General features: G+C 36.6%; 3 protein-coding genes and 1 long non-coding RNA gene across 7 annotated transcripts in view; 1 reads left to right on the top strand and 3 right to left on the bottom strand.

Moving 5' to 3' along the window:
- Positions 1-10,885: 10,885 nt before the first annotated feature.
- On the bottom strand, positions 10,886-11,426 carry LOC115629303. Its single transcript, XR_003995877.1, has 2 exons — positions 11,287-11,426; positions 10,886-11,218 (listed from the first exon to the last, which is right to left on the bottom strand). It is a non-coding gene; the product is annotated as an uncharacterized LOC115629303 (long non-coding RNA).
- A 4,314-nt stretch (positions 11,427-15,740) lies between these two features.
- On the bottom strand, positions 15,741-17,121 carry LOC115629311 (cell wall protein DAN4-like). Its single transcript, XM_030525757.1, has 2 exons — positions 15,955-17,121; positions 15,741-15,884 (listed from the first exon to the last, which is right to left on the bottom strand). Exons 1-2 carry the CDS (start codon positions 17,119-17,121, stop codon positions 15,741-15,743), a joined length of 1,311 nt encoding a protein of 436 aa, XP_030381617.1.
- A 19,164-nt stretch (positions 17,122-36,285) lies between these two features.
- On the top strand, positions 36,286-39,534 carry LOC115629310 (calcitonin gene-related peptide type 1 receptor). Its single transcript, XM_030525756.1, has 10 exons — positions 36,286-36,430; positions 36,514-36,901; positions 36,981-37,071; positions 37,141-37,232; positions 37,329-37,455; positions 38,319-38,420; positions 38,756-38,874; positions 38,942-39,015; positions 39,078-39,184; positions 39,248-39,534. Exons 1-10 carry the CDS (start codon positions 36,286-36,288, stop codon positions 39,518-39,520), a joined length of 1,518 nt encoding a protein of 505 aa, XP_030381616.1. The 3' UTR covers positions 39,521-39,534.
- Positions 39,535-48,874: 9,340 nt separating this feature from the next.
- The window catches only part of LOC115629218 (ELAV-like protein 2), a 15,573-nt gene continuing 3,499 nt past the window's right edge, over positions 48,875-60,948 (bottom strand). Inside the window, exons 2-7 of one of the 4 annotated variants that reach the window (XM_030525625.1) lie at positions 55,378-56,148; positions 52,445-52,489; positions 52,110-52,367; positions 51,800-52,043; positions 51,101-51,145; positions 48,875-49,676 (exon numbers count right to left, since the gene is read on the bottom strand). In XM_030525625.1, the coding sequence (XP_030381485.1) occupies positions 49,352-49,676; positions 51,101-51,145; positions 51,800-52,043; positions 52,110-52,367; positions 52,445-52,489; positions 55,378-55,576 (1,116 nt within the window). In that variant the 5' untranslated portion in view covers positions 55,577-56,148 and the 3' untranslated portion in view covers positions 48,875-49,351. The remainder of the gene's footprint in view (positions 49,677-51,100; positions 51,146-51,799; positions 52,044-52,109; positions 52,368-52,444; positions 52,490-55,377; positions 56,149-60,948) is intronic. The other 3 variants (XM_030525626.1, XM_030525627.1, XM_030525628.1) reach the window with 3 other exon arrangements.

Below are 60,948 nucleotides of genomic sequence, written 5' to 3'. Positions count from 1 at the left end.
ATAGGCCCTTCAAAAGTAATTGAAGCCAAAGGAGGGTGTACATTTTATTAATCTACAATCAATTTGATATGTTTTGTTTAGTATTAAGCTTTGTTTTTTTGGCTAATATAACAATGGATATTAAATACGTATGCCAACCCATGAAAATTAGCCTGATTTATGAAAGCTCATATAAAAATATCTCCTTTAAAATCTTTTTAAGTTTTTAACACCAATATGTAATTGAGAAAAAAGTTTCCTTTGATATCTTAAAGAAATAACCAGTTATTGACAAAAATGTATGATTTTCTTCTCGTAAAAAAATATTGTGCCGACCAGTGTAGGTTATGAGGTCGGGAAAGGTTCTCTCTAAAAGTTGATTGCTTCAAATTTGAAGCCAGCCTCCTTCCTCTCGCCAAAGAGAGTTTAGAACTTCAGTACTATACAAGCTCATTGCCAGCAATGAAATCAGCATCAGCCATAGTTGCTTAAAGAAATCGTTAGAGCTTCCAGTACTATACACAGAAGTATATTATTGTTCAGCATGAAGAGTCCTTGCCATCTCTGAAGGAACAGTATGAACGCAAGGATCTCAGAAGGTATAAGAGCTACAGGGTATAGAAAAGTTTACCATTCCATTTTTGTTATTAATGCAGTCCTGATATTGTTACAACGATTAAGACAGATATGACTGCTGTATACTTATTTGTCATTGGAATGGTTGCAAGGATTTAATTAAACGGTGATTCGAAATAATGTACGTAATTATGTGCACGAATTTTTTTTAATATACAACAAATTATTACAGTTTATTAAAATAGTATTCTGCTACCAATATGGCAGCTTAAGCTAGCTAAAAATGAAAGGGAATACAAAAATTGTCTATATTGTAAGTATATCTATAGGACACACTTAAATCTATGTATTTTTTGCAAAACATGCAGGTTATGCGAGTAAAAGCTAAGAGTTCGTTCGATTACACATCGAAGCGGGAGTTCTCTTATTTAAATACACCTAATTCTGTTTTTACACGGTTTTTATTTAACACGGTTTGAAAATTCAATTATGTGGTTAGACGACATTATTCCATTTAGCACGATTTAAAATAACATATGATCGATGTCTTTGTTTACACAACTTTTTCGGGAACCAACCTACCGTGTAAAAACAAAACACTGCGTATATTTGACATTTTTAGCAGAGAACGCTTGAAACGATATAGCTAGACCTATTTTCAAGCTCTACTAATTCTATATTTCAACACCCACATACATATGTAGTACTTACATACAAGTATATCGTGACATTTCATGGCAGTCGTAGACTGCGTCCACGCGTAGGGTATACAAACTAGTATTATGCGGCACTTCTGCAACAGTTTCAAGGATGATTCGCCCCATCTCCTCCGGTTTTCACATTTAAAGCTGTGCAGCACTAATAAAGCGACACAGCGTTGTTTTCCCGCTACCTTCGACAGGAAAAAGGCCGGACAGTGGTCGCTGCTGTTGTTTTTGGTGTCGCAGTTGCCAGTTTCGATATTTTTATAGCATAATTTTGGGCGTACAGCGCTCTGGCGTTTGCATTGCTTGCCAGTCTGTTTAGCTGCCGGTTGTGTTTGCGTCTGTATGTGTGTGTTTGTGTGTGTGTGTGGGTGTGTGTGGGTGTGTGCGTGCGCGTACGCGTGCTCGTGTGTATACCGGCATTTTAAATGAAGACACTTGAACTTGGGCGCTACATGCAACTAAACGTGACTTACTTTGTCGCCGCTCCGCCTTGCTGTCGAAGACTTTTAGGCGCATATTAAATTTTTATGTTTGCACTTGGAACAACAACATGGAAATTGAATTGAATTTCGTTCCTGTCGTCGCAGCCCTCGTTCTCGGTCTTGCTACGTTTGTTTTGCTTACCCAAATGAAATATACATAAATAATACAAATTTGTTTGTACAATATGTGGACATACATGTGTACATACAGACATACATATAAACATATATACGCTTTAATAATTGTATTTAAATCATTTTAAATTGAATATTGTAAAAGAAAACATTAAATTTTTTAGTGGGTCATCGTTTTAATTTGTTCCCCACTTCTTCGGATAGTTGGGACGCTTTCAAGGAGCAGACATGAACACACAGATAGACAAATAGCCAGAATTTATATTTTACATGCTTATACATATAAGTATTTTTACAAAGTACATACATATGAAAAGATAAAAAGATAATTTGATTCCAAATTTTAGCAGCAGGAAAGCCGAAAAAGACTTAAAGTCCATATAAGTAGCATCCAAATGCAAGGAAATAGGTATTTGAAGCCAACACTCATTAAAAAATGTAATTTATGAAATATAACACACAAATCCACAAACTATGTATTTATTTAGATATTTGATACAATCTCGATAATTGCAACACTTTCCTATCTATAGAACGTGGTAGTCCGAGCATGTTGTTGCTTTTCATTGCGGTTTTTGTTAGCCCTGCACGAAGCCTACAATTCCATTGAGGTTAGAAGGCTGTAACAACAAATTTCATTTTCTTTTGGAGCTTGTTGGAAAAATTCCCGCCCCCAAATCAAACCAATTTAGAGTACATGTGGCTTGAAGCTGAGAATTCAGTCAGCCATAACGAACAGATAATGAGATACTTCTAGGAAAACACATATTCTGAAATGAAGTTAAATGAAGATTAAGTTATTTTTAAATCCCCCTACAACAACGTTTAAGCTGCCTTATCACTAGCAGCAGTCTTCAACTTAGAGCGGGACCGCAATCTTTTAACTAATTGATGCATAAGTACTGCTATCGGCAGCTCTAAGCAACTAACTGTTGCTACTCTACGGAACACGTCTGTATAAGCCGAAGGTCTTTTATACTTAATTATTCCTTTGCAGTAGTTCGACGAAAGTTCTTGCAACATGATTCTAAGAATGCTTAGCTGCGAAAATGTGGCAGAGCTCGTTTTTAATGGAATTTTTTGCCAGATCTCAACATAATATGCACCGATAATTGCAATCCGAAGCTGTCGCGACACTCTGTTGATACATCTTCCCAAAATCTGCTGTTAAAAGAAACTTGGCAAGTTGACAACCAAGTCTCCGGAAATAAGTGCATATTTTTCAACTACTTCCCAGCATACATTGCAACATTGGAAGATTAAATTCTAGTCCTATTTATCCCGCCAGCACTAGTAAGTATGTCGATGGATTCCGGAGAATCAACCCTAGGATATACCAGTAGTATTTACACCGAAAATTTCTTTCTTTTTACAAGATTGTCATGCGTAGTTTCTGACACTACACAGCAATGACTGATTTATTTGAATATAGTTCCTTTAGAACGAAACCTACAAAATCCGGTTTTCTGGATGTACCTGACATTCTCCAAATTACTATAACTATCAAATTACTATAACTTAGATGTACAAGCGCGAAAAAGATACCTTGATAGAAATGAGCTCCTTGCTGAAATAGTTTCCATTACCTCTCATGCTGTATACTTATATACAGTACTTTGGGCTTTTCACACTCCGACTACAAACAACTAAGCTAGAGTTACTTAAAAGATATTGATTGTAAGTGTTATGCCGTTTCCTACAACAATTTAAGCACCCCTCTGCCATAAGGACATTACATTTAAGCTGGGACACATCATTGGCCTAAACATCTGTAACAATAGTTCCGCATTCAGACGCGTTTGCCGCAGCTAGAACACCAACTATTTGGAATTAATCTACTGCAATATCAAATTTACTATCTTTTGTGGTGTAATATCGATGTCATCTTAATAATTTTTGTACTACACTACCAATGGCCTGACTGGCTGGTTGAGTTGGAAAATGTTGGAAAGCAAAATAATACGAAAATGTTGTGCCTTATCATCGTCCACCTTGGCAGAAACAAGGTGGGAAAATATATGCTAAAGCACCTTATGCTCATATGCGATATTACAGAATCTACGAGCACTTTAAATAGTTCTGACTAGAAAGGCTCAATAGGAGATTAGCTAAAATTATTCGCACGACTCTCACACCGCTTCTTTAAAAGTAAAATTGCCTTTCTATAATTGTTTAAAGACTACAAAGGCTACAAACACCCAATGTTGGCCGAAACAACACAGGAATTGATCAAATTTGAATTTTTCATCCATAGGATGGCTCGACTAGAGTTTGGAGAGTGTTGAGTGCAGTTCGCCTGATATTTCAAAAGCAACTCCCAATTTAAGCTTTTATTTCGCAACATCTTCCATCACTTGGCGGGCTTAAAACTTCCACTCCCACTCCCTACTCACTTAATTGCCCAATCTGTGTCTGAGCAGCACATAACTGTGTAAGCTCTTAACTCCGCAGCAGTTACAAGAGGCAGAGGTTAGCGTCAAATATAATGAATTTAATGAAAAATAAGGCGCTGGCGTGAAGTATAAGCTTTGGGATAACACACTTCACTTCCGAGCTTCACCACTTTATTTTGATAATTTAAGCTGAGTTCAATCAAATATGCCTTTTTCACACACGAACTGCAACACCATGTGGCTAATCCTCATCCAAATTCAATTCCACACTTACAAAACCAGCTTTAAACATTCGTTTGACTTAGCCATTCATTATTTACCAACAACAAACAGCACCTTAATACAAGCAATTTATGTACATTGGCTATGTCTCAAGAGCAATGAGGAATAAATTTAAACCAATATTTATAAATGGTATCTCACATCGAAAGTCTTATGTCTTAAGAAATTAGCATCTTCACTAACGAATTCAGGAAATCACTCGAAGCTCTTAAGCATGAATTTTTTATACCCTGTACCCAAAGGGTACAAGGGTATATAAGTTTTGTGCGAGTGCACATGGAACACACAGAAGGAGGCTTGGTAGACCCCACAAAGTATATATATTCTTGATCAGCATGACAAGCCGAGTCGATATAGCCATGTCCGTCTATCCGTCTGTCCGTCTGTCTGTCCGTCTGTCTGTCCGTCTGTCTGTCCGTCTGTCTGTCTGTATGAACGCAAGGATCTCCGAAAGTATAAGAGCTAGAATAACCAAACTTGGTATACAGATTCTCCTGAGACCGAGAAAGGACGAGTTTGTTCATTTTTTCTGATCCACCCCCCCACTCCCCCCCTATTAACGATTTTCTATAACTCCCGTAATTCTTGGAATTTTGAACTAAAATTTGGTAGTCACATTAGGTTAGTAATTATATAACCGTATACCAAGTCTCATTATGATAGAATGATCGGAAAGAAAGTTATAGCCATATAACCAGGCTCAATGCACACATACATACATATGTACAAGTACACAAACACGCATAGACACGATTCTGATGTAATTGTAAATGTATGTATGCATGCATGGAATATTTTATATTTAATTAGTTAATATTTAGTTAATTAATTAAATTAATTTAGTTAATTAACTTAATTAAATTAATTAATTTATTTAATTACTTTTTTGTGGGGTGGTACAGGGTATTTAAGAGTTGAGCCTGCTCGACTTTAGCATTCCTTTCTTGTCTTCTACTTATACTAATGTTCAATCTATTTGTGAAGTAAATAAATATATAAATATACATTGGTAATAAAGAGAGCACTATGATACAAATATTTTCCTCGTATACAAACCTATGTATGCATATAGTGCCGCATCGCTTCTCACAACCGTTAAATAATAAATTCTAAAAGCGTATGAAGTTGAGCTTTTTGGTGAATAAGACGCAAGAAGCAAACAAAGTTATGCGAACATTTTCAAAATGTTTAGATTCGTACATAGACCGCGAATAAGTTTTGGTGCATTAATTATTTGTACGAGCACGGGCCACTCAGCTGCTCTTCTAACTCTTTCTTCTTTGTTTTCTAACGGCTTTATACATGTACATAGTTATATTTGTACATAGTTAGTTGTCAGCCGCGTACAGTTATGCCCACATATTTGACGTCAGCAATTTTTGGGCTGCAGGATAGATCAGCGGGCTCATCTGCTCTTCAGCTTGCCGGCAGTTCGCCGTATTTTGCGAAATTTCTTTGCTATTTTTTTTTTGGTTTAAGCATCTGCACCAGGGGCGATAAACAACTCTCTCCGTTAGGCTATTGTCCGACTTGTATATACCCTGAACGTGGTTTTGTAAATATTTGAATTTAATATTATAAATATTTTGTATTTATTTCATAATTTCTCAGATCCTTGTGTTCATAGAGATAGTGCTAATGCTAATCAAAAATGCATAAGATTACATATGTATAGATTTTATTCCATGGCTCCTTCTGTGTTTTAAAATAACAAATTTTATAAATAGTTATAGTACAACGAGCCTGTAGAACTAAATAATTCAAAAGAAATAATAATGTGTTCCTCAAAGCCACGGGTAACATGCTCACCGATTTCATCACCTTATATTTAATAAACTAAGGAAAACAACAATAAACAGCTTTATATTAGTAATGCCTTTTCTTCAAATACAAGTCTGCTTAATGTTCTCAATAAACAAAACTGTTTGGCTAAATCATTTTATTTCCGACATAAACAAATACTCGTCGGAAAACGTTTAGATCTGTTACTAATTGGCGCAATTGTTTAGTTTCAAGAACAAACATAAAAACAGGTTGTGCTTGTTCTTCCGCCAAGTTCGGACAATCATGAAGAATCATTAAAGCTCATAAAAATAGCAAATACAATTACCTTGGCCATGTTTGTTTGCCAGTTTGTCTGTTTGTCTGTCTGTCTGTCTGTCAGTCGTCCGTCTGTCCAATTGGTGCGATTGATTTAGCGCGTTAGCTGTAAACAAACAAGGAGGCGGCCAACGCGGCGTATGCGCAACGTGGGAATTAGAAAAATAAGGCATAAGCCAATTTAAAAGTCATAAATAATGGAAGGGAAAATGAGAATGAAAAGTCAGCAAAAGAACGACGGGAACAAGAACAAAATGAATGTTTATCGTGCTATGTCTCGCCTCTCATATGCACGGCCACTGATTTATGCCCAGCCGGCGGTAGGTTTGGCAGGCATTTTACAAGTATAATAAAATATTTGCATAGCGGTGGGCAGCGGCTTTCAACACAGCTCAGCATTGGCAAATCCGCCTGTCAAGCTCAAATTGTTGTTGGCCAAGCGTTGTTAGTGCCTTTCTGAGGCTAAGTCAGCAGAAATATTGTCAATCTTTGGTATTTGGTCGTTGATTTCCTTCATGCAAAATTAATAACAATCATAAAAAGTGGTTAGCTGGCTCTCGCTTCGGGTAACAACTTTGATTTATCTTTCAGCTTCCCGCTAATGTAAATTGGCTTTAGTGGCTATAGAACAACTTCAATAAAAGTTGACTTTTCAAGTTTCGACATTATGAAAATTCTTGTCGAAAAATGGAAAAATGGAAAAATACTTCAACACACAATTATTGTGGCTGCCCATCCCAGTGTGTACTCGTATGCTACACAAATGTGTATTTACTTATGAATCTGTAGGCAGATGCGTTCTTTTGTAGATTCAATTCTAAACACGGCTTGCATTAAAAGTTCGGGGAAAGGCAATTAATAAACGTCTCTGCTGCTCACGAGTGAGGGAATACAAATGAATTCGAATCAAATAATGTCAGAGCCAAGCCATCTGTTGAATTATCGAAAACGTTGGAATAGGAAAGTCGAATCGCAATAATGTATGTACAAGTACTTGTATGTTTCTGTATCTGTATATGTGTGTCTGTGTTATTTGTTGACATAAGAGTATTTTCGTTCTGCTGCAGATTTGCAATTTTTCCCGGCGGCAGCAATATTTATGTTGCTCCTTGCCACCTCTAGCCGACGTTCCATCGTTCCACCTGACCCGCATTATAATTAGTTGGAGTACTGTTCTGTACGGCACGGTTAGCACACATACTCGTGCTCGTATTTCACACACCTCCATAGGTAAGCATCGCTTTGCATAAATGCGAGACATGTGGATGCATACGAGTATATAGTAGTATAAAGAAATTTGTATCTTCATGTATGCCAGCGAGCTGGATGAAATAGACAAACAACAAATACTTGTAGAAGAAAATTGCTTTGCCCCCAGACAAAGATCCGCACAAAGTGAAACAATTTAAATGTAAATGAAAATTTGTCTTTTGGCAAATTGTGCGAAGTGCTGTCCCTCATTGTCCATAAAGCGAAGAGTGCCGTTGGCGGAGCAGATTTTGCACACGGCCCTTTGGTAATTTCCTGTCAAAAAGTCCAGGCCCAGCTCAACCCAGCAGTCCAGGCCCGTCCCCAGTTCAATTAACAATGGCCGCCATTGTATTTTTTAAGCTTTTAATGCCATTTTATTGTCAGTGAAGCTAAGCGGCAGATAAGCACGCACAATGCCTTTAACGGCAAATTTATGAATTTGTTTAGCTAAGCCAACGGAAGTGTTGGAAAAAGAACAAAAACCAAAAAAAAGTATGTCAAACAAAGCCACATACAACCACATACCTGCCTGCACTCCCCCCTCCTCTGTGTGTGTGTGTGTGTGTGTGTATTAGAGATCCGCATGGGGAACACACTTCGATTATAGCACGAAATCAACGGACAGCATGTCAGTGTTTATAGGTACAAGTATAAGAGAAGCCCAAACTGGTAAATGGTTAGGGCCGCCTTCAAGGACACCCCATTGCACAAACTTCTTGATTTATAGGCCGTTTATCTCGTCACATAAATTGTGCAGTTGACAAAAGAATAGAAAATGATGATATTAAATGCTTTGTCAATCCAATGATATTAAGCCCAAGATACGAGATATTTGTAGGAAATCAAACGGTTAATATCGACAAGCGAATGTTGAACAGGAAGCCGATTAATGGAGCTCATTAGCGCAGAAATACTTCACGAAATTCATGGGCCCTCGGCAAACGAAGAATTACAAACCTAGAATTCTGGGAATACGAATATTTTAGATGGCTGCTTTCAAGCGAAGAAGCGGTGGCATAATTTCGTATGTTGAAGAAATACACTGTAACCTAATCCTCAAAAAAATAAATAATAAAAATCTTTTGAATTGAATTATCTAAATTAAATTAATTCAGCTTATTAAAACAAAAATCTGCTCTTTGGCACTAACCCATTGATTAAAACAAATGATAACTGATTTGACGCCTTATTAATATATTTTCATTATTAAGATTATAGATTTAAAAGATTTTCAGTTAATGTCCTTAGACGAAATTCGTTATTTATGAATAGTGCAGAATTGCTCAAGGTTTTTACAAATTTAATGCAATTATTAAAGCTACAATTATATTCCTATAAAATTACCCTTTCAGTTTATTCAAATTCAGAAAGCAAGTATACCAGCGGCTAATTGTTTATCTAAAAAGTCCAAAGTCGGTAAAACAAATCTTCGCTAAGACAGTATCTACCCTGGGAAACCGCCTAGCGTGATTTTTATATCTACTTGTACATATGTTTTATATTCAAACTTTACTGTACTTTACTATAAGTAGTAGGTAATGTCATTAAAGTACTTAGTAGAGCCTTCCTTCCTCAAAAATAATATCAAAAGCGATTTTTGATTTGATTTTTAAAACTCACTCATGCAGGGGTCTGATGCTCGTTTGTGTTTGTTATACTCTGCCTTCAAAGGGTATACTGGTTTACGGCAAATGTATGTTATACACAGACAAGTATACCGAGTCGATAAAGCCAGGTCCGTCTGTCTGCATGACCGTAATGATCTCAGAAAGTATAAGAGCTACAATAACCAAACCTGGCTTCCTCATTCTCCTAAGTGTAATAAAGGACGAGTTTGTGTTTATTTCTTAAAGCATAAAATGAATGCATGTGTCATCATTTAATTAAATACAAGGAGTGTTCCAAAGTAAACAGGACTTAAAAAAAAACCAGAACAAATGGTTCTTCGGCAAAATCAATTTATTTTATTCAAAATAGTCTCCTTCTGCTTCAATACAGCTTTTTGCACGATCCAAAAGCATGTCGAACGAGTGTTTTAGCTCGTTGGCCGGTATGGCCTTTTGAATGGCCTCTACGTCTGCATAACGCTTTCCTTTCATGGGCAAATGCATTTTCCGAAAAAGTAGAAGTCGCACGGTGCCATATCAGATGAATACGGCGAGTGGTTAATGGTTAAAATGTGATTTTTGGTCAAATAATCGGTCACAAGCGTCGATCGATTCTGAGCAATTTTTGGTCGACAGTCAATTTGTAAGCCCAAATGTTCGATCAAAATGCGATAAATCGATGTTTTCGAGATGTTCAATTCCATTTCCATCAATTTCAATGATGATTTCGGCTGATTTTTGATGAATTCACGCACAGTTTCGATGGAATTTTCGGTGATCACGACATGTTGATCGTCATTTATGTCCTCACGACCACTTTGAAAACGTTGAAACCACTCGTGCACTCTGCTACGGGATAGGCAATCATCACCATAAACTTGTTTCATCCATTTCGGTAAAAGTTTTACCAATTTTAAAACAAAATTTAATGTTGGCTCTTTGTTCGAAGCTCATTCTCGCACCGATAACACAAACATACTGACACTTAAAACGCAATAACTTCACTTCCAATCGATGAAATATCATGAAATTCTCACTGGACAATCGATAAAGATAGCAGATTCTAACTCACCAGTCGACATATAGATAGCGCCACCAGGGGGCGCTAGATTCAAAAAGTCATGTTTACTTTCGAATCCACCTTGTAAATTCCTTCCTTAAATTTGAATACACATTTTTGTGTGAGTATTTAAGGGTATTTAAGAGTTGGGCCTGGAAACTTTAGCATTCATTCCACTCTTGTTTTCAATTAGACGCCTGTAGCAGCAACAACAATGGCGGAAATATGAATTTTTATGGGCGGATTAACGACAGCAGATCTTATTGCATTGGATTCTTGGGAATGATAATATCAGAGGAAAAGTCGTTAGGTATTCATATTTTAGGATATAGTCTATTGCTTTATTATTTTTAATTGAACAAAAGGAAACACTTTGACGTTAGTAGGTTAAATTGAGAATTCAAGATGAGATGAGATGATGTCTTAGTCGTTTTTTCAAACGCCGTGAGTTGGTCCCGCGGTGTCAACAGAGCCCACATTTTTATCAAAGCGATATACAGGCGCTAAGGGGTAATATCGACAAACCATTCAGTTGAACATTCACATTGGCTGATACCAGTGGAGCAGTGCAAGTGCTTGTGCCACCTAGCGACCATTGAAGGGATATAGTAATACCGCCGGGCAGGGTGATATCCAGGCTACCAGGCTAAAAACGTAAAAGCCGAGAAACGGTGTTGGAAGTAGTTATGAGACTTATTGGAAAATAACACTTACCCCTGTGGGCGGTGCCACTGTGGTTGTCGTGGTGGTGGTTGTTGTAGTTGTAGGAGTAGTCGTAGGAGTAGTTGTAGGAGTAGTTGTAGGAGTAGTCGTAGGAGTAGTCGTAGGAGTAGTAGTGGGAGTAGTCGTAGGAGTAGTCGTAGGAGTAGTTGTAGGAGTAGTCGTAGGAGTAGTCGTAGGAGTAGTCGTAGGAGTAGTAGTGGGAGTAGTCGTAGGAGTAGTCGTAGGAGTAGTCGTAGGAGTAGTAGTGGGAGTAGTCGTAGGAGTAGTCGTAGGAGTAGTAGTTGGAGTAGTCGTAGGAGTAGTCGTAGGAGTAGTAGTGGGAGTAGTCGTAGGAGTAGTGGTTGGGGTGGTAGTTGGCTCCGTCGTTGGGTAAGGCATCATGGTCGGATAGATGGGATACGGAACTGGCGCAGGAGCGGGTGCTGGTGCAGGTGCAGGTGCGGGTGCAGGGGCTGGGTAAGCACTTGGAACGCCGTACGAGGTATAAGCAGGCGCACTCGGCACAGGGTATGGCGAGTAGATTGGTGCTGGAGCCGCAGGTGGTGCAGGATACTTGGAATATGAGGGCTGGGACAAACCAACTACTGCCTTAGCGCTCTGAGTGCCTCGTGCCTCTGCATAAGCGTAAGCTCCTGGCGATGAACTGGCACGAGCGACTTGCTGCGAATTGCAGTAAGTCAAGTCCGTCGCTGTGAGCTCTGGTTAGGACAAATATTTGGTAACAAATTAGTTGACCTTAGTGTGTGTGAACTTACGGGGTCGACCAGCAAACAATTGATTTACGTTGTAGGAGTTCAGGCTACACTTATTTGGAAAGTACTGGTACTTATAGCCGTCTGTTGCACACACCGGCGAACCACCGTAGGAACAAGTGGGGTCGCCGTAACCGCTCATAAAGTCATAGTCGACTTCCACCTGTACATCCTGAGGATCATACTGGCCGTAGCCGATGTAGTCGTAGCCACAGACAGAGCTCAGCAGGAGGCTTACGATAATGCAGGCGCTTAGTACAGACATGGCGAGACAGAGCTATGGAACTGATGTCTTCTCCTACCATGGCCCCGCTTTATATGAGAAATCTTAGTAGCATAAGAAGAATATGCGGACGCTGACGCCGACGCTGACGCCGACTCCGACACCGACACCGACACCGATACCTATGACGTAGCAGTTGCATATTGGACACCAACTGGGAGCTGTGCGTTAATATAATATTTGCTGCATTTCCCTTATCGGCAGGCATTTTTTCAGCACTACGTGTTTGTGGTGTGAAACGCAGCGCCCGCTCGGCGGCAGCCGCCTTGTCTAGCACACTTTTTTCAATTTTGTTTACTTGTCATTCGCCACTTTACACCGTTTGTTTTCTTCTTTCTGTTGTGCGTTGCTCATTGTGTGTTGCTTCTTGTGTGTTGTCTGTTGTGTGTTGTGTCTGTTTGGCTCATTGTTGTTGAGCATGCGGCTTTATCAGCCAACTACGTGCATTCTGACGCTTTAGCTGCTTTTTGCGCGAATTGTGCAAAAAACGAACAAAAACAACAAGAACAAGAGAACCCAAAGTTTGAATGAATTGAGCTCACACTTGTGCACTGATTCGGGTGCGATGTGACGCCGACGTTTCGAAGGTGCGGGCCAACCCGACCCACGGTCTTGCTATTGAATGAACTACAAGTAATTCGCAGAATACTGAATTGAAGAATTTCAACCTACTATCATTACTTAAACTATAATGCTCATATATATTTATCTGTGAACAACTACATACATACATATATACCCATACATACATATGTATGTAAAATAAATTGGCTTAAGGTGTTAGCCTCCGACTCATTTATATCCTGTATAACATTATGAAACTTGTAGTGGGGCGTCGCGTCGTTGGTTTTCCCTTTGCTCTTCTCACAAAAATAGCCGCCAAGAAAAAACACTTGCATTTTAGGGTTAGGTTCTTGTAGTTCGCCTGCTTCATTTCACGTACTTGTATATTTTTCAATTAAGTTACAGTTTCAGTTACCTTAGTCTAATTCTGCTCATTTCATCTTTTCTTATTCTTAGCTTAGTACTATTATCCGCTGTTATTAACAGCTTTTGGCTCTGTTAGCAGAGCGTTGCCAAATTAACAAACATAAACCATTTTGCATCAACATATCTAATAATGGTCAAAATATTTTGTGTATTAGGAAAGTTGTCTTATTTAAATTGAGTTTTTTAATTTTTTTGATAAGAAAGCTGTGTATGTTTTGATATTAAATTAAAGTTAATCATTACTTACAAATAAACATAGGTTATTGAAAGTTGCACTATCGAAAAAACCATGCCGTACCAATTAATAGTGGTTAGGGCTCGTATATCCTGTAACGAAGCTACCAAATTTCTTACAATCTGCTCTTACACATCTCTATGCAGCCATAAACGCCAACATGTGATAAACAATGGAAGAATAATAATAAATATGGCAATAACTATGCCTATAATTTATTTTACCGACTTTTCCGACCGGAAAAATATTAAAATATATTTTATATATATAAAATTACTTTTTTCGCCGTTTTTGACTACATTTTCTTTGTTGTGTAAGAGATACAACATTTTTGCAATAAAGTAGATTTCATAATCATAGAAACTGTTCGTTCAGTCCTTAACTGTTAAAACACACTCTATAGCTAATTAAGTAGATAAGGTCTTATAACCTGAACTCTTCATGGTTAACTAATAATAAAAATACACAAATTTATGAGCCAACTGTTTTTGAATAAATAAAATGAAATACCCTCTTTATAATACATACATCTTAATTGGATATGGTCAACACAGATTCTGCAAATTTTTTTAATTTGCAGCATATTAGAGGTATTACAAAAATATAAAATGAAATAATTTCAAATTAATAGCAACAATACATCAATTCTACAATGAGTAGAAGGCGCGCGCCTAACTTCTATATACCCTGCACCTAAATGAAACATTTTTCTATATTACATTTTATATACATAGTATACATATAGAAAGTAATAGATATTACAATTATATATATACACTTCATTTACACATATTCAAAGCGTGTATGTGTGTGTGCTTTATTCGGTACGGACCTGAACCATAAAAATATAAATTTCTGGCAAAGATTACATTATACGGCTAAAGTTTCCATTTGATATGTCCTATCGCGATGAAACATGAAATGAGGACATCTGATCACTAATGTGATGTAATTGCTAGGTTTGGTGATTCTTTTCACTCTGATGGAGATTTCAAATTCGTCTACTTTGTGGTTTTGACACAATTGCTTCTACACACATTTACACTAATATGCTCTTTTACCTTTGGGTACAGGATATAATAATATTATTTGTACTTGTAGAACCAAAGAAGTCATTGCATAAGTTTATTTATTTTTTACTTGACTATACATAGTTTTAGTGCCAGGTACCAGGTCATCTCCTACTTTTTTAACTCCAAAGTTTCATAGCAAGGCTCAATACGTTCATCCATCTATTTAAAATTACGCATTTAACACTTCGAATGTTACGAGCAAAATAAATGATAAGAAAAGGGTTCTACGGTGCAGTCAAAATATCCAGAAAATAATTATTATTATGTTTGTACTTTTTTCATTATTTATATAAATGCAAAATGCTACTCATAAGCTTAGAGTATTGGAAATGATTTACATATATATTTTGTAATTCGTTCAAGATTAAAACAATATTTCAATATGATGGTATCGTAATAGGAAAATATTTGAATAGGTACTGGTTTATTTCGTTTCATGGGAAAAGTTACAAATATGTATAGTTATGTTTCACATTTCGGGCAAATATTTGAAGACAATATTCTATGAATAAGAATATTGAAATTGCCTACCAGGAATGGTAAAAAATTAGTTCGCAAAATAGTAGACTAGACGAATCGGAAAACGGACTTCCGCGGCCATAGTACCAGGAAATCCAATACTACGAAATTGTAAATAGAGTGCAAGAAAATGGGGAAAAAACGCTGCGTGAGCCTTGAGAGTCCAGATTTTATGATCAAGTCTCAACTCGCAAAAAAACAGTAGCATAAGAACAGGTTAGAGGACAGGTTAGACTGATTATACTAACGAACGAAAATATAAAATTCATTTTTTCTAATGGAATCATTGATAGAACAATATATAACATACTGCAAAGTGCGAATCAAAAGATAAGTCGGGAATTGTGCACCTTATGTTAATCTAACAATGTCCGTATTTTTACAATTTGTGTACATACTCGTACACTACGAGTATATGTATTTCATAGCTTCGTCATTGCGAAAGATAAATCTACAACTTTCAGAAACATCAATTATTATAAGCTCGTTAATCTCAATATAACATAAATAGTATGTGATTACAATAACACTAAACTATAATATAAAATGCTTACTAGAATATTTGTTAAATTACGATAAAAGAATCGAGGCAGTTAGGATGTTAAACATGTCTGCCCTAAGTTTTTATATGAGCCAATGGCTATGCCAATCTTTAAATTTTTACAGGGCGCCTTTTGAGAGACAAAGCCCGTGCCAGGAGAGCTATCGAAATTGATGAGAAGCTTCCATTCAGCGACCTGAAAAGAAGGACAAGTATAAGTGTTGAGCTAGGAAAGATCTGGCTGTTAGCTTAAAATTGTTTATTACCGGATCGGAAGCTTCTGTCGTGCTTGAAGTTGTGGGAGACTCAGTTGACTGTGTGGAAGACGAGGTGGTGGGGTCTGTGGTTGCGGTTTCGACGACGTCAAGCTGATTCAGAAGGACACTGGGTGTATTTGACAGTACGCTAAGTCGATTAAGCTGAAGTGCTGCAGGCGTTGTGGTTGATGGAGTTGTGGTTGACGTAGTGGTTGAAGTCGTGGTTGAAGTCGTGGTTGGAGCTGTGGTTGATGCCGTGGAATACCCATTTGAATATGTGGGATATGAGGTGGTAGTCTCTGTGAGTGCGGTACCGGTGTCAACACTCTGATTTAGTAGTGCAAGGGGTGCACTTGTCAATGCGCTAAGTCGATTAAGCTGACTTGCTGCAGGAGTTGTGGTTGTTGGAGTTGTGGTTGAAGTCGTGCTTGGAGTTGTGCTTGATGTTGTGCTTGAAGTCGTGCTAGGAGTTGTGCTTGAAGTCGTGCTTGGAGTCGTGCTTGGTGTTGTGGAATACTCAGTTGGATATGTGGAATACGAGGTGGTGGTTCCGGTTCCATAATTTCGATTTAGGACACTGGGTGTAGTAGGATCCAGGCATTGACTATGGTAATTCTGATTTTGGGCAGCCGTTGTGTATGTTGGCTCTGTTGTCGTTGATGCTGTAGACGGAGGTGTGGCTGGCTCCAGTTCAACGCCAGAAAAGTAGGGTGATCCCGGATGGTAAGCTAGGTGTGGCGATTGAAACGGCCCTTCTGCATATGCAGAGGGTTTCATGCCCCTTATAGCAGAATAGGCGAATGCTGCAGGTACGAAGTTACCATACGAAGGCTGGGCAGCTGGATAAAATTGAGCTGGATAGTTGGGAGATCCTTTTAGAGCAAATGCACAGTACGGCATGTCTGCGAGTATAAGTCCTGGCCGGTTGAGCAGGATCGATTTCATATTTTGACTATCCATTTCACATTTATTTGCAAAGATGTGATATTGAAGACCGTCCGTGGCACACACTGGCAAACTTCCCTCTGGGCAGCTGCCGCCGCTCTTGCCGTTCATGAACTGATATAGGAGGTTTAACTGTGCATCCTTTCCGTACTGATTGCTCCCAGTGTAGCCAAATACCGTAGTCGCGTATAGCGCCACACCGAAGAGAAAGCAATGCCGAAGTGGAATCATGATTGAGTTAAGCGTTCTTCTGCACTGATGTGTCTGACCACTGTGCTGCGGCTTTTTATGATAGACGTATAGCAAAAGGTAATACCAACGCCAATTACTTGGCGCAATGCATTCATATAGCCAACACCGATTCCACCTTATCGACACGCAATACTTTTACCTAAAAGCTACGTGTTTTTTACTTGAAACGCCGAACCCGCACCCGCTGGTGGCAACCAGATTGTCTATAAGTCAACTATAACATCTTAATGATCTAGATATAAGCATCAACACATGGCTGGAGAGCGCAGGTGAGGTATGAACTATCGGCCAAGGACTATGGGCCATATATAGCGATCTCTGTTGTATCACTTCCAATATACTTTAAATTAGTAGATGACTTCCCAAATATAACGAACCAATTCTGCGTTACAGAATATAATTTTTTTAACTGCAATCAAAATAATCAAGATCTTTCAAAGTATAAGCTCTCCGGCAAATAATACGCTAACTTTGCTTACCTTTCATAATAGTATGTATTATGATTACTGCAGCTTTCATTGGAGAATGCTCGACTTTATCTGCATTATACATAAGTACGTGCACATCGGAAGCATATTTTTTCCGAGCTATGCATGAATGATTATAGTGGGGCATTATTAAAGAGTCACAAATATGTTTCTAAGCTAACCTCTGCATTGTTCGATAGCAGCTATATGATGCAGTTTAATGATATATGATATAGTTTCGATATAACTTCGGAATATATCATGAGGCATTTCGAAACTCATAAATCCCAGATCTGTTTCATTTACAAAAACTTGATCATATTAATAATGATTTTCCACTGTTCGCATCCGATGCCAGCTAGCTATAAAAAGTAATGTGGCTATATATGGTTTCTAATTAAAATGCTCTACGTATGGACAAGACAAGTATATATATAGTATATATAGTACTCACATGATAAAAATGTCGTACTTTTCTAATTGAAATGTACAAGAGTATATAAGGTTTGCGCGAGCTGAAAAATGTAAAGGAAGGAGAAAGAGGCGTGGCAGACCCCACAAATTATATATATACTTCATCAACATCACAAGACGAGTCGATCTAGTCCTGTCTGTCTGTCCGTATGAACACCTGGATCTCAGATTAGATTTAAATATTTTTACCATCGATTTTGCACCATCGTGTGTTTTAGTAAATATGAAGTGTGCACACTTAAATTTAATATTAAAATATTAAATTTAAAAATTGACAACATAAAATCACAAGTGATGATGTGGAGACGTGAGTTTGATTCATTCCAAAGGTTTTTTTTTTTATAATTTTAAAATATTTTTTGTCTATGCTACTGGTTTTTTTTAACTCTTTTCAATATTGACATTTCCATGATGCATATTTTAATTCTATATATGTATATATATTTTTATACCCTGTACCCAAAGGGTAAAAGGGTATATTAGTTTTGTGCAAGTGTACATGGAACACACAGAAGGAGGCGTGGCAGACCCCACAAAGTATATATATTCTTGATCAGGATGACAAGCCGAGTCGATATAGCCATGTCCGTCTGTCCGTCCGTCCGTCGGTATGAACGCAAGGATCTCAGAAAGTTAGAATAACCAAAATTGGTAGACAGATTCTCCTGAGCCCGAGAAAGGACGAGTTTTTTAAATTAATTAATTAATTAAATTAAATTAATTTTTTTTTGTGGGTGGTACAGGGTATTTAAGAGTTGAGCCTGCTCGACTTTGGCATTCCCTTCTTGTTTTAATTTCTATAAATGTTCTAAACATATGTACAGAGTATTTCAAAGTCGGGAAAACCGACTTTAGCTTTTTTACGTGTTTGAGGATTATCTTAGGTGGCTCTGTCTGGAAGAACGCCTGGATTTCGGAAACGGCTGAGCATACATTAACCAAACTTGGTATTCCGCTCCTAGTCCCTAGTCTATTCGAGTTTATTTAATTTTTTGATTTCCCCACTTTCCACGCAACAGAATTTCGTCAATATTGTCCACATTTCAAAAGCTACATAAACCAAACTGCACACCTAGTCTACATACATATATGTAATTATCTACTTTTGTTTCAAACTCCATCTAAATCGGTCAGTTCTAAGAAAAGTTTTTAGCGAAACAATTTCGATCCAGTACTAATAGAAGGTGGTTTTTAATTAGATTATGTTCTTGTTGCTAAGAGCAAAGGTTAATGGCTGGTGATCAATGAAAAAGTTTATCTTTTTCGTTACGTGAGCTCAAAAAGATGTTCAAAATCGAGAAGCTTATCCACATCTCATAATAAACAATTTATAACAAGAGAGAATGATAAAGAAGAGTTAACCCGACCAGTATAAGAGCTAGAATAACTAAATTTGGTATCTAGAATCTCGTATTTTCTGGTAAGAATTTGTATTTTTTCTTTCTAATACACCCCCCTCTCCCTCGCAATTCGTGTTTTTTCCATAACTCCCGTAATTTCGGAATTTTGTACTCACATTCGGCAAACTGTACCTAAACATGTCTTAGATTTTGTACACATGAATATTTTATATTTAAGTTCATTATTTTTAAAATTTATAAAATAAAGTATACATATTCTGAATCAGCATGACGAGAGAAATCGATCTAGACATGTCCGTCCGTCTGTCCATCTGGATGAACGCAAACTATAAAAGCTAGAATAACCAAAGTTGGCATCCAGATTCTCCTAGGTCCGAGAAAGGAGTTTATTTTTTTTTTTAATTTTCCCCCCCTTCCCCCGCTACAGAATTTCAATAGCGTCCACATTTTAAATGCTACCTAAACCAAACTTTGCACCAAAACCAATTTTATTCAATTCTGTCAATTCTAAGAAAAGTTATTAGCGAAACAAATTCTGTACAGTACAGCCCCCAACAAAGTGAAAATAATTGAAAACAAAGTAAGGAAATTGTAATTTACAAGAAATTTTGTTGATCGATTATACCTCCTTGGTTATTCGAACTCACGTAAGGGATGTATATTTGCACAGTAACATCGGCATTGTATCTATGTGAATCTATGCATGTCTGGAGAATCGAGAAATCCCAGATAGGGGGGAAGATGGGGGAAAATTACAAAATCGAACAAACTCGTATAGCGTAAACACATAAGGCATGTATGTGCAAATGTAGGTGTCTCTAGCTCTTATAGTCTCTGAGATACAGGTGTTCATACGGACAGACAGACAGGCCTAGATCGACTCGTCTTGTCATGCTGATCAAGAATATATACTTTGTGGGGTCTGCCACGCGTCCTTCTGCCTGTTACATTTCTCACCTCCCGCAAACCTAATATACTTTTGCACATTTCATGAGCAGAGCCTAGAAATGTCCCTTTAAAGGGTGAAACTTTTTGAATTACTGAACAAGGCTTATTGTCAATAACGTAACTCTAAACCACAGCAAACTGTTATCGTTACTGTTTCGCGTATGTAAATTTTATTTTTGTTCAATACATATTTGTATATACATATATGTATGTGTAGGAGAAGTGAAAAGTTCTTGCATGCCACGCAGAACATTTCTCGTGGCGTCGCGTCGCGTCGCGTCGGTAAAGCAGTGCAGGAAGCTTTGAAATATACTTGCCTACACGAACAGATGTGCTCATAAATTGTAGATAAGCGTGTGCGCTCCACACAGCATTCAAGAGCTGCGCCGGCCCCTGCTTCATTTGCAAACTCGACGTGCTGGTGAGCGGTTCGGAACGTAGTCGCCGAACTTTCTTTCGCTTTTGAATTGTGTTTTCATTTCGCGCGCGTTCATTTCATTTTCTGGTGCCATTGTGTGCGGATGTACTTGTATTCTTAAATCGTACTTTCAACAGGCGCTGCGGGACAGTGCAACAATTAGCAGTCAATATAATATTGCTCCCAACAGAGCAGGTAGTCGTCTATGTGCTGAAATAAGAAAAAGAAAAAAATAAAGAAAAGAAACCACAACTGGTTAATTTTCCAAAACTTTTATAAGAATACAAGGTAGAGAATTTATATATTTAGATACAAATATACATGTAGCAGCATTCAAGTAATATAGTATACCATTAATTAAAAAGTATTTCATTGTTCAACACATACTCGTATACAAAGCAAAGAACAAATTAAATGGCTTTCTGAAGCGTTTAAGCCGTTAGTAGGTAAGCGACCACAGGATCGTAGCACACAGAACAAAGTAGTTGAGCTATCGTCATCGCCATAATTGGTAATTGCTCAGGGCTGGTACGCATGAAGACCACGAAGCCATAAAATTCGGGCGTTAATGACTTCGAAAATACAGGTTCGAATCTTTAACAAGAATTTTTAATTGCAGCTTTCATATACATACTACCAGTAGATTCATAATCAAGCTGACAAATGCAACTATTAATAATTCCAATTAAAATCCAAATTATTCAGAAGCTCTAAGAGACTCAAAATCATGTATTTTGAATTGCAAATATATCCTCAACAAGTTTGAAAAATTGAAGTTGGGCTTTTCATACTTTAACATTCTAAATGTTTTTTAATTAAATATAAATATATATAATAATAATATAAATTTCTAGGCTCCCAAATTATATATATATAATATATATTTATTTAGTTTTCGTATTATTAACTTTTTAAACAAAAAGTGTTGTACCATAGTGAACTTCCTATAGTAATTAAAAACTTAACCAGAAGATAGAACGACCACATTTAACTTAATTTTGCAGCTGATTTTTGTTAAAAAAGACCATATTTACATTCGATTTCTAATAATTTTATGTTTGTACCCCACTCTAAATATGTTAACATTATCATTATAATTTTGCCTTTTTCGTTTGTTTTTGACAGATACTGTATACGCGTTAAACTTGTTTTCATGTACTTGCTTTCTACACGAAACAATGGATCAAAGAATATAATTAAATTTGGTGGGAAAAATAAAATTAAGAATGTGACATTTGCCAAAAAAAAAAGTGTTTTTATGCGATACAAGCTCTTTACAGATGGCCGAGAAGATGTTAAAAATATTGCCGGCCCTGGGCTCCTCAGCACGCTATTACTGAAAAAATCGTTGAAGAACATTTTTATGGAGAATCGTCGAAGCAAAATTACTAAAGTTGTAGTATGTTGATCAGTTTGACGAAACAAATCGATATGGCCATGTCCGTCTGGATCTGAAAAGGTTGAACTCCCCTAAGCCCAGGCCGATCAAGTCTTTTTGGGCTTTTCTCCACTCTATTTTTATTGATATTTCGACTCTCTTCAAGCAGCACGGGAAGGCATAAGTACATACCAGATGCAAATTGATGTGATTGAAGAAATATAAATATATGTTTTTACATGTTCGATTCGATTCAACTTAACAAATACATATTCTAAATAGATGGTTAGCTTAACTATTTCACCATTAATGTGTTATTTCATCCCCAGTAAAAACATGGAACTGCTTTAAAAACGTGTATATATCTAAAAGTAAAGTCATATACATACATACTTGTATGTTCTCTGTTAGGCGATAGCCACGCCGCCTGAAGCTTTTCATTAACATTTCATAATAATATTTATTGCATCAGTTACAGCTTCTTAACTGAAATAAAACTAAAATTAAAGCTAAGCGCCTGCAATAACTTGCGGTGAGCATCAACATTACGAAACAAATGCAGAAAATTCAAAGGCATATCAGGCCTTGGCCAACTGGCAGCCTGTGGCTCAGACAGGCATGGTCAAGCTACCAAGCGGCAGAGGCCAGCAATTTTTCATGGATGTTGGTCTCCGAAAAGCTTTAATATTTTCATTTTATTATGGCCATACGAGTACATAAGCCCATATCATCAGTGCGGGCTGGAGCAGAAGCTTGGCTCCCATTCTGGCCAACAATTTCAATGGCTGCTAAACTCATTTATTATTATAATTGCTTCAGGATCCAAAAAACTCGTTGAAAAAGCCATTCACACAACGAAATAATGTTACTAATTGCGCTCCAAGTGTGTATTCGTAGTATGGGAGTGTTTCTGGCTTTCAAGCTTACTTAGCCGACCTCAGCATTATTAACCAAATTGGCATTGCCAGCAAAGTAGCCACAAGTAGACGCATCTTCGCATTCGAACGTAGGTCGATGTGTACATTTGTTAAATGCAAACAATTCATCATCAGTATTCCATGCGTCAACGATATAGAAAAACGTGGTCAGCACCGTGTGTATTCTTGTCAAACTTCGTATATGAAATCCATTTCAGTTTCATTTATGCTAGCCAAAACGAGCATAACGTTGAAGGTGCGCCAGTCCGACTCTTGTATCACCTGCACCCTGGCCTCTCGCCGCTGAGTGGGATGAGAATATATCAATGGACAAAACTCAGAAATATACCAAGATACGCGATATCTTTACAGTTTAGATTTTGTGTCTCAAGCTTTAAAAGCTCTCTGTGCTTGGGTTGTTTATTTTATTTTTATTTTAATTCTAAGGAATACTTCAAGAAACGGACAGATAAAACGATGGCATCATAAAATGCAGGCCACACATAAGTACTGGACGTACTTTTGTCCGCTTTTTGGTTTCGACTTACATATAGTGTTTGGGAGTACTTAAAAGGATGTAGCCCTGAGAATTAGCTTTGTAATCAATATAAAAATCAACTATCATTGTTAGTAAGATCTGTTTTCAGATAACCATGAACTTTTTCATAGGATTCTTAATTTAATCGATAAAATTAAGAAAACATTTTTTCTCTTACAAGGAAGTACGCAGTTTTGAAATTGCAGGCACTATCGACGAAATTCTGTCTATCAAAAGATTAAAAAAAAACTCATGTTGTCTAGGGACTAGGAGGTCTACATTCCAGATTTGTTTTAGAAGTCCAGTCATTAATGCAGGCAGGCGGGCATGTCTAGATCGATGTGTTTCGTAATGCTGATTATAAATATAAGTATGTATATTCTTCATGGGGTAAGAGTTCCTTCCTTCAAACCTATTACTCCGATAGCTAGCACACCACTTTTTAAAGTGACTTGGAAAGCAACACAGGCCAAAACACTCAATATACAGTTAATACGCACGATGTAGGACGTTGTTAATGATATGTTTCTCATGCTTTAAATATACATCAACATGTCCCTGCGGGCTTCTGTCGCATTTGCCACAACCGCAATTATTGAAGCATATTGATGGTTTGTGGCGCGTTACAGACTCTTCAATAAATTTCAATTCTATGCTAATTTACGCATGGAAACGTTTCGATGTGGCTGTACCTCAAAACCACAGCCCTGTTGCTGCCGCGCGTTCTAATCATAATTATAATTATTATAAATTGCAAATATGTATTTACTTGACTTGCAGCGTGCATTGCCCAAACTGGGTTAGAAGCCAATTTATTTATTCTAGTCAAGCACAGTTGATTGGAAACATTGACAATATACTATAGTATGGTGTTTCTACATAGCTATTGAATGCATAGACATAGAATGTGTATAGGACCACAATTTGAATCAATATATTAATGTTTAAGGCCTGTACAAGTCCGCCCAACAATTATATACAATCTGTATAATTTGCATCTTGCGGATTGTTTTCTTCATAGACTGTACTCTTCTTTACTTTCAGAGTCAACTATATATTCTTGATCGAAACTATAGCTAATTTAAACTTCAGTTCGGGAACGAAAATCAAAAGTAGTATGAATATATATATATATACAAGTATCTATACATACGTGTATATATAACAAGAAAGGAATGCTAAAGTCGAGCAGGCTCAACTCTTAAATACCCTGTACCACCCCATAAAAAAGTATTTAAATTAATTAATTAATTTAATTTAAATAATTAACTAAATTAATTTAATTAATTAACTAAATTAAATATAAAATATTCCATGCATGCATACATACATTTACATCAGAATCGTGCCTTATGCGTGTTTGTGTACTTGTACATATGTATGTATGTGTGCATTGGGCCTGGTTATATGGCTATAACTTTCTTTCCGATCATTCTATCATAATGAGAATTGGTATACGGTTATATAATAACTAACCTAATATGACTACCAAATTTTAGTTCAAAATTCCAAGAATTACGGGAGTTATAGAAAATCGGTAATAGGGGGGGAGTGGGGGGGTGGATCAGAAAAAATGAACAAACTCGTCCTTTCTCGGTCTCAGGAGAATCTGTTTACCAAGTTTGGTTATTCTAGCTCTTATACTTTCGGAGATCCTTGCGTTCATACAGACAGACAGACGGTCAGACGGACAGACGGACATGGCTATATCGACTCGGCTTGTCATGCTGATCAAGAATATATATATACTTTGTGGGGTCTACCAAGCCTCCTTCTGTGTGTTCCATGTGCACTCGCACAAAACTAATATACCCTTGTACCCTTTGGGTACAGGGTATAAAAATCTCGTGCTATGTTTATGTCCGAAGATACTGAACTGATTTTAATCAAATTCCACATATATGTATATGTAATTTGGTCTAACTTAAAAGATAGAAAAGTCTTTATCCCAATTATTTATCGTTTCGATACTTTAATTGTGAATTCAGTACATTTCAGAAATTTCTTCGTATTCAAAAGTCAGACTAAAAAATATTCAGACTGAAATAGAGCGTCGAGTAAGTGTTAGTTAGTCTTAAATGAGAATGTGTGTGTTTGTCGGTAATTAGAAGTATTCAACAAAGGATGATTCGTCCACAAGAAGAAAATCATATTTTGAATGTGAAGTCCACAAAGTACTAAATGTAGCGAAGCAGACCGGATCATCTAGTATAAATAAATGCCCAAAATATATTTCGCGCTTAGATTTTTAGTACACCCTTTAGTGTGCCCTTCCATATGTTACACATCAAGAGGTAGTCCTTAAAAAGATTGAGACTTTCAACAGCGGCTTAGAAAATCAAGTTGTAAAAGATCAAATATATTTGTTGATTTTATTATTATCGTTATCATGTCTACATCTTTTAATTAACGGCCCGCCCTAACTCAGGTTGCACATCATCAGATCGTACAGATGGAAACCAAAGTAGAAAAAAGCTAAAATGGTTAATGGCTGAAAGTCTCTCTCGTTGGAAATATTGGAAAACAAACTGCCACTAAGACCGAAGTTTTGATTCAATCCGTGAAACAGATCAACAAATTTTTTTTTTTTTTTTTTGATATTCGCTTTCCAAAATATTTAAAAAAATATCTTCAACAAACACAACCTGTCTTGTATTTGTATATCGTCGGCTACTTTATTACAAACTAGCAGGTCTTGCCCGTCTTTGCTGGGCTAAGTAAAATGTGCTTATAATTATAAGTTTATTTACTATATGATATTCTTCTTTCGACGCTCTCTAAAGTTTTTTAAAGAGTTCATTTTCCAAAAAGCAAATATAGTACAATAAGTACTATGTATGGTTATACGTACATACATACATACATACATACATATGTATCTTCGTTACGCACCAGGCGGACTGCCAGTCCTGACTTAACTGTGTGCTTCCTCAGCACGTTGTACGCACGGTCGAGTTATCCCCGAAAAGTCCGACGCGGGACATTTAATTTTGATTTATAAATCGGGACGTCCCGCCAAAATTGGAGCGTTCGGCAACGCTGATATGTACTTATGTACCTACATTTAATTTTTTCATGCATGCGTTATCCGCCTATATATATAAATATATAAATATAAATATTTTAATTCAATACTAATTTGTGTCTTCAATTCCAAATATGATTGTTGTGAATGTAAAAGGTGTGTTTCTGCTTTTGTAAATCGCATGAATACACTCACAAAATAGGCTTAACGGTAAATGACTCTTAGATTTGTTCAGAATACATTTGTAGCGTTGTTAGCTAACACTAAGTCCGCTTAAGTCGCTGTAAATATGCGATCAGCTGAGATGCTAGAGATGGGCATGTGTCGGATGCTCTATGTGCTAGAACATCAAAACTATCGATAGTTGAATCCGTCGATACAATCAATAATTCCATCGAAGTTTGAATGCAATTAACAGAAAATTTAAATAATAACATCTTATAATTTATTGAGATCAATTAGAACAAATCATATACAAACATAGATATGTACATCTGCCCGTAACGCGAAGCAGAATATGCGTAGGTCCACTTTCGGTTTCTGCCTTACTATCGCTCACGCAGTCGCTGCCTAGCGACGTTAACTGTAAACTTTTGGCATTTTGCCTTTGAAATCAACAGGCGTAAATGATCAAAACGATATAAGAAGCGCGAGCCAATGACTTGCAGTTGCTGTTGTTTTTCGTTTTAAAAATTTGACTTAAAACCATAGAACATTATTTATTACAATCAAACAGTGCTCAATTGTCCAATGTATACATACATATATACATACGAATGTACATACATGCTACATATGTACGTACACAGTCATACATACATATGTACATATGCATGCATGTTTCTCTTTACTTTTTCAACCGTACGTAGAGAGCCGCATACGTAGACACGAACTAATGCTTGTTCTGTGTGTGAGTGTGTGTATATGATGTCCCCAACTATTTGATATTTGCGTTCTTTGTAATTTGTTATTGCTGCATAAAGTTACTAATGACAAGATAGAACGCTACAGTCGAGCAAGCCCGACAGTAAAATAGCCTGTACTCTCCACAAAAAGGAAAAATTAAAAAAAAATATATATATTTAAAAAAAATTAAATTATTAAAAAAAATGAATGAAGTAATTAATTAAAATAATTAATTAAATTAAATTAGAATACATGTTTATGTTCAGTTTAAACAGCATACATTTACATGACGTACCTATGCGTGTTTATATGCGTGTATGTATGCAGCAAAAAGTTGAACAAAAGCAGCAACAACAACAACAGCTGCGGGCAGCGCTGCCGACAGAGATGTGTACATGTACATAGATGTGTACATGTACATAGATGTGTACATATGTATGTGTGTACATTCACACATTAGTGTCTCACATTTTATTTTGGCTATTTCAATCGTTTGCACACAACTACACGAACAGCTGCTTGTATGTGTGTGTGTATACTTAGTTGTCCCCAACTGTTTGATATTTTGTATTGTTTGTTCTGCATGCATTTGTAAAATGCATATTTTGAAAATCCTTGAACGCAAAGTTGTAGATTTAGTTACATAGATTACATTACCCAAATTTTAAATCGATCGGACTAAATTTATAGCACAAACTTTTCATTTGAAATTGTGAATAAATATTAAAACCCCAATAATTCAAGCTCCAACACAAATCGAAAATCTAAGTATGCAGTTTTGTTTGTTTTCTTTAATTGATTTTAGAAACTAAGTTCTAAGTCGATCGGTTGAAAAAAAAAATTTTCGTTTCCCCCCTTTGGAGCTCGAGTTTTCCAAAATAGTGGGCACCAATTTTCCAAAATGCCTTCTTAGTGCGCATCTACACCATGATAGGATACTTGAGCCCAAATTTCAGCATCCTAGCTTTTACCGTGTGGGCTGTTGACGCGGCTTGCTTTTGTGCTCCAACATTTTTTTACAGGAAAACTCCCATATTTTAGGCCCCAAAAAAATATCAAAAAACCAAGTACACAGTTTTTCTTGGAATTGTTCTGAGAGTATACAAACTAAGTTTGAAGTTAATCAGATGAAAACTGTAGATTTTTCATACAAACGTTGGAGCCTGTTTTCCCCCCTTTGGAGCTCGAGTTTTCGAAAATAGTGGGCATCTACACTATGAAAGGATACTTGAGTCCAAATTTCAGCTTCCTAGCCTTTACCGTTTGGACTGTGCGTTGATCACCAATCAGTCAGTCAGTCAGGACAAACTGTTTTATATATATAGAGATATAGAGATATGACCCGCAATTTTTATACTCTGTACATGAAATGTACAGAAGTATATTAGGTTTGCGGGAGCTGAAAAATGTAACAGGCAGAAGGAGGCGTGGCAGACCCCACAAAGTATATATATTCTTGATCAGCATGACGAGACGAGTCGATCTAGCCCTGTCTGTCTGTCTGTCCGTCTGTTCGTCTGTCAGTCTGTCCGTCCGTATGAACACCTGGATCTCAGAGACTATAAGAGATAGAGACACCAAATTTTGCACAAAGATGCGTTATGTGTGTATTCTATACGAGTTTGTTTTATTTTTTTGATTTTCCCCCCCACTTCCCCCCTATGGGGGTTTTCCCGATTTTCCATTCGTATAATCGCCTATATCTCGGAGACTATAAGACCTAGGAACACCAAATTTTAGTCCCAGATGCCTTATGTAAATACGCAGAAAATGTATATTTTGGAATTTCCCTCCCTCCCCCCTCTACCCCACAAATCGTAACTCCCGTAATTCTTGGAATTTCGAACTAAAATTTTGGAAATACCCCCAGTTGGTTATTATACGTCCGTATACAAAGTTTCACTATGGTAGACCGATTTAACAAGAAGTTATAGCCATAAATATATTTGCTGCTGCAGCGCTGCTCAAGCGCTGCCCGCGGCTGTTGTTGATGTTGCTGTTTGATTGACTGCGAAAATGCTTACACAGACACGAATAGATGCGCATAGGCAGACATACACTCACACAGACGCAATTGCTATGTAAATGTGCAATTATAAACCCTTTACGTGAGTTTGAATACCGAGAGAGGTAAAATCGATCAAATTTTGTTTTTTTAATTTTCTTAATTTTTTTATTTTCTATAATTATTGTAAACATATGTACAGAGTATTTCAAAGTCGGGACACCCGACTTTAGCTTTTTTACTTGTTATTATAGCTTTTAATATCTTTTTTTATTCATTTTTATTCATTAAAATCTTCAAAGTAATCCTCTCAGTATCAAAGCAACTAAAAACAAGAAAGGAATGCTAGAGTCGAGTGGGCTCAACTCTTAAATACCCTGTACGGATTTATGGCAAGGATAAGCCTCTTATTTATATCGACCGCTGTGACCGCTCCTCGGGCATATCGCCTTTGTCCTACTATATGTAACATACTTACGATATATATCTTGTTGGAAAATCTTGCGCTTGAATCTATTGCATCTATACGGCTTCGCTTTAAGGCATAAAATTGAGGTGTGGGACCTGTTATTATAAGTATGTTGAGTGAGTTTAATGTGCTTTTTGTATAAATCACAAATTTAAATTACTTATAAAACTATCGGAATAATATACCAAAGCAACGACTGTACACTGTACAGTGGCAGTATCGGGACTAATTTGCTCAGTTTTGTTGAATTGATGTATTTAGAATTACGGCTTCACTGCAGCGTTTGTTGTTTCTGCTCTCATTAACGTATTTTGGAGCATCACTTCCCTAACAAAAGTTTTGTGGATGTGTTTGATTGTCCATTATATCATTGTGTCCATTCACTCTGACAGATTCAAGTACTAACTTATTGCTGCTCAGACTGCTGGATATTTCCTTGGCAGAGCAGTTTTGCCTGTGATGCTCACGATTGTAAACAATCGGCTGATTTCAAATCAAGTGTACAGGGATCACTGGTCGCGACCATGACAAGGTTGTTGCAAAGAATCTCTCAAGTGATTTCGATTTAGAAATTGATTTGAAATGAGAGCCATCACCAATATCATATTTATCTTCAATGCAAATGCAAATGCAATTTCCTTACAGCCCTAGTATTTATTCCGCCTGTTGAACTAGGAACATTTAACACTAAATTTCAGCAGTAATGACTGAAACTGCTGCAGAAATTTATGTCTCAACTCCCTCCCAGCTTTCTATTCTTATTGTCGTGGCCCCTTGAGGGCAAGTTTTTATACCCTGTACCCGTAGGGTAAAAAGGGTATATTAGGTTTGTGCAAAGTATGTAACATGCAGAAGGAAGCATCTCCGACCCCATAAAGTATATATATTCTGAATCAGCATGACGAGAGAAATCGATCTAGACATGTCCGTCCGTCCGTCCGTCCGTCCGTCTGGATGAACGCGAGGATCTCAGAATCTATAAAAGCTAGAATAACCAAAGTTGGCATCCAGATTCTCCTAGGTCCGAGAAAGGACGAGTTTATTTTTTTTTTGGAATTTTCCCCCCCTTCCCCCGCTACAGAATTTCGTCAATAGCGTCCACATTTCAAATGCTACCTAAACCAAATGCACACATAATTTATATATAATTGTCTACTGTTGTTCAAAATTTTATTCAATTCGGTCAATTCTAAGAAAAGTTATTAGCCAAACAAATTCTCGCCAGTACAACCTCCCCAAACTGCAGCAACAAGTTCGCTCTTCTTCTTCCTCTTTTTGCTGCTGCTATGGGCGCATATAACTCAGTGACGGAAGTTTACCTGGGTACAGGGTATTACACTGTCGGGCTTGCTCGACTGTAGCGTTCTCTCTTGTTATTTCTAGGCTGTTCGCAGATTCGACTTGCGAATCAATAGCAACATATGTCTGTAGCTAACAAATAATTCTCCTTAGTTCAAAGGGAACACAAACAAGAGAGAATGCTACAGCCCAGCCAGCCCGCCAGTGAAATACACTGTACCCAAAGAAAATTCCGCCGCTGAGTTACAAGCGCCTATAGCCAGAAGCAAGAAGATGACGAATAAAAGCCAACTTGATTCTGCAGTTTGTGGGCGTACTACTGGAAGAAATTATTTCGAAATAACTATTCTTAGTATTGCCCAATCTGGATAAAGAAATTGAAAGGACAGTATTTTATTTACGTGGGCAAGTTTGTTTATTTATTTATTTAAAGTAAAATCAACTCGCACGGTCAATAACAATTATACACCGTGTCGTGTTGCACGTAAAACAAGTGGAAAAGCATAGGTTGGGTGCCCCGACTTTCAAATACTCTGTACTTATGTCTATGCGTGTCTGCGCTTAAGCATACGTGTATTAGACATCTGCATAGCTTCACTCATAAGCTCCGTTGAAAAGAATGGAATCGAATTGAGTTGAGTTGAGTAAGTAGAACGCGGAAAATGAAATGAAATTGCATCAATATGAGTGCGTCCTGGATCTCAAAGCATACGACATTCAGTCAAATGAGTGAGAATAGATAACACGCAGTGAAAAATTTGACAAAGCGGAAAACATTCGAGTTATTCGAGTTGTTGTATACGAAATCTAGGCATTCATTTAGTGCTTGGTGTTCGACGAAAGCGTATGCGCGTATTACGAAGCAAATATGGATGTACTAATAAAGGAAGCCGACGAGTTTGTGTGTATTTTGTTTTTCTTATAGCCAACAACAACAAAATACAAGGTTTGACTGGATGACAAGACAAGTCGATCTAGCCCTGTCTGTCCGTCTGTCCGCCTGTCCGTCCATATGACCACCTATATCTCAGAGACTATAAGAGCTAGAGACACCAAATTTTGCACAAAGATGTCTTATGTGTGTACGCTATACGAGTTTGCTTTTTTTTTTGAGTTTTGGTTCATCATTGGCAGGCATACACTCACATAGACACATTTCCTATGTAAATGTCTAATTACACAATTCGAATACCAAGGGTAGTAAATTTTTCTTTTAATTTTCTTAATTTTTAAAATTCCTATAATTCTTCTACACATATGTACGGAGTATTTCAAAATCGGGACATCCGCCTTTAGCTTTTCTACTTGTTTCACTTCCCTTATATACTCTTGTACCTTTTAGTATAAAAATCCAGCGCATAGCCATATGTAGTGAAAAATTATTCAACTTGATCATAATATTTATATACGTATGTTCTTTTACCGTCACCTAAAGTCCGTCCGTCGGAAGGGCAGCTTGGTTTCTTTGTTCGTTTCATACCAGTATCTCCATATTATAAAACAAGAGATGTTTATTTTCACATTTATAAGGTAGCGCAAGCCAAATTACAAAGCACTATGCCATTATTTCAAAACCATTAGAATAATGAAACTGTTGGGGTTAAGAGATGGCACGAATTTGTCCAAGATTGCTTCACACACCATCGCAAAATTGATGCTGAGGTCAAGTGTGCTTGAAACATTTATTATCTGAGGTTGAGTGCATGTGTGTATACTGCGGATACTCGTACATGTGCTCCGGTCGGTTTGACTAGTTACATACTTGTAGAGTTGGGGCCAATTACTTCAGCAGCCGCTTAAGTCTAATGCTGAATGGAGCACTTTGCCAACAAGCGGAGCAAACGCGAGATGGCAGCTGGGAGCGAAAGGGTGCTAGTCGTCGCGGTCCGCTAAAGCGCCAAAATGTATGCAATGGCAATTCTTATTTATTTATGCGAAAGCTCCTTTGTTCTTGTCGCGCGTATTCATATCCATTAGAAAAATATTTGCCAAGCTCTTTGAAGTGCTTCGGCTCGAGTTCTGCCACTGGAATTCTGAATTGTTGGTGAAGTGGTGGCTGGCTGAAGTGGTGGAGTGGTCGGGCACATGTCGTATACGCAATGTTATCTGCCGCGTGCAGGGAATTGAATTGAACGAACAAAACTACAACTATAGCAACAGTATCGGAATGCACAGTGGCAACAAATGAAATTAAAAACTATCAGTGTTGCGTAAAGAGGGCTCAGTAAGCCATTCATTCGAATTGCTTGATCAACGACATGCACATAATGTCGGGCAAAAAGTGACCCAAAAAAAAAAAAAATAAGTAAATTAATATCAAATAAATTGACAAGTTTGTACCCAAGGTAAAATAGTGTTTCCAAATCGAATTTGTTGTCTTGGGAAGTTATTTAAAGCTCCCCATTATAATGTGATATAAGGAGACTCCATAATGAATACTCATAGTGACACTTCTTTAACGGTGTAGGATAGCAATAAATTAGGAGTTAACAATTACTAAATTAATAGTACTAGCCAGAACGTAACAATTTTCTCAGTTTTTTTCTGGGGTTGAGCTCAATTTGTTGTAATTATAAATAGTTTATAAATATGAAGTTGTTAGAAGGCGGCAGCTCATAAGTATAGTATGTATGGACAATGACAAAATAAAAACTGAAAACATGAAAAGGCTTTGAAAATTCTCGCAATTACCAAAAAACAAACTGTAAGTATGTTCGTATCACAGCTCTTCTTAGTGATTCACCGGAGGAGCAAGGACGATTACTACCATAGCGTTTTATGGTAAATAAGTAACTGCTTACTCTTAAACCATGCCTCGTTCTCTGGCGCAGTCCCAGCCTAAGTCATGGACTCAGTTTTTGTCGATATGAGTAGCTCTGCTGGGATTGTTGGCGCAACTAAATTGTGTGATCGACTATGCACAAGTGGAAGTAACTATTAAGACTCAATCAAGTGTAAGCTTGCTGAAGCTGAAGTGAGTTTTGATTAAAAATATAACAATTTGATATTCTTAGTAACGCCCATATGGTAAATGGGGAAGTGCTCTCAGGCGGAAAAAGTTGAAATACCTGAACTAAAAAGTTAAATAGTGCTGGCATTTTGTGTAATATAAATGTAATGTATGACGACCTTTAAGTTGTCCGTTTGACATAATAGCATAGCAGTGGCAGCTAATTCTGTTTCCGCACAGCAAATGGCCCTCTAAATGCAATTAATGCCCTGCAGACTCGTCGTAGCAAATGGCAAAATGAGAGCACATTAGTTAGGAAATAAACTGATTTATATACATTGTACACATGTAAATATACAAGTATTGCAATTTCAAAGTCGACGCAGGCAGTGGGATGTTGGCCCTCAGGGGACTTTGAACTTTCAACAACTACCAACTAACAACTTCCACCTACAACGTACGAGTACAGGACGCTGCGCACAGGAGCGATGGTCTGGTGGTCTTCATGCAAATTATTGAATAACAGAGTCAACTCACGACCTTCCTCAGCTTCGCCATCATCCGCAGACACATATTGGGATTGGGATTGGGTAAGGTTAGTTTGCGATGGCTTCATGTTGGGTGTCCAGCGCAGACAAACTGATGTGGGTTTTTAACTGCCACACGAAAACCAACTCGCATTCACACGAAGACCCAAACCTACACCCACACCTACGAGTGTTTGTACACTGATAAAAAAAACTGTGCACACTTCAATTTCAATATTAATATTAAAATATTAAATTTAAAGTGTGACGATATTAAATCACAAGTGATGATGTGGACGTGGCTTTGAATCACGCAAAAGGTTTATTTTTTATAATTATAAAACATTTTTCCCACTTTTTTCTCCACTCTACTGTATTTAACGCTTTTCAATAATGATATCTCCATAATGCATATTTTATATAAATACACCTAATTCTGTTTTTACACGGTACATCAGATCCAGGAAAAACAGTGTAAAAAAGACATTGATCATATGCAAAATAGGAGATTGGTTCATTATCAAAATGCATTTTTTTAAAGTTATTTATGCCTTTTACTATACATGGTTTGGCTCAAGTGGAGAAAATCTGACTAAATACTGATTAACACATACCTAACGATCATAAATGACAAGGGATTAGGTTACACTTTGTATTTATACCACACACCCGCTGAAAACCGACTTGAGAATTATAGTCAATGTTTGTCTCTTTTCTACATTAAAAAAGACGATTTAACTATTAAAAATATTAAAGTTGAATATATTTCTAGAATGTTTAAATCGACCATAAAAAACTTCAAATTAGTGTTGAGAAAAATATTAAAATTGAGTATTTAGTAAATTTAACTATTTGTTATTTGAAGTGGGCGCACATTAAAATTAAATATGGTCCAACATTAAATTGAACCTGACACATTTAAATGAGAAAGATTTACACTTTGTTTAGAAAATGATTCATATTTAAATCAGTAATTGAATACGTTGGTAGTTAAATTTACGTTGTTTTCATTTGATTTGAATATGAAACGGTAGAACATTAAATTTAATATGATTGTATTCATTTATGCTATGGAACTTTTTTCGAGTGTACGAGCATGTACAATAGACAAGCATTGTTCTCCCGCTCTGAGAGGCAGACTGGGGGCGTGTGCATGTGTGTTTGCCTTTTCACGCTTCAAATGCGCAAGTAAATTAAATTCTTTTGTACTGCGCTGAACTCTATTGTGGCAGGGTGGGGGGCAGGGGGAGGGGGTGCCTGCAACGTGCGGCAGAACAAGTATAAAAGCCAAGGCATAACTAAATTAGCACCCACACAAATGCACACGCAGATACACATGTTTAAAATAGGAAAATACTTATATACGAGTATGTGTGTATACAATAAAAAGAAAACAGCAGAAGCGTGCCAAACCCTTTTCAAAAGCTCCATCTTTTTCTCCCACTCTCTCCCTCCCGCGCTATGGCAGCAGCTGAAATGAAAACAGGCGCCTATTTCGAGTCTCCAGCCCGCCCGGCGCCCGTAATCCAGGATAATCTACGCACATTCCTCAGGCATTTGTATGCCGAGTGCGCTTATCGTTACCAAAACGATTCGCTCGAGTCTGCGCTAAACCAGAGCACCACAGCAACAGGTTTGTCCCCATATCCATATCCATACACACGTACAGACATCGACTATTTGCCGGCTACTCTTTGATTTTCTGTCTCTCCGTCTCCTTAGGCTATGATGATGTGGACTTGCCAGAGGAATACACAATCATGCCGCCATATATGGAGGAGGCCATATTCAATGGGGGGGCCATTGATATTCAGGATGTGGACGAGGCCGCCGCTAAGAATAACGAGCTCTATGCGACTGTCATGACGGCAACAATGGCGCCAAATCAGCATGCCACTAACATCAGCAATCAGAATGGCAGCCAGGCAGGACCTCTTGGCGCTGCCCGGCGGCTCTTTTGTCCCGTTAACTTCGACGGATATCTCTGCTGGCCACGCACACCAGCTGGCACTGTGTTGAGTCAGTATTGTCCAGATTTTGTCGAGGGCTTCAATACCAAATTTTTAGCGCACAAGACGTAAGTTTCATTTGGATTTCAATTGTGATGCTGACGCAGTTTTCCTTAAGAGGTTTTGTATACCTGTATTTGGTTGCAGTTGCCTGGAGAACGGTTCCTGGTACCGCCATCCGGTAAGCAATCAAATCTGGTCCAATTACACTAACTGCGTGGACTATGAGGACTTTGAGGTAAGTAGCGCAGCGAAGAACTATACGCGTATAAGCTGACTTTTTAATCCACCAAATGGTACTTGGCAGTTCCGTCAGTTCGTTAACGAGATGTACGTTAAGGGATATGCGCTCTCCCTGCTCTCCCTGCTCATATCAATTATCATTTTTCTTGGCTTTAAGTAAGTACACCCATGGGCAGCACACCCAAACCCAAACCCACACCCACACCCAATCGCACCATTTCATTACAACGCATCTCCTTAACGGGTCAACAGATCCTTGCGCTGCACTCGAATACGCATTCACGTGCATCTATTCGCATCGCTGGCCCTTACGTGCGTCGCCTGGATGCTGTGGTATCGCTTTGTGGTGGAGCAGCCCGGTTTGATTGGCGAAAATCCGGTAGGTAGCATTATCTGCCATGGTTGGCATGATATTTCTTACAAGCACACATATTTTATTAGCTGGTAGCCGCAAGATAAAGAAAAAGATCTATTAACATTTATGGCACAAAGGAAGTACCTGATTATTATTCATTTTTACACCATGTATTTCGTGTGTCCAGGATTGAATTCTAGGGTCATGCGGGCACTCTTTAAGTACCTATACCCAGTTACAAAATAAACAAGAGAGAGCGCTACAGTCGAGCAAGCCCGACTGTGAAATACCCTGTACCCCCCTGTCCGACAGTAGCAGACAGAAAGAAACCTCTCCGACCCCATAAAGTGTATACTCGTATATTATTATAATTATTCATTTCTTTGAATAAGCAAATCATTTTTATAGCCTGCAAAGGATAAAAGGCTATACTAGTTTTGTGCGAAAGTATGTAACAATGTATGACAAGACGAGTCGATATACAAGTAGTCTTGTCCATCTGTCCGCCCGTCCGTCCGTCTGTATGAACGCAAGGATCTCAGAAAGTACAAGAGCTAGAATAACCAACAGAATATCCACATTCTCCTGAGTCCGACAAAGGACGAGTTTCTGTTTTTTCCGTTCCCCTTCTCCCATGCAGTTAGCGATTTTCCATAACTTGGAATTTTGAACTCAAATCTGGCAAGTATCTGCATTTTGTAAAGTAGGAACTTCCACTTCAAACTAGAAAAAGATTTGAAATCCAGGTAGTGGAATGGGTGTGCGAAACAAGATACATCAGTTATAAGGCAGCTTTAAAATTTATTAAATTCTTAACAATTCAGCAAATAAATAAAAGTTGCATCTGCAGCATTGACTAATTATTGGGTTTTTGTTGGTATTTACAGCCATGGTGCATTGCGCTGCATCTGGCGGTGCACTATTTTATGTTGGTGAATTATTTCTGGATGTTCTGCGAAGGCCTGCACCTGCATCTTGTGCTCGTTGTGGTAAGTCGCATTCACATGCAAATTTCAGAGATGGTGCTGCACGTTTCATAATTCAGTTACATTTGGGTGGTAGAGACAGGAGGAGCCGAGAGGCGGCAGACGTTGCACATACAAGTGTATAATATGTACATATTAAGCATATATGATTAGGTTTATCTGCCACTCTTTATATGGAAAACTAGCAAGGAAAGTTTCCCACAAAAATAGTGGCAGCTGCGTTTCTGCTCAGACACTTGACGGCTACTGCCCCTGTTCTGGTGCCATCGAAGGCAAAGATGGGGCTGTGCGGTGGAGTGAGTTGCACAACTATTTTTGACATTGTGTTGTTTTTGCAGGTCTTTGTCAAGGACACGATTGTCATGCGTTGGTTCAAGCTGCTCAGCTGGCTGTGCCCGCTCCTGTTCGTGGTGCCATACGGAACGGCTCGATACTTTAGCGCCAGTGACAATGCTCAGTAAGTAGCTCAGTTCATATCTCTGCTCTATAAGTAAATATGATCCAACACACTCCTCCACCAACAGCTGCTGGATCGATGACAGCCTCCTCCTCTGGATCTTCTCAGTGCCCATCACACTCTCGCTTCTGGCAAGCTTCAGTAAGTGCAGAAAGTCATAGTTCATCCTAGTTCATCCTAAATTCCTTCTCTTCTGCTCACAGTCTTTCTCATTAACGTTCTGCGCGTAATTGTGCGGAAGCTTCATCCGCAGTCGGCTCAACCAGCACCATTGGCTATTCGCAAGGCAGTGCGCGCAACTATTATTTTGGTAGGTCCTGCCACAATTGCAGTTGAGGAAAATGGTAAAAGCCCATATTTGCACTCTTTGCAGGTACCGCTCTTCGGGCTTCAGCAATTCCTGTTGCCCTATCGCCCCGATGCCGGTACACAGCTTGAGCGCTTCTATCAGCTGCTCTCTGTTGTGCTAGTCAGCCTACAGGGCTCCGTAGTCTCGTTCCTGTTCTGCTTTGCCAACCATGATGTGACATTCGCCATGCGCACGATGCTCAACAGGTGGATCCCCAGTTTGGTGGCACCTCCGCCTCCCGGGAGTAATACTGGACAAATGGCAACCACCACTCCCAGTCGCGAGTTGGGCGTTTAAGTTGATCGGCTCGCACCTAGGCGGGCAAGTAGACGAGAAGTACGTGCCATATCAGTTTCGACGAGAACGGGAACAAAGATGTTGAAATATAAATAATCACCAAATATATACATGCATACTCGTAGTATGTAACAAAAGTTCGGGTATTATAAATACTCAGCATTATCCACGCATAGCTACGCAATGTACCTAAGCGGTCCATGTTTCCACCCACTGTGTAGAACATAACCAATGTCATATGTGAAGAAAGTATATCAACGTTGCTGTTAGCTTAAAAGTCAATCTACTCCTATACAAATACATATGTATTTATTACGCGTCTAAGTCGCTCTTGGGTAGCAAGGGCGTACATAACTCAGTGTTTCGAGAAAAATAACTGTAGTCGAGTAAGCAATTTTTTTTTGCATTTAAAATATGTATTACTGCTTGATGCACTAAGGCTAAACATGAAATGGTTTACGCAAAGAGCGAAAGTATTTACTTAGAAAACATACTATACATACTTACATATACAAGTACCTATTTATCCGAGTACAAATAAATCAGATTACCTGAAACCAATGGCATTTTTCTTCTTCTTCAAGTTCATATCTTTCAAGGCACTGAAATATATAATAAACATAAATAAATACATGTCTAAGCAGCTCATTACTTGGCACTTTATGGAAAAATATCTGCAACTCGTTCGTTACACTCACCAATTCATTGGCTAGGGCGATAGCGGCCCATCTTTTAGAAACATTGTATCGTATATTACTTCTGGGAATTGCATTGAAACTTCGCTTGGCAATTTTCTTGTAATAAATATTTCCGATAAATATTTCAAAGAAGATTGGCGAATCGCTAGTTGAGACTTTCATCTCGATATATAACCCGATATTGAAATCGCTTCAAATACCTTGGCATAATTAAATGTTTTCAACCGAAGAGTATTATTCAGCAGGGAGGTCAAGCTGAGATTAAAGCATCATTTTATTATTAACAGATATATACTTGTACATATATTAGTTTATACATCTGCGCCAACAACAAAAACAAGTATGTTCTTATGTTTTCTATTTTGAAAAGAGATGACTGCCAGTTTCATGAAATGCTTTAAATGGCACTGTGTCAAAATCAAAAGATTTCTGATATTTAAGACTGAAGTTATGATTTTGCATTTAAAGCTGTTAGTAGAACGATAAAGTCGAGTGATGCCGACCCTTTTAGAGCAATACCCACCATATTTGTCCTAAAGGGTGCGTAATTGTAGTTATCACACAATCAAATATGCTCGTAGTATATGTGCTATAATTTCAGATTTCCAGGAAATGTAATAAATGGGACCTGCAGAAAAATCTATGAATTCCATTTACCCTTCAGGTGTGAAATATAACTAGTATGCCCTTTTACCATTTTAAATATTTTACATGTTAAATAAATGTTAATTTTAATCATTATGATCGCAACAGGCCGAACCCCTCTCCTCTTTAGAAAGCAAAACTATGTCCCATACCATTAAGTTCTATTGTTAAATACCGACTCACACCTGTAAGAACCTGTCAATAATAAGAATTTTCGTGGTTTTCCTTTCCATTTTATTTCAATTTCACGTTGTTACTTTTTTTAATACACCATCATTTTGTTGGCATTTTCTTGTTTATTTATGAAAGGGTAAAAGAGTGTAGAACAAAACTAATACATACAATAAAATACAAATACAATAATCATTATGCATACATTCATATATAATTCATATAAATTGTATATATCTATATATATTTATATATAAATATATAAATATAAATAAATATTTATATATATATTTATATTTATATATATATATATACGAGTATATATATTTTTTTGGTAAGTAAAGATGTTGTAATAATTTGTTCGTTCTGCATTAATATGCATTCAAAAGTGTCTTTCTCTGCTCCTCCTCTGCATACTTGTATTTCTTTACTCGTCGTATTCATGTAAACCTATATCTCCAATATGAGAATGCCCTTCATTTGCATCTGTTCCTAGTGGATTTATAGTTCAACTGTCTTGTCATGCTTTTTATTGTGTACGTTGTAGTGTGTGTGTATGTGTGTGTCTTTGGTTTATATGTCTTGAAATATGTATTCCTGAAGATGTTCTCATACCGCTTGTGACTTTAGGCCTTGAAATTCTATATATTTGTAGATCCATTTCAATTGGAGGCATATGTATGTACTTGTATATTTATATTTCATTAATTTTAAATTTAATTTTGTATTGTAAGTACGTATATACACATGCAAATGTATATAGACTATAGACTCTATAATAAGTTAGATAAAGATTCATGTTGCTGCGGTTTTGCTGCTGGATGTGTATGTGTATGTGGACTATAGTATATCAAAAAATATGGGCGTATATAATTACGAAAATACACATTAAGCGTTCATACTACAATTTATCAAAAGTTACATACATAATATCAATGATAATGATGAACGCACAAATTAGCGTAGACAATTAAGTTAAGTACTTACATAAGAGGCATACTCGTAACTATACGTAGTACACATACATGTATGGTTATACCTAGAAAGATCGGCGCACATACATACATCGCTATGGATCAGCTGTGTAACTGATTATGGACAATTATTATAATACATAGCATCTAGACCCGTGCACATAACCAAATATATAGACAATGTTGAATACTGGTAAGTACATAAATAATTGATAATACATACATAGGTTGGCATTGTGAACTTCTTATTAATTAGTGACCCTACTTGGTTAGTTAGTTTGGTTAATGTTTAAGTTGTTGTTTTGTTTTTGTTTTTAGTTTTAGTTTTGGTTTTGGTTTTGGTTTTGGTTGGGGCTTTTTACTGTCACTCAACTACTTATGAATAAACATTTTACGTTAGCTTACATCTGTATTTACTCGTATTTTTGTTATCTTGTGCTTGGGCGCGTTCTGTTGACATTGCGGCTACGTATATATGTATGAGTTATCGTATGGTTTGCAATCATTAAACATCTTGCAATCAGTTAACATTAAGTTTTCTTTTGTTTAGGCTTAATCGGCACATTCCACTACGAAGTGTTGAGATAGCATTGAGACAGATGCAGTGAAAGAGATGGAGGCAGGAAATGAAGGAAAACTAATGGATGCGCAATACCCGTATATGAAAATCCATTTTTAGATTTACATATAACAAGTGATTATTAATTAATACACTCTCCATAGCCGAAAAGGTCACACAAATTTCTATGATCAATCGAAATAAATGAATTGTCTAATTTATGAAGAAAATCGACTGTCTCAATGCACTAGTTTCAAAAGGGCCTTTTGCTTTTTGGGGTAGCAGTCTGATAGCTATATACTTGTAGGTTCAAAGTTTAAGACACAGTATCATAATAATACAAAAGGTTATTATTATTAGAGAAGCTACTTTAAAAGGTACAATTTAATAAAGAGAATACTGTTAGAATTGGGTAGTTTTAATAGTTTTTAACACAGATTAGAATCGCAAAACGTCTATTCCAAACGTCGTTCCAGGTCTTTATGCATAGATAACAAGGAAGAAAGTAATCCCTTGGAGAAATATCAACTAGTGACGATGGAATTATTCTGGAGTAATATACCGGTCTTTTAAAGTCAGCTTTCGTTTTCAATATATAAATATTTCAAAGGAACAAAACTCCAAGATCGTGCACAGTAGCAATGCAATTCAAAAGTATTACAAGAAGACTAAATAAGGCTTTAGGTGAAAGGAGAGATTATACTGTACGCAAAGTTCTGGAAACAATGTGCGTTGGAGAAGGTTTTAGAATTGAGTTCTTTGTGCATCGTAGAGATATATTTACCCGTAGCTCTAGAAGTATGCTATAAATTTCTAATTCAATAGCCATGATGAAGTCCGTCCATAAAGCATTCAACATTTTGAAGACTCACCCCTCAGGCGAATTCATGAAGTTTTTTTTTTTGGGCTTTGACAAAGAAAAATTAACCACAACAAAAAATAATGACTAGTTTTTTTGGTTTAGAAATCACTGATTGCTTTGAGCCCCCCAAATAGTTTTGAATGCCGACCATATACCTTTTTTATAAGAAAAAACGATTCCATTGAGGAAGAAGAACTGTAGGATCTCGAATTGGAAAACGAGGACTGTTATAGTAAAAGGATACATGACTTAGGTACGGCGTCATTAGCAGAGTGCTTGCCTCGATCTATGCATGTATATATGTTTTTTGTTTTTGTATAATTAGTATGTATGTAAATTATTTTCACTTCTCAAGGCTTGACATGCCTTCCAAATGAGTTTTATACAAATTATAAAAAAAAAAAAAATCATTTTGGTTGTTGTTGTTGTTAAATACATACTACATATGAGTAGTTAGTTTTCTTGATGCACTTACTTAGCTAGTATCTTAAAAACCTTGGAAGCTGACTACGTCGCACAGGGTGTTGCCTTACACATACATACTACATGTGACACACACGTTCGGGCATTTATGTACGGCTTTTATGTACGAGTCTGGGTATATAGGACATACATAAGTATGTATGTACTACATGTATGTTTCATTTCGTTTCATTGCACATAGTATAGTACTTCATGTGGATGCATATACATATACGCATACGTACGTATATATGTGTATGTATGTAAGTATGTATGTATGTATATTGCTTATGTATTTAGATAAATATGTATACATAATTATTTTATTATATTTATTCTTGTAGCAATATTTGTTAATGCATTTTATGCTTAGTGTATGAGTTCATTGTTTTTGTTCACGAATTTTCAGTTGGGCTCAGTTTTTGTGTAATACATATGTATAACTTCTCTAAACTGTTTTTGTTAATTAATCCTGTTGCTGCTGTTGCTGCTGTTACTGCTGTTACTGTCTCTATTTCTTCGCTCGTTTATTCTATGATTTGCAGTTAGTTGTTGTGTCTATTGCTATTTCTATTTCTATTTTATGCGTATCGTTTTTATTTAAAAATATGAAGACTCTCTAAAATCAGTTTTAAAAATTTACTAATATTCGTAGCTATATTTAGGTAATTGTATAGCATACACTTATGTGTGTACGCTGTGGTTTCTGTGACCGAGCCGCTGGGTGCTATTTGTACAACTGCCCCCGTTGTTATGCAACACTGAGGCGGAACAAACTCTGACGCTGAAAGTTCTCAAAGATGGTGGCCGTGTTGGATGAAGGCTCCGAAGGTCTGACATTTGTGGAATATTACAGATGCGTGAAAGTCTGTCGCAGGGAAGGGCTAAGCTAAAATATTTTCGGATTAAGCCAATCCGAATGTCTTTGCTTCAAGAGAAAAACAAGCAGCTGCATAAAACAATTGATTTAAATGCTACACTTCCTTAATATTTTGCTACTGAATAAACGCAAGAGTCCCCGCATGAAACTCAACATATTTTTTTCTGCAATGTTTAATGTAAGCATTAAATCCATCCGGATTAACAGAAGCTAAGAGAAATACTCGGACTGCAATTATTTCAGATTTGGCTATCAATTTGAAGATACTTGTAATAATCTGCATCCATTGTCCTTTTTCATATGTTGTCCAAGACAGTTTTGAAATCTCCGAAATAGTCTAAAAAAAGTTTAAAAAATATGTAAAATGTATGGGATAGCAAGCAATGCTAATGCTTTTCAAAAACTAAGCCAAGGTGAAAAGAATACATCAGACTAAAAAGAGGTATATAGTATACGAGTATGTGTTTACCTAATCATAATACTGTAATATAATTCTGTGTATATATGTAGATCAAATGGGATGACTAGGGGGAGGGGAGGGGAGGGGAGGGGAGGGGGTAACCAGAACTCAGTAAAATGCTCCAAGCTTTTGTGTTGCATACGACTACCAGGCACAGCATGTGGTGCTACCCGCAAACTCAGGTCACATTTTAATATTGCTTTTTTGAATGACACACAACCCTGTTGGATGGGCGCGAGGCCCATCGCTTGGTTGTTGTGGTGGTTATATTTATTTGTTATTTATTTAAATTATCTTTTGTTTTTGTTTTCGATTTTGTTTTTCTTCTTTAACTTTAAATACATATGTATGTATGCATGTAAGTATGTATGTAAGAATTGTAGTGAGAATAAGCTAAGTAGTCATCGGAAAAAATTACGCTGCTGAATTCGTTCGATTTCGATTCGGTATATCGTTTGCTGATCTTTAGTTTATATCTTTCCCATGCATGTTTGTTCCAGTATGTACCATGTATGTGGCACAACCCATTTTTACTTATGTATTAATTAGCTACGCACATATAACTATATACTTGTATACTCGCATTCGCGATATTACGAAATTTGTATGTATACTATGTGTATGTTTTTCATTACTATTATCATTAGTTTTATTATTTGTTTTGTTTTGCTTTGGTTTTATTTGTTTGTAATAAGTATTTGCTAACATTTATCCAATGTGTAAAAATTTGTTTTGGCTGCCGATTTGTTAAGAATGTGGTGCTTTTTGTTTTTGTTGTTGGTATCTGCAATGTTGCTGTATTTTGTATTTTGTATTTTGCGTTTTGAGTTTTGCTTTAGTATCATGGGCTACTCGTTTCTGCCTCAACCTCTGAATGTATTGCCAACGTTAAGGGTCATACATATTACAAATTACGCATAAGAACGAGCATATAATATTGTATATGTATGTACGAGTATGCATGTATACTGCATATGTATACATATACTATATATGTATATATACATATACTTGTGTATATGCTATGTCGTAGAAGTAACTGATTTGTTGTATTTTAAATGTATTTCACATTTTACTCATTCTTCGGCTTAGTTACATTCATACATATATTGTATATAAATTTTACTATAAATCTTTGCTTAAAAAATGTTACATTGTTTAAATATACTTTTTGTTTGTTTGTTTGTTTGTTTTTACATATGTATATGTATATATATTTAAAATTTGGTGTTTCAATTTGCGCACGCATCTCCAACCTTCTCCGACTTCGTCTTTGTCTTTGATTTGAGTCTCCCCTACTTAAGTACACGTACATGTCTTCAAATAAATTCATCTTGACAGTGCCTCGCGCCATGTAGATGTGGCCTTGCAGTAAGCACAGTTTTCACAATGGAAATGTTAAAGGAAAAGCAAAAATTCTGTTCGGAGAACGGAAACATGTCGTTACACATACGCGTATACTATACTATACTATATTATACTATATATACTTGTATAGTATGTACGAGTATGAGGCGACAATAAAAGTCTCTCACTATGTATATAAAAAGAAGTTTTAGGCTGCTTTTGTTTCGTATCCCTAAAGCTACAGACTCACACAGACCTATTGATTGCCGTTGGCCTACTTGATTTACAGAGACACAAACTAGATTACATATAAGAGAATATAGTAAGTAGTATGTTAGTGGTCTACATTCGAAAATAAGCACAGATGCGGAATCTTCAAAAATACCAAATCGCCGAATTGCCGAATTGCTCTTCGACGCAAAGGATGCGTTCCGCTCCTGGCTATCATTATCATCAATGTACTTATTAGTGTTGTGTTCAAAATGCATTTAAGTATGGTTCATAAAATCTAAGATACAAACATACATTCACATGTACACATCATACATACTACTTAGTACTGGAACGTATGTATGTACGGCGCATGACCAGTTTAAACTTATACGTTATAGATAGTAGTACAAGTAGTAGATAATCAAAACTTAGCTAACTGTTTCAAATTACAAATTTCAAATTACAAATTCACTTTTAAATGTATAAATGCGAGTGCTGTTGTTATGTTGAATTGTTCGTGAAATATAGTATATGTTTGTATGTATGTATGTATGTAAGAAGCAAATATTCTTCTGTCTGTTGTTTGTTTTCGCTTTCCATACAGTAGTAGTTTCTTTTTAAATGAAAATTCTCTGTTTTGAAGTACGAGCTAGCTGCACAGCAATAGTCAAATTTTTCCAGACTCGCACAAATGAAGGCTAGTCCTTTAAAAAAAAGAAAAGTAAATAATCCTGATGCTGCCAATTCGGACTTTCTGTTGCCAATTTTCTCTTGCTGCGTTTTCAGCTCGTGTCTCATGTTTGTGTTTCATGTTTCTGTTTGTCTGTGCAGTTGGTTGTATATCAAAATAAAGGAAAACAAGTTTTGTGTTTGGTTTTGGTTTGCTTAGTTTTGTTGAATACGTTCAACATTTATTTAATAATAATAATAAATAAATATATTTACTTGTAGATATATGTATATACTTATATATATATATGTATATACACACATAAATATGTATATATATATATGTATATATTTATATACATATGTGTACATACACATATTTGGTTTCTGTTTGGTTTTTTGTTAGTTTGTTTATATGCTTTCATTTTATTTATAAGTTATAATTATAAAAATGGAATAATAAGTAGGGATAATAATATAATGTAATACAATACAATACAATAAGTTTTGTTGCTTGCTTCCGTCTTTCATTATGTATCGTTTGGTTTTGTCATTTTTTCATTTTTTCCACATACATATTGGTATATTTTGTTGGTTTTTTTTTTTTTAGTTAGACGACAAAGAAAGTTACATATGCATCTATGCACAATTTATTTAAATACATTATGCATATCTGCATATCTGCATGTATGTATGTATGTATGTATGTTTGTATGTATGCATGTACGTACGTACGAGTATGTACTATATTGTTGCGTTTAAACACTTAATTGATAAGGGAAATTTATCAATTAGCACGAACGCGGCTCCCGTTAAGATAAAATCAGTGTGAATATAATTGAATATAAGTTAATAAGTACATATTGTAATTCATGTTAGGTGAATGCAATTAATTGGTTAAATTGAATTTAATTTAAGTATTAAACGAACACAAAAGTATACTAAAGTACATATATTAGTACGTAGGTATGTATGTATGTACGGTTTTCTTTTTTTTTTATACTCGTATATGTAGTTATTGTATGTATGCTGAGAATTATATAATGGTAAGTGTTAAAAATAGCAATTATTTGTATGCTGTAATGGTATTCTATGCTTGCACATCTTTTGCTTCTTAGTCTTTAAATGAATAAACATTAAATAATTTATTTAATTTATATTAATATTAAATTTAATATAATCGAATGAAATTTAATTAGAGTTGAAAAAAATCGACTTTAAATAGCATTTTTTGTTTTCCTTTATATTATGCTTTATGATTTTTTATGCAACATTTACCAATTTGCAATATTATGTGTAAGTTGTTTGCATTTTAGTTTAGTTTCTTGTTGTTTTGTTTTGTTTTGTTTTATTTTATTTGGTTTTTACTCAATTTAAAGACATTAGTCTGTTTTCTAATATTCTTTTCTTTTTGTTTTATATGTATTTGTTGTATTTGTTGCCTCATTTAAGCTTTGTTTGGTTTACTTTAATTTAAAGTAGGAAAAGAAGGGAATTCATTTTAGAACTAAATTAGTTACATGCGGGCTATGTGGCAGACAGTACTGATTCACTCGGAACGAGTCCTCGTCCCGCCTCCATCAGCTCTACCTTGCCCTGAATTGCATACATAAGTACTACACGTATATGTCTTTGCCTGCATAGTAGAAAGTAAATTTTAGCTAAAATTCCTTTAATAATATTCATAATAATTTGGTATAGCACAAACAAATTAATAGATACCCAAAAAGGTTGTACAATTTTGACTACGACTTGCCGCCAAGGGGTGTTTGGGGGTTTCTCTTGTAATCTGGTAATCCCGAATTAAATCATATAAGTAGTGTGTTAGTATATAGTCGTCGTGCGTCGAGCACAATCTCGCAAAGTCGCATGCGTGTTGCCTGTACAGTTTCTAAGTGGTTTTGGTTTTGTTGGTCTTAAAGCTAACCTGCAGCACGCGGTTGCCGAGTGTATAGCCATTGAGTGATTGTATGGCCACAACTGCCTCATCGTAGTTGGTCATTGTTACGAAGCCAAAGCCCTTGCACTTGCTTGTCTGCAGGTCGCGTATTACCTTCACCGATTGGACGGCTCCGAATGGTCCGAACAACTGCCAGAGCACATTCTCCTCGGTCTCGGGGGCCAAATTGTACACAAATATGCACCATCCGGAGCCGGTCATGGCATTGCCAGGCAATATTGAGTTAGCCAAGAGATCGCCAGCCAGTGGAGAGTATCTGAGCAATGCAGATGCGATGGATGCGGAGATTACGGAATGCAAGAGAAACAAATATATTAGAACTCGTTCTGTACGTATATTGTGATGTTTACATTTTATATGTAAGGACTCATATATATGAAGAGTTACACACGATGTTTATTTTTTGGTTTTATAAATTAATTCTTTTGTATAGTACATTTAAAATCAATCAAACAAAATTGTGTCAGTCCCTCAACAAAGGAAAAACATTGAATAAACTATATATAATTCTATGCTGGGTAGTTATGTGTTTCTTTTCCGTTAACATGCTTCAAATATAGGTACAAGTGTAGGGGCCACCATTACACCGTGCTGCCAATAATATTCGATTTTTATAGGGATCCAATCAATACTTATTCAGCATATTCAGCATAATGTAATCGTCGCCTAGAGCTTTTGCGGCACGGGGTTCTATTCGAACGAAACTACTTGAAATAAAATCAAAAAAGCATTTCGAAAAATATACAATATTACACAGTTATAGTTGCAAAAAATAAAACAAAAAGGGCACAACACTGTTTAAGAACAAATATACTAAAAGACATCATTTGAAAAGGCTCATAGCTTCGAATCACCGAAGCTCAACTTCCCTTGCAAAGTCCCCAAGCATTCCAAAATTATTGGTGAACCAACGTCTTTGATTAGTGAGTAATGATGATTGAAAAAATTATAGCGATATATAAACTCAAAGGAAATACTCAACAAAAACAAACATAAAACTACGTTAGAAAGGCATTTAATCTAAATTCAGTCACTGAACTTTTCCTGCTATAGGCTGCGATCACTAACCATAATAAACAACACCGCCGGTAAAATACTCTGACTTTCTTTCGACTTTAGGAGTACGATTTTATTTGAATATACCTGAGGATAATAAAACATTTGCAAGAGAATGTGTGGCTCGTTTGTTACTTTCTACAAATTTGTGAAATCTTGCGCATGCTCTCCAACCATTTCGAACAGAAAGTATATATGTATGTATGTATTTAAATGTACATACAATTTGAAACCAAATATAAAACATAGAAAGCTAAGATGTTATTGGTGCTAATCATACAAAAGCACGACAGTTTCCAGTTTGTACAGTCAAAAGACAAATACACAGAAATTCCAAACAATTTTATTGGTTGGCAATAAACTTAAAACGCAAATAATTCATGAAATTAATTGCACACGAACAATGAGTCTAAGCATATTAATATTTAAACATTTAGAATTTTGTTTAGATTTTATATTAAGATTCTGTTTAATTGCAAATTATTTGAATGCATATGCCAGTTAAATATTATTTGTAGTTTTATTTCATATTTTACTGTAGTTTTGTTTAAAAAATAAACAAAATAACAATCGATACATGTACGAGTATGTATGTGTAAAAAATGAATAAGTCAAAAAATTCACCTTTGTAAGCCCTTGTTAATCGCTAACATGGGACTTTTTCCAATGCTAAAAATGATGAGAAATTTCCAAAGAAAAAGTTGAAGACAAACCGAATACGTTAAATGAGAAGGCAGAAAAGAGAAACCAATTATACGTATACATCAAAGGAACAAAACAATTTAAAGGATAACACAATACAAGTATGTATAGTAGTTGCCAAATGGTTCAACCACGAACAAAGTATGTAGAAAGTAAGTACCTATGTACGAGTATAAGTATATAAAAATACATATGTTAGGTTTTAGTATATTTGTTGTCCAAAAAGTAAGTCAAAACAAGGAACCAAAGCCTATAATTTGCATTAACAAAGCATTCAAAGCTCCAATAGCTCCGTATTGAGATCTACCCTATTGGCTACGTTTGTATTATTGTCTGTATAGTATTTCTTATCGCACGAGCACTCCAACCCACATACATATTTACATACATATACAAACAGTATATGTACGTATGTATGTACAAGTATGTACTTTTGAGCAATAATGCTCAGCAGGAAGCGTCTCGTCGGTGGAGAACGTACAAATGTTAGGAACTGCCCCAGAAATACCCAATGTAAGTATAGCCAGATTATGTCTAGTAGTATGTCCTGTAACAATTCCTAGCCCCCTATGAAATGGTGTAAATACTGTGAGCTCATGGGTGGCTCATTGGAATACCAACCTTATACGTCCAGCGGATGGTAATGCTCCGGCCAACCGGCGTGTGGCGGCAGCTGCCTGGGGCGTCAAATATGCAGTTAATGGTGGTGCTATCTGGGCCTTGGCGCTATTGCTTGGATTGTTGGCAAATTTAACGGTTATCGGTTCGGCATAGCCCTTCGGTGTCTTGCCATTCAACTCCTGAATAGCACGTTCAGCTTCATTGCGTTGATCGAAGCGGATAAAACCGACACCCTTCGATAGACCTGTGAGCGAACAAACCGAGCCTTGGTCAGGACCCCAACAATTAAAAAGCTCGCGCGACAACTTACCAGAAATATTATCACAGAGTATACGAGATGTAATTATCTTGCCAAACGATGCAAACATCCCCTCCAAGTCTGGTTGTGATAGATTTTTCGGAAGACCCGATACATATAAATTAGCACCCTTTATAGATTCTGAACTTGGACGGGCGTATGATACTTTAATAACCTTATTCTGCAGACGCAGTCCGTTTAGGGTATTGACAGCCTTCTCCGCATCCTCGGCGCGTACATAGTTGACGAAGCCGTAGCCCAAGCTCTGACCTACAACAATTTATATAAATTAGTTTAGTCTTCGTTAACTAACAAAGTTGAAAGTATACACCGAAATATTTACTTACCTTGCTGAAGTGCCGGATTTAGTGCGGTCAGTGATGCTGGTAGGACTGAAAGGTATGTACGTCAATTAGGGAGAGCATTAGAGCAATATTTGCAAATAGGTTTACTCAAGTCTACTTACAAACTACTACTTGTATGTATGTACTAGTGTGTATCACTTATGCAAAATCGTGCTCGAAATAAAACACTTATCTACTGCGCATTCATTAAAAAGCTATAAAACAATTGGTGTAACTGGAACAAACAATGGAAATGTGTGTATGCATCCTATATGTGAACGCGAATGTGTTATTCGATATTTCGTCACGAAAGCCACAGAAACTAACGGTGAAGAAGATGGTGTGGAAATTGTTTAGCAAGCTCTCTTTCATACATTCTTCGATTATATTTATGGCCGAACTTCAACAATTATTGAGTCACAAATTAAATAGGATTGTTTGAATACAAGCAATCGAACTAACGCCTGATTTCAAAGATGAAAAATAATCGAAGTCGACTGCAGCTATCTTTCTTGATTCTCCTTGCGGTTTTATCAAAAAAAAATCGATTAACAGTTAACAGAACATAATTTAAATTTATTGTCATTTTCAGTGAAATCATCACTTTCAAGTAACGATGTCCTAATTCAAGTATGCGTTCAACTTTATAGAAATTATTAATTCCCCAAGAAAAAAGAGCGAGTTTAAGCAAAAAGAATAAACGTCGATTAAAGCGATTCTGAATCGATTCTTTTTGTATTTCTACATTAGAAATTGTGTAATCAAATTTTCTCATATTTAATAGGCATGGAAAAATTTGTCGTATCAGTCAGATTAATTTCTGCAAATTTAGCTTGTACGAGTTTGGTAAAGCTGGAATTTTAAGTTGTAGAATTTGCCGATTAAAAGCTTAAAAGAGCTGCCCTGTACCTTTATTTTTCTATGAATATATACCCTCATTATTTGATGGCCGTACAAATTTAATATGCATACTCGTAAATCGACTTGTATTTACTTCAATATCAACAAGAGAGAATGCTACAGTCGAGCAAGCCCGACAGTGTAATACCCTGTACCCAGGTAAACTTCCGTCACTGAGTTATATGCGCCCATAGCAGCAGCAAAAAGAGGAAGAAGAAGAGCGAACTTGTTGCTGCAGTTTGGGGGGGTTGTACTGGCGAGAATTTGTTTTGCTAATAACTTTTCTTAGAATTAACCGAATTGAACAACAGTAGACAATTATATATAAATTATGTGTGCAACATTTGGTTAGAGTAGCTTTTTAAATGTGGACGGTAATGACGAAATTCTGTAGCGGGGGAAGGGGGGCGAAATTCCAAAAAATAAAATAAACTCGTCCTTTCTCGGGCCTAGGAGAATCTGGATGCCAACTTTGGTTATTATAGCTTTTATAGTTTCTGAGATCCTCGCGTTCATTCGGACGGACGGACGGACGGACGGACGGACATGTCTAGATCGATTTCTCTCGTCATGCTGATTCAGAATATATATACTTTATGGGGTCGGAGATGCTTCCTTCTGTATGTTACATACTTTGCACAAACCTAATATACCCTTTTTACCCTACGGGTACAGGGTATCAAAAGGCATATGACGATACTCAACTACGTTTACAGCTTTATATATTTTAATATTATCCGAGTATTTTACCGTTTTGAAACTTTGGAACGCAAAAATGTGTATTAAATCTGATGCGATGGAAATATTATTGAAAAATTTCAATCTTCTTCATTATAAATGAGGTACAGTAGACAAAGAGGCATAGTTGCATTGAAAACTAATCAGAAGTGAATTAAACTCGGATTATTTTGTAATATGCCAGGAAAGTGTTTTGCGAATGTTTCTAAGATTTGAAAATATAAATGCTGAAATGAACTGTGGCACTATTGTTTTTAATCGGGCACTTTCCACTGAAACTGTTAGAATATTGAAAAAAAAACGAAGTTGTCTGAAACGTACTACATATATTTGTTTTAGCGACGCTAAAATTTTCGTTGCTCTTTATTAGTCGGTCAATAGTTAATTAAAATATATTTGTTGAGCTTTGTATTTACTTCAATATCAAAAACTTCTTAACGAGGGAGTATGATTTGAAAACTTTAGAAGATAGGTATAAGAAGAAGTCTGTCGAGAGATTTCTCCAGCAAACTAAATATGGATGGGTGTGGACTTGAATGGTCACACCAATCGACTATCGACTTAGCTTGGTGTGAAATATGTCATTATTGGAGTTGCTTAGGGTATCAGACCTTAAACAAATACATATGTATGTACATATTAAGTGGCATATTCGTATATTCTTGTTAATGAACTTGATTTTTAATAAGATGCGAAATTTAACAAAAGTAATGAGTCTACATTTTTGTGCAAAGCTAATGTTTGTGCAATATGTGTGAAAACGTTCCTACTTATACCTGACATACACGAAGGATTTTACATGGAAAGTTGTGTCCAAGTTTTTTTTTTTTTTTTTGTCAATAATACACTTCACACATGTTTGCTTGCTCACTCTTTGGTTAATTTATTATATATACTTGTATATCTATTTTTTTTATTACGTCCAGTAACTGTAAATTGCAATTTTTACTAGCATCTGTAATTTTTAAAGCTTTATCTATTTTCATCGCCAAAAGAAAATGATTACAAATCGAAACCAATTTCTTAACACATAAATACGCGAAATTATAAGAACAAGTTGAAAGAGCATATACAAGTAGATGCTCTACACTATATAGGGAATTTAGAAGAACACACAAAAGAATTCCGTTTAAATCTGCTCGTGTAAATCTGGTATATTTACTGAAGATAAATTTAAGTACAAGTATATTTAGATACACGTACTTAAGCTACAAGTACACATACACACATGATTGCTGATAGATTATAGATTACTTATAAATTATTTGATTAAAAATGAATTATTGGTCAATATTTACCCAAATTACCTGAGACTTTATCACGCACCAGTTTGCAACTCTCCAACTCACCAATGCTTGAGAAGAGCGAACGCATCTCCTCTTGGGTCATGGTTTGTGGCAGATAGTTGACAATCAAATTGGTGCGCGACTCATCATTGCTGCCATCGACGGAGCCGTTGGCACTTCCGTTCTTCACAATGTCCATGGCGTTGGTCATCGTTACGCTTTCTGTGCTCCGTTGGGTTCGGTTCGGTTCGGTTCCGTTCAGTTTGGTTCGGTTCGGTTCGATTCGGTTCGATTTGGTTTGTCTTTACTTGGAAAAGAGTAGCCGTGCACCCGTCTTCGTCTCCTGATTTGTGATTTTATTTTGTTTTCTTTTATTTATTTATTTTTTTTTTTTGTTTTGTTTATGTTTTCTTATTTTGTTGTTGCGGTTGTTTGTGCTTAGTATTTAATCTCACTGCTCGTTTGTTAAACTTAGAATTTAGTTCCTTTTTGGTATTTGATTGAGTTAAGAATTATGTTATGTAATAAGAGCTTTGATTGCGCTTTGCACAAATCCCCTTAAGTTTGCATACAAATAGTCGCGCTAGCACGTTCTCCTCTTCTTTGTAGCTGTTGTTGGAATGTTCGAGTTTCTGTTTCGCTCAGTGTATTTTGCGTTTTGTCTTTTTGGTTTGGGGTTTTAGATCAACTACGATCGCAAAAAAATGTTGTATTGTACATATATGTGTTGTATATAATATACCGCTCTTTCTTCTTTTCTTTTATATTTTTGTTTATGTTTTGCTAAAAGTTTAAAATTTAATTTAGGTATTCATCAATTTTTATTTCTCGTCTTAGTTAAAAGAGTAAATTTTGCTAATGATTTCTTTGTTTTCCGTTAAGTTTTGCTTTAGAGTGTTCTAACGTATATTTTGAGTATTTTTATGCGTTTTGGTTTTTGGTGTATGTGTGTGTGTGTGTGTGTTTTTTTTAATTTTAATTCCTTTTATATATAAAATTGCAAAAATGCAAAAAGACAGCAATAATGGTTTTATTACTTTTCTACTTTTTTTTGCTCAGTTTTGTTTTTTGAGTTTTTTCCTTGGAACTTAGTTTTGGTTTTTCCTTTCATTAAATATATATATATATGTGTATATATATATACTCGTATATATATATGTATATATTTGCATATACATATATTTAATTTTTGTATATATGTACCTTTAAATATGATTATTCGTTATGTTTGTTGCTGTTGTTTTTGTTATTAATATTAAATTAATAGTAGTTGGTTTTATTTGGTGGTGTTTGGTTTTTTCGCTTTGCTTTGTAGCTGTTAAAAATTTAGCATTTTTTCTTTTCGTTTTAGTTGTTTGTCTTTTTGTTTTGTTTAGGTTTGTGATAAATGATAGCTGTTCGATTGCTCGCTCGTTTTACTTAATCTGTAAATGAAAAAAGAGATCAAATATCAGATGCATGTACACATAATATTGTATAATCGAATTATGGTTCAATATTATATATACTTATAAATACTTAGTTATATTAGGAGCTTCAGAAATGCGTAAACACAAACCGTCTGCCCAAGTCCAAAGTTCCAGATAAGCATTCGTCCCACAACACCGAAATGTTCGCTAATATTGTATGTATTGTCTGTACATGCATACATACGTACATACTTATGTACATAACGACATCAAAGCGTGGAGAAAGAAATATTAAGGCAATGGGGAGCCAACGGCTTGTGTTTACTCAACGACATCGCTGACATTTTTTTGTAAGCAAAAAAGTCAACTTAATGGCTTGGAATTTAATTAAATTGCTTTTCGCGTGGCTTCGTGTGCTTACATACATACTCGTATGTATGTACATGTACAAGTATATAAATGCGGAGTTAGCAAAATGCATTGCCACAGCCCTCGACATGGCCATAGATACACATTAAAGCAACAATAATCGCACCGCCTCTTGAAGCTCGTGGGGTGGTAAGCGGCAGAGCTTCGGCTTTCATATGGCAACTGCCTCATCGCAGCCCGCTATTTCTGCGATTCAAGCGTATTTCTTTGGCTGCGTCGCCGTCACCGCCGTGTTCTATGCAATGCCATATGTGCGTTATCACTCTTCTGGGCGCCACTTGACATTTAATGCCTTCCCCTGGCTGTCGGGCAAACGAGATTTTCTGATTTCTGCCGAGCGAGCCATTTTTGCGTCCAATATATTCAGTTGCATGCTGACGCTACATTGGTTTCATGAAAACTGTGTTGTACATGAATTTTCAGTAAACAGAGCATTTGCCGAGCATAAGAGCCATCCAAAATTTTTCCAATTGCTAAGCCAACACTATAAAAATCTCCATGTCCATGTACAATACTTTTTCAAATGTCTAAAGCTCTTACATAAATACTTTGTGAATATCTGTCTGTCAACAACAAAAGAGTAGCGTGGTTTGGCAAATTAAGGTAAGAAAATTCAGCTACGTTTTCTAAACAAAATATTATAGAAATATAATATAATAATATACCCTGTACCCAAAGGGTATATTAGTTTAGTGCGTATGTATGTAACACACAGAAGGAGGCGTGGCAGACCCCCAAAAGTATATATACATATTTTTGATCAGTGTGACAAGACGAGCCAACATAGCCATGTCCGTCTGTCCGTCCATCCGTCCGTCCGTCCGTATGAACGCACGGATCTCGGAAAATGTAAGAGCTAGAATAACCAAACCGAGAAATTACGAGTTTAAGCTTTTTTCGATGCTTTTTTCCCTACTTCCCCGTTATTAGGGATTTTCCATAACTCCGGCAATTCTTCGAATTTGAAATCGATTAATTTTTTTTTTAAGTTGAGCCCACCCGACTTTAGCATTCCTTTCCTGATTTACTTCATTTTGAAATATCAGTCCCTGATGCATCTGCCTTGCAAAGGTGAGGTGAAAATTCATCACCATTATAAAATTTTAATAATAATTTCTTAATAGAGTATTCCTTAAATGATTGAAATATTGTACGCCTTTTCTGCCCTGGCGTATTTCATGATAATCAATCGATGCCAATCGATCCGAAGCAATTTTCGCATTTTTATATGTAATACAAGTATTTTTTTAGATTTCAAGCTAATGCTTATTTTTTTTGGAAATATTGCAAATCGGCTAATAACCCACCATTTTCGCAATTTCTGCTAGTTGTTTCGTCCATCCCAGAACTGATTTATTTTTAGTGAGTGGTCTAAAATTCGTAGTTCTGAAAATAGCATCTACTATATGTATCTCTTATGTTCATAATCATTAATTGAATGTGCAACTCGATATGGAAGTTCGATTGGAGGCCGATATGGGACCGCGATTTAAGGGTTGCAAGCGGCCGAAGCGGTCAACAGTGAGAGCGGCAGAGTGCGAGAGTGCGACAGTAGGGGGCAGAATAAAGTGGGAGAGTTTGAGTCGATAGTTTGCTCAATTTTCCCTTGCAGGATGCCTTTGTTTGAGCTTCCTTCTCTCTGCTGTGTGCGTGTGCTTGTGTGTGTGCCGGCTTAGAATTTAAAAAAGGACCACTTTGGAAATAGGGTAAAAACCTGACGCGCAAAACAAACAAGCCGCCCAGCATAGCCTGCCACATGTACGTATATGTATATGTATGTGTGTGTGTGTGTGTGTGTTTGTATGTATGTATCTACTCGTAACATTTCAGATAGCGCAAGCCGCGAGGTCATTGAACTCTTCCTCGCCCCGGTCACCAATTGACTTTGCTTGGCTGTTGCGTTTTCTAGTTTTCGGTTTTTGTTTTGTTCGGTTTCCCCCTGCATCCTTGTGGCTGGGCCACGACGAGTCTACGTTTGTTGCCACTTGCATTTATGCTTCGAATGTACATACATATGTACATACATACATATATACATACAACGTATGTAGTTGCTGTTGTTGTTATTGACGCTAGCACGCAGTCTTAGCTTGCCAACCGAGCAACTTATTCGCAGCCAACAGCTGTTTAGCGACATCAAGAGCCAATGCTCTCACACTTGCACGTTCCTACTCGGGCATATGTACATACTTGTATGTATGTGTGTGCATGTCTATGAATGCATGTGCGTTTACATGCAACTGTGTTTGTGCTTAGTGTGGTAGTATCTGGCGAGTGCAATGAACCCTGACGGCAATCAGATGTTAACTTCAATCACCTTACCAGGACAACATCTCAAACATCAGAGTTGAAGCGACGAATGAGGACCTTAAACTCAAATACATACATACATATATGTATATGTGCATCCATATGCACTTGAAAAAGGGCAAACATACATAAAGTAAGATCTAAGCGGTGGCAAAAGGGTATCAAGAGTGTAGAAATATGCAAACAAACAAACAAACAACAATGACAGCATGCAAGCCACTAACCAAGCAACAAAAAGGCGCCCAAACAAAGGAAGTGCAGAACGGAGAACCAGAGAAACAAAAAGCCGAGTGGGGCGACGCAATACATACATACATACATATGCAGGGGCTTTTAATTGTACAAGTAGACCGACATGGCGTGACACTGCATAATATGTCCTGACCCCTACTACGAGGACCCCGCCAGGAACCGCTTGCCTCCTCTGCAATAAAAACATATGCGACAAAGAAAAAAAGAAACAAAAACAGAAAAAGCAAGCAAAAATGTGTAATTGACACTTTTTCGCCGATATCGGTGACCTTGTTAAAGATGTGTGTCGCACATTCTTGAGGTTGGTCAGGCAAGTCTGGGCTGCGTGAAGTACTGATTACGTTTTATACCCTGTAGCCAAAGGGTAGCCATGTTCGTTTGTCCGTCTGTATGAACGCAAGGATTTCAGCAAGTACAGCAAGTGTTTAGCTTCTCTTGATCCCAATTGAAGTGTGCATTACAAAAGGATTCTAGCATTCAAATCTTGTTTTTATTTAACTTATCATAGAGTATTTGGACGAGAGTATGATTAAGGTACAAATATTTTGGAAATGCTTTGAAGTGAAGGGTACTTTATTTACTCCCATCAATAATTATTAAATAATTTTTTGTTATTGTGTTATTTTACAGGTTTTGTTGCCATAAAGACCCAATTTGTATTCATTTAAGACAAATCCAAAGTTTACACACTTTTCCACAAAACGTAAGAAAATGATATTTGTAGAACAACAAAACCCTTCTTTGCACCACCACTCATTACTAAAGGAAACGTTTATCCGAAGTTCAGCTATCTATCCCTCTCCACAGACTACTGTGCTCCCTACACTCCTTTTTGCACCGTCGTCCCTTCTCGGGAAGAATAGAAGAATCAACAGTCCGTAACTCGAAACGCTCAACGGAACTCTGTAATCTAAATAAAAGCCACTGCTCGGCTGTGAATAGGTGGGCACCCATGTCGCCAGAATACGTCTTTCCTACAACGACTTTCGTCGAAAATGAAATTTACTACTGAAACTGGTACAGGGTATATAATAGTCGAGTGGGCGCGACTCTATCCCTTAACTACAAATGATTGTCGTTGATCAAAATACCAATTGCATATTTTCATAAAAGGAAAAAGGCAATGAACAACGAAATGTTCGAAATTGATCTCCAAATTAATGCCAAGAAAAAGATCGTATCT

Source organism: Scaptodrosophila lebanonensis, unplaced genomic scaffold, assembly GCF_003285725.1.
Source record: "Scaptodrosophila lebanonensis strain 11010-0011.00,11010-0021.00 unplaced genomic scaffold, SlebRS2 tig00000138-arrow-arrow-pilon, whole genome shotgun sequence".
In the NCBI taxonomy this organism is placed as follows: domain Eukaryota; kingdom Metazoa; phylum Arthropoda; class Insecta; order Diptera; family Drosophilidae; genus Scaptodrosophila; species Scaptodrosophila lebanonensis.
The sequence above is the reverse complement of the archived record's forward strand: the minus strand, read 5'-3'. Positions and strand labels throughout refer to the sequence as shown.

Coding starts and splice junctions, on each gene's coding strand:
- LOC115629311 (XM_030525757.1), bottom strand. CDS start 17,121: ATGATTCCACTTCGGCATTGCTTTCTCTTCGGTGTGGCGCTATACGCG. Junction 15,885..15,954: donor CGACAGAAGCTTCCGATCCG/GTAATAAACAAT, acceptor CCTTCTTTTCAG/GTCGCTGAATGGAAGCTTCT.
- LOC115629310 (XM_030525756.1), top strand. CDS start 36,286: ATGGCAGCAGCTGAAATGAAAACAGGCGCCTATTTCGAGTCTCCAGCC. Junction 36,431..36,513: donor AAACGATTCGCTCGAGTCTG/CGCTAAACCAGA, acceptor TATTTGCCGGCT/ACTCTTTGATTTTCTGTCTC. Junction 39,016..39,077: donor CTCGCTTCTGGCAAGCTTCA/GTAAGTGCAGAA, acceptor TTCTGCTCACAG/TCTTTCTCATTAACGTTCTG.